This window comes from Anabrus simplex, chromosome 7 (genome assembly GCF_040414725.1).
Source record: "Anabrus simplex isolate iqAnaSimp1 chromosome 7, ASM4041472v1, whole genome shotgun sequence".
Taxonomy (NCBI): Eukaryota; Metazoa; Arthropoda; class Insecta; order Orthoptera; family Tettigoniidae; genus Anabrus; species Anabrus simplex.
This window is the reverse complement of record NC_090271.1, coordinates 289,738,340-289,810,428: the sequence shown is the minus strand read 5'-3', so window position 1 is coordinate 289,810,428 and position 72,089 is coordinate 289,738,340. Positions and strand designations below refer to the sequence as shown.

At 39.0% G+C, this 72,089-nt stretch overlaps 1 protein-coding gene across 1 annotated transcript; it reads left to right on the top strand.

Annotated features, from left to right (window-relative positions):
* The first annotated feature begins 13,321 nt into the window (after positions 1 to 13,321).
* Positions 13,322 to 69,290, top strand: chic (profilin chic). The gene is made up of 4 exons (XM_067151727.2): positions 13,322 to 13,526; positions 48,320 to 48,491; positions 67,359 to 67,458; positions 67,545 to 69,290. The coding sequence occupies exons 1-3, from the start codon at positions 13,416 to 13,418 to the stop codon at positions 67,454 to 67,456; spliced, it is 381 nt and encodes a 126-aa protein (XP_067007828.1). The 5' UTR covers positions 13,322 to 13,415; the 3' UTR covers positions 67,457 to 67,458; positions 67,545 to 69,290.
* The last annotated feature ends 2,799 nt before the right edge of the window (positions 69,291 to 72,089 follow it).

The window sequence follows — 72,089 nt, the reverse complement described above, 5'->3', positions numbered from 1 at the left end:
CATGTCTGTCTAATATGTTATTTATAAACAGTAAAAAGAATATCGGTGACAGCTTACAACCTTGTTTCACACCGCTCTTCGACTCAATACACTTACTCAACCGACCCGCCTGTAATTTAATCATGACCAGTACGTTTTCATATATTCCTTCTATTCCCATCCTCATTTTCTTCGATAACCCAATACCCCTTAATCTAGTATGTAACGCCTCCCTATTCACTGCATCAAATGCTTTCTCTAAATCTATATATCTCATCCCTGCTATCTTCACATACTTCGTAATTAAAGTTTCAATCAATCAATACCGATCTGCATTTAGGGCAGTCGCCCAGGTGGCACATTCCCTATCTGTTGTTTTCCTAAATGATTTCAATGAAATTGGGAATTTATTGAACATTTCCCTTGGTAAGTTACTCCAATCCCTAACTCCCCTTCTATAAATGAATATTTGCCCCAGTTTGTACTCTTGAATTCCAACTTTATCTTCATATTGTGATCTTTCCTACTTTTATAAACGCCACTCAAACTTATTCGTCTACTAATGTCATTCCACGCCATCTCTCCGCTGACAGCTCGGAACATACCACTTAGTCGAGCAGCTCTCCTTCTTTGCAACGCTACTCTTTTGTTAGAAATCACCCAGGACAAGTCGAGCTGCTTTTCTTTGGATTTTTCCAGTTCTTGAATCAGGTAATCCTGGAGAGGGTCCCATACACTGGAACCATACTCTAGTTGGGGTCTTACCAGAGACTTATATGCACTCTCCTTTATACCCTTATTACCACCCCTAAACACCCTCCTAACCATGTGCAGAGATCTGTATCCTTTATTTACAATCCCATTTATGTGATTACCCCAATGATGATCTTTCCTTATATTAACACCTAGATACAATGATCCCCAAAGGGAACTTTCACCCCATCAACGCAGTAATTAAAACTGAGGGAACTTTCCCTATTTGTGAAACTCACAACCTGAATTTTAACCCCGTTTATCAACATACCATTGCCTGCTGTCCATCTCACAACATTTTCGAGGTCACGTTGCAGTTGCTTACAATCTTGTAACATTTATTACTCTATAGGGAATGACATCACCCGCAAGAAGAAAACATAAAGGTCCGATAATACTGCCTTGAGGAATGCCCCTCTTAATTATTACAGGGTCAGATAAAGCTTCACCTACTGTAATTCTCTGAGATCTATTTTCTAGAAATGTAGCAACCCATTCAGTCACTCTTTTGTCTAGTCCAATTGCACTCATTTTTGCCAGTGGTCTCCCATGATCCACCCTATCAAATGCTTTAGACAGGTCAATCGCGATACAGTCCATTTGACCTCCTGAATCCAAGATATCTGCTATATCTTGCTGGAATCCTACAAGCTGAGCTTCAGTGGAATAACCTTTCCTAAAACCGAACTGCCTTCTATCGAACCAGTTATTAATTTCACAAACATGTCTAATATAATTAGAAGAATGCCTTCTCAAAGCTTACATACAATGCATGTCAAACTTACTGGGCTGTAATTTTCAGCTCTATGTCTATCGCCCTTTCATTTACACACAGGGGCTACTATAGCAACTCTCCATTCATCTGGTATCCAGTATCCAGTATCCAAAATCCACACATTATCCACCATGTTTCTCTCTTTTCTAAACCCATTTTGATACTCCGATATCCTTCCATACTGCTCTGACCAATTTTTAATCTTATTGGCTAGAATTCCTGTATACACCTTCGACAACGAGCCAAGGAGTGTTATTCCTCTATAATTATTAGGATCACTTCGACTCCCTTTAGCCATATATATTGGACATAATACCCCTTTTCTCCACTCAATAGGAAATTTCACCGTTTCCCAGATCCTGCTAAATAATTTAGCCATCACCTTCAACATCGGTTCATTTGCCCCCACTTCCTTCCATACCCTGTTTGTAATACCGTTCGCCCCACCCGCTGCTTTACTTAACACCTTAATTACTTCCTCTCTTGTTATCTCCTCGTCTGGCATCTGTACTCCTGCTTCTAATTCTCTTACAGTATAAGTCTTGCCCATTTCCCCATGCCAGTCTCCCCTCCCGCCCAAAAGACCTCTAAAATATCCTTCCCATTCATTTTCCCCTATATTTGTTCTCTTCCCGTTGGCCTCGTTCTCTTTATCTTATTTATCGCTTCCCAAATCCTCTAAAATCTTTTCTCCTTGCAATATCCATTCACTCTTTCAGCTTCCGCCTCTTTCCAGCATTTCTTTTTCTCGTTCAGTAACTTCTTGTAATCTCTTCTTAATTCGCAATATTCCTCCCTTTTCTTGTTTCGCTCCCTTCTTAAACTACGCTAGAACTGTCATTACAATCTCTCGTTTCCTCTTACAGTCTTCATCAAACCACCCCATGACTCTGTTTTTGTCTCTCTCTTCTCTTATCTTCACTTTCTTTCCCACCTTCCATACTGGGAGTTCTATTAATTTTAAAACTTTATCCATACCATCTTCTTCCAGCGCCCTTTCAATTTCTACCCTTATACTATCTCCCCTCTCTTTTAACTCTAATATCAATTTTTCACTCGTAGTATCATTCCAGATATACTTCCATCCCTGCTTATACCCCACCCTTTTCCTACCCCTCTCTTCACTTCACCATCATCATCTCTTAGTTTTATCTTAATGGGCATGTGTTCTATTGTCCCACATTCTGCCACCTCAAAACTTACTATTTTACTTAACGATGTTTCCATGCTTACTCCTATATCTACTACACTCCCTCTATTCCATGTGATGTATGTCCCGTTCCGAGATGGCGGCTGGAGGAGACACGCGCAAGCTTAGTGCTGCTGCAGTTTGTGTTGTTTGTGTGGTAATAATCAGAGTTGTTGCGCTTTACGGTTCTCTGCACGGGTCTATTCGAGTTAAGGAATCGGTGTGTGCAAGTGAAAAAGTGAGTTCTCCTTTTGCATGGCTACTAGCAGAGAGAAACTATTACATTCCGGCGTTCTCTCTGACTGGATGCGCCATTTTCCAGACTTATAGGCGCCTCCCTACTAGCTCGGAGCCGAACAAGCCTAGGCCTGGTCGCTCAGCGATTAGGGGCTTGCTTTGCCTCCTACTACTGGCTGGAGATGTCCACTTAAACCCCGGTCCCACCACTTGTGAAATGAAAACAGACATAAACATCTATTGTCAGAATGTGCAAAGCCTAAACAATAAGTTGTCAGATTGTGAACTATCCCTGCCAGACTTAAGAGAAGTTGACGTGATCGGACTTACTGAAACATGGCTCTCTTGGGCTAGTGACAGTGAACTACCACTCAGTGCTAATTACAGCATATTCCGTCGTGATCGCGCTACTCTAGGTGGTGGAGTGTTGCTAGCAGTGAGCAGTGCTTTACCATGTAAACGAAGGACAGATCTCGAACGGAACTGTGAGTTAGTGTGGGTGGAGCTACTCTTTCCTCGACGCCCTGTACTTGTGGGATGTTACTACAGACCACCAAACAGCCAATTCAGTGACCTTGAGCAGTGCCTGGACTCAGTCATTGCAGCTCTCCCTCATGGTGAAGTAATTTTAATGGGCGACTTTAACTTGTCTATAAAGTGGTCTTCTCCAACTACCGGACTGTCAGCTAACAACTGTGACACATACTTTATAGACAGTTTCATTAATGGCCTCGGACTGAAACAGTTTAATATGTACCCAACCCGTGGACCCAACACCCTGGACTTCATACTCTCCTCATTAGAACTTAAAACAATAACCCCAGGCAGAAACCTTTTCCTGTGCGACCACCAGTCCCTCGATGCTACATTCCTCCTTCCACACCCCTCCTCAAAGCCTCACAGCAGGACATCCTACCGCCCTACCTACATCTGGCGCCGTGCCGACTGGCCTGCAATGTGTCGTGCCCTGGAATGCCTTCCCTGGAGTCTGCTCGAAATAGCTGATATCGAATCGGCTCTTGACCTGCTGTACGACTGGCTGCAAGCTGCAATTAAAGACTTCGTACCTGCACAACGGGATACTACTAGCAAACATCAACACTGGATATCACAAGAGACCAGACTGATATTATTTAATAAGAAGAGAGCTTGGCGCCTGTGGAAAGACTTCCCCAACCCACACACTCACAATACCTTCGTTAAAATCCGCCGCCACGCGAGGTTTATGGTCAGAAGAGACTACAAAACACACGTAGACACTGTCACTGAAAACGTCCGCAGCAATCCCAAGCGCTACTGGAGTTTCATCAACACACGGAGAAGGACGGAGCGGATTCGTGTCAGCGTGAACCACAACGATACAACAGCAGATGGCGCCGATCGCAATGAACTGTTCAACAGGTATTTCTTCTCAAACTTCTCCCCTCCCTTACAAAACCAACCGCTCCCTCGCGTTGGTACAGCTTCAAACAGAACCCTATCAAGCATAACTACCACACCAAGTGAAGTGCATAACCTTCTTCAAACTCTTCGTACCAACAGAGCTACCGGTGCCGACACTATAGGTCCTCTTTTCCTAAAAAATACTGCCAGCACTCTTTGCGTCCCTCTCTCTAAATTATTTAACAGATGTTTTGCCGCGGGCTATTTTCCTATTACCTGGAAACAGGCAAATATTGTTCCACTTCTCAAATCAGGCAACAAATTTAATGTTTCATCTTACCGACCAATCTCTATTCTCCCCACACTATCCTTTATCTTTGAAAAAATTGTACACCAGCGTCTCCTCGCATTCACTTTGCCGTATATCTCAACCAAGCAGCATGGTTTTCTACCAGGTGGCTCTTGTTTAACAAACCTGTCCACTCTGCATAGCTTTGCATCACACGCCATTGCAGCTAAATCACAGCTGGATATCTGCTACGTAGACATTTCGAAAGCTTTTGATTCTGTTGACCATACTCTGTTGTTCCATAAACTCTCCGAACGATTTAATATACATGGCAGTCTACTGACCCTTCTTGCTGGCTTCCTACATAACCGTTGTCAAAGAGTGGTAATATCAGGCACTTCATCCTCATGGTTACCAGTCACCTCCGGTGTCCCACAAGGCAGAACTCTTGGCCCCTTGCTGTTTTCTATGTTTATGGACGATCTGCCACCCGAACTCAACGAAACAGCGAATACCCTACTCTTTGCTGATGACTGCAAGATATTTAGGGAGATCAGGAATCCAGCAGATGCAGCTCTGCTACAGTCATCGCTTAATACCCTCTCGAACTGGTGCCGTACTTGGAAACTTATCCCCAATCCACAAAAATGCAGCCACATGACCATAACACTGCGTAAATCTCCTCTACCGACAACATATTACCTACTCGACAAGCCCATCACCGTGGTTACGCAACAGCGTGACCTAGGTGTAATATTCGATACAAAATTACAATATAAGACCCATATAGAAACATATACAACCAAGGCTATGAAATTACTAGGCATTCTCTATCGCTTCACATAAATTTCTGACCCCGTTGCTCTTCGCCACTTCTTCCTCACGATCGTTCAACCTCTCTTAAACTACTGCTCTCCGATTTGGACAACAGCCGCCCCCTCCAATACCAAGCAGTTAGACAGAGCAGTGTCCTTCTTTGCTGCAATTGTAAGGAACAGAAACCCCAAGCTCAGAAATCTGTCTACGCAGCAGATATTAATGGCAATTAATGTGTCACCGCTGCACATCAGGCGACAGGTAGCTGACCTGACTTTCCTCCACGAGATCTTAAATGGACATTACCGCTCGGAACATCTTGTTTCTCTCTTCTCTCTCCGCGTTCCTTCCCGCTCCACCAGAACCAAAGACCTTCTCCACATTCCCCACACTCAGCACTCAATACTTCAACGATCTTTCCTAATCCGCCTCCCAACACTCTTTAACAATATTAATAGGAGACAAGAGCTTGATATATAATCAAATAAAAGTGTATTCGAGAGGTGTGTAAATAGTATCTTAAAGATAAGTTGATGTGAAGGGATTATACCGCCATCTTGACCCACGACGACTTGGCTATGAACATGGACATTCTCATGGTTTTCGATTTGGACAGTTATTAGTAGGATGTGTACCTGATCTTGTTATATTTTGTTATGTTTGTTATATTTTATTATGAAAGTTTAAGTTTGTTAAATAGTCTGTTGACAGTGCAAGTGAAATTTGCTCAGTGTAGCTGTATCTTGTGCTTCGTGAATAAATAAATAAATAAATAAATAAATAAATAAATAAATAAATAAATAAATAAATAAATAAATGTCCCCCTTACTGTCTCCCTTCATCCATCCGTTTAAATTATATAATTTTTCTGTAGCACATAACTCTAACAACCTTACTCCAAAACTATTTATACCTGTGCCTTTTCTACTATACCCTCTCAATTCGGTATCCTCCCTCCCATAATCTGGTGCCGTACCTTATTACTCACTATTGCATTCCAATCCCCCATTAATATCATTCCATCTTCCATATATAACCCTTTAATTTTGCTTATTTCTTCAATCAGTTCTTCAAGAAAATTATTCGCATAAACTGAATCCTTAGGATTATTATATAATAGAGCCGGACAAATTGCCTCCTTCGCGTCACTTTCCGTTTTAGTTCTAAACCACACCACCCCTTCTACCTCATTCTGTATCGTCACTACCCTCCCTGCTATCTCATCTTTTATTAAAACTGCTATCCCACCAGGGTTTCTTCCCATCTTCCTCATTTTTCCTTATCACGTTGAATACTCTATACCCGTCTCATTCAATTTCTACCCATTTCCCTAGCCAAGTCTCCACTAGGGCATTTATCTCAAACTCCTTTTCTAATTTCTCAATTTCTTTGTTCCCTAGCTTCCCCATCAACCCCTCAATATTCCACAACACTATCGTCATATCTAGTTATTTATTCCCTCCCCCTCTCTGCTTCTGTGCTTTACCACTTCCACCCCTACTCCTTGTCACTCTTCCTTGCAAGTCCTCTCCATCTCTCTCCTCTTCCTTTTATTCCTTCCTCTCCTCCTCCTCCTTTCCTTTCTCCGTACATACGCCTTCTTTCCTTTCCCATAAATCTTTCAAACTTAATGACCTTTCCTTATTTAACACCTGTCTCCTCTCCATTTTACTTTCTGCGTTCCTTTTACTCGGTGATGATGAATCATTACCCTGTCTCCTATTACCTTCATTCACCCCTTTCACTTCACTCAGCACCACTCGTGACATATTACTTGCTTCATCCACCTCTGCGTTGTGCTGGCTCTTCAAGGTCTCTGCATTCCCGACCATCTGGTTGCTGGCACTGCTGTTCAGCAGTTCTCTACTTCCTGCACCTGCTGTGATGTGGACTTCGCTCACTTCCGTAATATCACTCTCCTCTACGTCATTGCCACTTCTCCTTGTGCCCTTCGTCGCTACTCCCTCTACCGTCAAGGTCTTCTTCTGCTGTTGATGTTCCTCATCAAGTTTCTTTAGCCGGCCCACCACCCATATACGTGTCCATCTGCCGTCTCCAACCACCAACTGCTGTCCTCTAATATATGCTTTAAGGCCTTGTTTTTTGTCTCCATTTAATGTCTGTTCAGGATTCTGTTCCCCTCGTTGGCTTCCCTGTTAATCTCCCTTCTTATCCACACTTCCTCGCTTTTAAATTGCTCGAATTCCTTATCACAATGTCTGCCATCAATGTAGATAATAATTTCACTCATGGGCTCATCAGTTGGATACCGCACTCTGGGCAATGCCGCACTCTGGGCAAAACACTGGTAACATTTGACGATTGAGTTCCCTGAATTTTATTTCTAGTTAACTCAATCGGAAGCCATATTTTGGTCATGCTAGCCCGGGAGGGAAATATAGCAAGTGGAGATGCAATTCTCCTCTAGTACGTCGGCACTGTATTGTGCTTATCATATGCATGGCTTGCAGTGGTGTACCGGCGTGCTAGCCGGCCAGTGTCTTGGAAAAGGTGCGGTATCCAACTGATGAGCCCATGCCGCACTTTTGGCGAAACACTGGTAACTTTTGACGATTGAGTTTCCTGAATTTTATTTCTACGTTCAGACGTATTCTAATAATGATACAATGTTTTTAAGTAAGAAAAAGGGCCCATCTACCCCTGAGAGTTCAGACAGGAATGCTAAAGTTAAAAAAGTAATTAATAAATGAAAGATCAAGTCCTTTCACAGCAGTCCATTTCACGTCTTGATTATATGTCTAATTTCAGTCTTTAATTAATAACCTGTTAAATAATTCCTCATTCACTTATCCAGAATTGCTTTAGCAACTTTGAAGTTAATATCTTAATACCACTTTCTTCTTAGGCGTAATTTATTTATCCATTTCCGTATATATATTTCCACTGATGTTTGAATTTAACGCGAATATCCAGGTCACGCCAAGTAGAGAGCCAATTACGAATTGTCTCCCATTTTAAAAAGGCTAAATCCGGAAATGTTGCGTATTGTGCCTACTGTATTTGGTTAAATACAGCAATACAATCAATGAATGACATAAAGCAGCTCAGAAAATTATCCCTCGAAACAGCTATTAAGCTGTTCATGGTGATGGTATCACCAGTCGTTACATATGCTCTGGAAAACATTTGAACATATTTCACACACAAAATTATTAGATATCGAAAGTGTAAAATCAGCTTTTCTCAAACGGTCCTTTGATTGTCAAATGTCACGCCATCCCGTCTTGTATACGTGCTAGCCCAACACCTCCTAGATATAAGGCCTCACAACCGTTCTGGGAATATACTGTGACGTCAACATCGGCAGGCAAGCTTGAACCTTTTCAGTAATAACACAGCAATGAGTTTGGCCATGTAATGCTGAAATTAAAAGAGTTTTAATTCGTTTAATGGTGCCAATTGCTAATACCGTTGTACATAATGGTACTGATGTGTTGCGTACTCAACTGTAAGGAGAAATGCGACAGTGATAACGAAGTGCATACATTAAGTTTCCGAAAGACGAGGTTATGCGGCAGATTTGTTTACGTGCAATTCCAAGACAAGACTACTGCTTTACTAATAACTCAGTGGTGAGTAACTATCATTATTACATTCTCACACAATCATAATGAGCATAGGCCTATGACGTATTTAACTACACGCAACAGCTGGTGATATGTAGGCATATTTACTCTTCAATGATATAAGGTTATGTTAGCTCACAATCATGGAACGGTATAATTTTCAACGGTATAATTTTATTATTATTATTATTATTATTATTATTATTATTATTATTATTATTATTATTATTATTATTATACGCATTAAAACATACCACCTACAAGAGCTGCTAGTGTAGGCCGATTCACTCCGTAAATGCATTAATTTCGCTCACGGTGATACATTATTTTAAGGTATGCCACAGACATTTCAAAGTCGGTGATATTTTATGGGAAATAACTGGTACTGATAGTCAGGAAAAACTTTTAACTACTCCTCTTCCAAGACCATGACTGTCCATCATATTTATCGTCACATTCTGGCTGGTGAAGAGAAGAAGCAGGAAGAAAAGTAGAACAGAAAGAGAAGCAATAAACAGAGCCGTGAAGATAGTACATATCTCATACACAGAATTCCAGTCCACAATCTTACACAGCCGAAAAGTACAATAAACACGGAAGTAATTTTTCTGTAAGTCGATACATCAAGGCAACCATACTACATAGCATATGTAATCATCTAATAGGACATGGCCTTTATTCTAAACGGGTTTTATTAAACTATAAAATATTTTTAATGTACATGTGAACAAAATTACTAATACAAATGCGGTATATTCTTTAGTTACAAAACATCATAGCTGCATTACAAGGAATGAGTGTAACAATGTGTGGAAAGATTCAAGAATAAGTTAATTCTCGTCCTAGTTGGTGAATTGAACACCGAGGATGATGTCCCCACAGTTATTTTAATAGTCGCAGTTAAAACATTTCTTACTTCATAAAGGAGTATGTGTATGATTTTCTTGTTATTTGTTCAACCTTCTGCCTGATATCTCCTCATGTTTACAAATTTACGGCCGACCCCGTGGTGAAGGGATATAATGCCTGCCTCTTACTCGGAGGGATTGTTACCTAGATCTGATGCCTGGTTCGAGGTTGACTCAGCCTACGTGATTACATTTGCGAGCTATCGTACGGTGAGATAGCGGCCCTGGTCTAGAAAGCCAAGAATAACGGCCGAGAGGATTCGTCCTGCCGAACACAAAACACCTCGTAATCTGCAGGCCTTCGGGCTGGGCAGGGCCAAGGCCAAGCATTTCAGGGATGTTGCGCCGTGCGATTTTTGCAAATTTATGAGACATAGTAGGAATTTAATGTTGCCACATGTCAGTACTTTTAAAAGAGTAGGCACCGGTCTGAACGGTAGTCCAATATTAGGACAGAAACTTACATACTTTCTGGAATACATTAAACATAAAGTTCAAGGTTTCGAACAGAATGACAAATTGGTAACATCGATGGTAGGTGAAATTATCATTAAACCATACATGAACTTCAAGGGAGGAAACATTGTAGGCTCATGTGCAAATACTGCCAGTGATGCTACGTCAGCTTAGATGTTAGGCCTATGCTAATATTATACGTGCTAGTTTTCTTTTAAGATCATGTAATGCCTATTTAAATCGAAATATATTTGTAACATCCTGTTGTGCTGTTAGCGATTCGGCCTAAGTGTTTTACAACTGTTTGCTGTTTATCTTTAATGGTAGAGTCATTAAAATACGGTAATAACGACAATATAATTCAGTATACTTTAAAATTTAAACGCTATTGGTTAGTAAACAAATTATTCCGTTGGTAAAACATATTAAAATCATGTCTGTGTTTAACTATGTTCCCCGTTTATCTGCATTGCCATCGCCTCCGTAGCGTGACGTCACCACGCTGTTGTTAGGCCTTATTATCTAGGAGGTGTTGGCTAGCCTGGGAATTATACTACATAGAGGAACTATGGATTCAGGAGGCCAGTTAGATTGCATAGCCATAGATCTTTTCAAAGCCTTTGATAGAGTGGAATATGGAATATTATTAAAGAAATTGGAGGGAATAGGATTGGACGTAAGGGTTACACGTTGGATAAAAACATTTCTAAATTCAAGAGTTCAGAAAATCAAAGTAGGATATAATGTATCACAGGATGATAAAGTTTTCGAAGGGAATTGCACAGGGTACTGAAATCGATCCGTTACTTTTCTTAATATACGCAAATTATGTAGGGAATAATATAACATCAACAAGATTGTATGCAAATGACATAATTGTTTATAGGGCAATAAATAACATTGAGAATTGTTCAGAATTACAAAGGGACCTTGAGAGTATCCAACAATGCATTGAAGAAAATAATATGAAGGTTAATGGAGGAAAATTAACTGTTACAACATTTACAAACAGGAGTTTTGAATATACTTTGGATGAGGTAGTTATCCCAAAAGATGGCAAGTGTAAATACTTATGTGTGAGATTTGAAAGTAATTTGCACTGGAAGGGTCATGTGGATGACATTGTTGGGAAAGTATACAGATCGTTACATGTCATAATGAGGCTACCTAAAGGATGCAACAAAGAATTAAAGGAGAAAAGTTACTAAAGTATGGTTCGTCCATTATTGGAATATGCAAGCAGTGTTTGGGATCCTCACCAAGAATACCTAATAAAAGAAATAGATAGTGTGCAGAGGAAAGCAGCAAGATTTGTAACAGGGGATTTCAGGACAAAGAGTAGTGTATCAGAAATGTTAAAGGAACTTGGGTGGGAAACTTTAAGTAAGAGAAGGGAGAAAACTAGACTTATAGGATTATATAGAGCCTATACAGGAGACGAAGCATGGAGAGATATCCGTGAGAGGGTTCAGTTGGAAAATAATTATATCGGCAGGACTAACCACAAATATAAAATTAGAAGGAATTTTAGCAGAAGCGATTAAGGTAAATTGTCTTTCATTGGGAAGGACGTGAAGGAGTGGAACAGTTTACTAGGGGTAGTGTTTGATCTTTTTCCAATATGTGTACAGATATTCAAGAAGAGAATAAACAGCAACAGTGAGAATATAAATGTTAGAGGGCATTCAACCAGTGCAGTTATTGTAAATAAAAAATGTGTGTGCATAAATTAACTCCATCCCCTGTTCTAAGGAGTTCGGGCAGCCGAAGTAGGGGACTCCCTGTAGGGGTGAAGTATAGTGGGGACTTCGAGGGCCCTGGGACCGCTACGGTAGCTGTGAAGGCCCTTCAGGAACTCTGAAAAGTGGTGACAAAAGGGGCTCTGGTTAAGACGCAGCAGGTCGTTATGCTACTTAGGTTCCAAAATAGGTAAAAAAAATAAATAAGTAAATAAATGCAATGTAAATTTTAATCTTATACCAGTTGTAATTCCACTACTGTATATGAGTTGACTGTGTTTGTAAGTACAGGATATATTATAAGTAGAATTTTGTAAACGTTATAAATTTATTAAGGATGAGCTGTGTGTTAAATAGAAAAAAATTGTTAGCGTAAATTGAATAATATTTTATTCAAGGAAAATTTTCCTTCTCTCTTGTTAATTTAAAATTTAGTGCTTGACAATAATGTCTTTTAGTGTACCATTTGCCACACAGGTAGACACCTCATTTTCAAATAAAGAGAATTTGATTTGAATATAATGGTTTAAGAAGCTACTTCCAGCTGCATTAATACTCTACAAGATTTATCGTAAAAGAGAACCACTGTTGCGATGTTCACGCAAGACGGGAAACGAGCAAATTAGAGCTGTGGCACACCGTGACTAGGTTCGCAGTGCATGGTTTCCACCGTATGTTATGTAGTAGATCAACGTTTCAGTACCCTGACTCCGACTGTGTATTCTCTTTCTGCGGGGAGCCATGTGGTAGATACCATGCCATTTCCTGTATATAGAGACAGGAATCACTGTTTAATAATGATTTAATACAATTGTAAGACTGAATGTGTATTTATATGGCCACTGGCTGCAATTAAACTTTTATTCATCCATATAATTTAGATAATACGATGTGTTTAGAGAATGTGAAGTTTAGCTAGACTCTTTTTATATTGTCTGAATTCTGTTTCTGTGATAGGTTGCCGTTAGAAGTTCATTTCCTCTCACTGCGGATTTTGGAACTACTATGGCCTATTTGAACCGGAAATCCCTGCGAGAAAATATATCGTATTTTATTTTATGGTGAAACAGTTTGGAGTGATACTTACTTAAATCTTAAATAATTTTAAGAATTCTGTTCTCAGACCTGCGACGGATTTTCTTCTTTTAAGATTTTGGTATAATTCTGCACGAAAGTATCATATGATTAACGTAGTCTTGTGACACTGGACCTTTGGGCAGCCGTGGTGACTTCAGTAGTGTTCGGGTGAAGATAGTGTTGGAAAGTTTGTGTGTGTCTGACGGCATCTTAACTTTGTGTTCACCATGAGCTGGCAGGATTATGTTGATAAGCAATTGCTAGCATCGCGGTGTGTGACAAAAGCTGCAATTGCTGGACATGATGGAAATGTATGGGCAAAATCGGATGGATTTGAAGTAAGTACTCCCAATCTTGGTTGATACTTGTTCGGCTGATCTGGCAACCCCTCGGTTGCGTTGACGTTACCGGCTTCGGCCTGTGGAGTTATGAACATATGCAACGACGTTCATTTGCTGCTACGGCTTGATTTAGTTTCATGGTACTTAATATTTCGACTTCTGCATTTGTTCCAACATCTGAAGGGCCTTTCTTCTCTAACGTTAGCGCCGCGTTGGGTGTGGGCCTTCTGTGTTCTGCTGTCAAGCATCATAATAAGATTTTTACCTTTCTGGAAAACATTTTGTCGTTGCCTTTTAAGACTCAGGATGATATTTTACATGTTCAGTTAGCGGTTGAGCGTAGTTGCTTTGCGGGAGATTTGGGTGAAGTATGAGAAGAATTTTCCGGTATGTGTCAAAATGGCGGCATTTGATGTAACGACGTGGAGCGACATGATTTTTGTTACATTTTAAGATTATGTAGGTTTAGAGTGTGATTCGAGTGAAAGTGGGCGCTTCATTATAGCTTCGATCTCAAGTGCACTTCTGAAACGGATCTCTTCGCTTTCATTTGGCAGTGATGGAATTTAATTCCTCCGTGGAGTTTCAGAAGTATCGGGTTGTCTCAGTTTGTGTACGATAGTGAAAATCCGAGTCGTTAACTACTGGATATGAATTCTGATATTTTTCCTGAAAATACTTTAGTTCAATTAACCGGATGTTTACTTTTGTGTGTCGCCAATACCAGTCTTTGTTAGAAGGCTTACAGTTCATGTGTGGTCTGATTGTTGGGTGCAAGGAAAATTACGAAGAAATCAGACATGTGCGTGGTTCTGGGGACTTGAGGCCATAGCGGGACTTCAATGTTTGTATGTTTGGCCATTAACTGGAACCATGTGGTATCTCTAAGCAATGTAGATGTACTTGACACCATATGGATTTGGGAAGAGCAGGCCCAGAAGTTTTAGCCTTGCAGAATTATATCAGAAGTGAGGTTAGATTCCTTAAACTATTTACTCTTGTTACTGGAAGACTCGATATATGAAAAGATTTCATTGATTCAGCTTTTTTTCTAGCATGCAAGGGTTGTGTAAGATAAAAATAAGGCCTATTTATGATGGTGCACAATCATTGGCTGAATAGGTGAAAAATGATGCGACTTTTTTTAAACATAGCAAATTGCGGTGAAATAAGTCCAGTTAACATGTTCTTTTTTTATTTCATTACTAACCATTCTTTTAGTAACAGGAAACCAAAAGCTTATGCTACAGTACCGATGTTTTTCTGTGGTGATCAATGTATGGATAGTTAGAACTGAATTATTCAGAATTTCCCCCCCCCCCAGGATCAAGACAGTGTTGTGCTTAGCATATCCCTGTATGTGGTTGAAATGCGAGTGTCCATCTCGCTAGGATTGTAGCATATGTTAATCCGGTTTGCAAGGGAACATCAGCCCTGGTTTGTAGAACAATCTTGATCTGTTCTCTTTAGAATACTACCTCTTTTCCAGGCCAAGAAAGGATTTCAAAAGTCACAAGAGTGGTATTTAGCAATTAATTTCTCTACATATCTTTTGCGGAATGCTCTATTATGGTATGGGGCGGCATCCAGTATGCATACACTGAGCTCTTTTTTCTCCCTACAATCAATGGCAAAGACTATGTATGCATAAGGGTATAAGAGTGTCCTGGCACTATGCAGGGTCACAAGCTGAAACAAACTTCTTACCTATGTATGATAAAACCAGACTACACATCGCGTAAACCGTAATTTTCTTCTTTGCTATTTTAAGTTATTTATATTACACAGACACCAGCAGGTCAGCATGGTGATGATCGGATATGGCACAGCTAGGACTAGGATAGAAGAAATTGTGGCATCAATTAAGGTACAGCTTCAGCATTGCCTAATATGAAAGTGAAAAACAATATTCGGGGCTGCCCGACAGTGGAGGTGAAAGGCTCCTCTCCCAAAAGCAGGATCACAGCTATGTGACCCTAACCATGTAGTCAACTGTCTGTGCACACACTTCCCATACGGGAAAGCAGTGGTGGCTATTGTTCTAAGAGGAATTACAACCAAAAGTTGGCAGCAGTGCTATTCTACTTTACTTGAAGTCTGAGTAAGTTTAGTCTTTTTTACAATGGTGCAGGATATATGCATTGACTATGCTTATGTCCAGCAACAGGGTAGAATTTCAGTAAGGATTGAATTACTTTTATAGCATGATAATGATGTAATATGTTGGAAATCTTAAGTGGATTACCTTGTAGAGGAGAGATGTGTTCACTGCGACAGTTAAGAACCCACCCGCCGTCCCCCAGAAGTTATTTTGCTTTTATAACTTAATACAGTTTATCACGCGCCATAGTCCATTGCCTAACTACGTACCAGCATTACTATTGGGTTAGACACAATGGGATACGTCACTCCTAGCAATGACGTGAATGAATTCCGTTACCAAACCGCGCACAAGAAATACAACTGCACAATAAGTACAATGCAATGAATGCAATTTGTAAAGAAAGAACTCTATTCAATTCACCTTAATGTAGGGGAGGGTACAGCACTCTTCCGGCTTTAAAAAACTCGTGCTTCTCCCTATGCTTGATCGTATGGTTTTGTCACTAACCTACCCTAACCAATCCAGACCAATAGAGGTGTCACGCGAGATACTAGAGGCCTAGGGCTGTGAACCAGTTTGCTTGATCCAGACTAATGGTCTAACCAATCCAGATCAATGGAGGTGTCACGCGGAATACTAGAGGCCTAGGGCTTCTAACCTGGGGGCACTCCTTTGCTTGTTCCAGGCCAATGGCATAACCTATCCATACCAATGGCTTTGTCACGAGATTCGTAAATTCAAAAGTAGTGCCGCTGCACTTGGACTACTTCTTTACATGAGCAGTTGGTAGCTCTGTCCACCGCACGATCAAGCCTACGTGATACCAATATAAATGGTCCGTTATTGGGCATTATAAATTTTCCAGCTAACTCACTCCTGGTTGCCAGCGTTTCGCCCTCGTGTGCTAGGCTAGCTCATCAGTTGGTACCTAGCACACCTACCAAGACGCTGGCTAGTGCATACCGTGGAGGCCACTGCGTAGGCTAATTGTAGCCACCGGCAGTGCCAATGCACTATGAGACACTTTGTCCCATCATCAAAAATTGATGCCTGCCTGGCCATCAGATGATAGATGTTGATTCCCATAGGGAATCTGAAATATTTGTTCCGAATGAGTAGGTGTGCTAGGTACCAGCTGATGAGCCCAGCCTAGCACACAAGGGCGAAACGCTGGCAACCAGGAGTGAGTTAGCTGGAAAACTTACAATGTCCAATAATGGACCATTTATATTGGTATTATAAACTTACTCATTCAGAACAAATATTTCAGATTCCCTATGGGAATCAACATCTATATCGAGCCTACATGAGCGAGAGAGAAACAAATGACAGTGCAATCGCGCCTAGATGCGTGCGGTAGAAAATGTGAGTTATTCTGAATTTTTTTCCTTCCCTAGCGTAGACTATCTACTCCTAGTGTCAATATATACAGAAATATATATTTTCTAGTACCAGCACTACTAGTGTAACCTAAGTATTAAACAGAGGACAGTCACTTCGCATGCGCCAAATAGCGGTGCTTCGTGTTACTAACATTGCAGGGGGGACTCTGTGGTTATGCTCTGTATGGGAACTCCTGTGGGTGGTGTCTGTAGAATAACACCCATGGGAGCCCTTACTGTCGCAGGAGGTAACTAAAAGGTGCCTCAGGTGCGCTTAACTTGGAAGCGTGGGTTGGTGACCCCGGTGCCGTTAGCAGAGTCCTGGCACTGCTTCCACTTGTGCCAGGCTCCTCGATTTCATCTATCCAACCTTACTTGGTCAACCCTTGTTCTTTTCCAACCCCGACGGTATTAGGTATCTAGGCCTAGGGAGTCACTTAATTTTACGCCTTCATGGCCCAAGACTTTCTTGGGTTTTTTCCATGATTTTTTCCTGATAGTGGATGTGTAATGTACACCCCTCCAGGCTAGTGCTATCTGGTAGCGTTCTAGGCAAGTGCTTAGAACAGCTGGTTTTTCGTGCATGCAGAATTGTCAGCTCATGACCTTGACACGCTTGAACTAAAGGTTAAAAATTGGAATGTTGGATTATCAATATTTCTGCAGGTTTCACAATATTGTTTTCCCCTTTTTTATAATCATTACTTGCTTTGATATTTTGCTGTTTGACATTATATAATAGGCTATGGTTCAGGGGCTCCAGTAAAGAAGTAGGGGACTGGAAATAATATTGCATTGAAAATTACATGTGTTCAGGACTCCATTTTGAATATTATTAGGTCCCGAAAAGTTGCCATTATTAGTGATTTTGTTGGTAATAATTACTCATATGAAGTAGGAGGATGTATTTATGATAGCTATCTTAGTTTCCAGAGATGTTCTGGAATAGATGGGTCACTTTGACTGTACAGCAAAGCACGGAACTTACAGTAGGTGAGGAAAGCATGGATGTTAAGGCGGGATTCCACTGAGCTGACATGGAGCATGCGGCTGGCAACAAATGTTGCTCTTTGTAGCATGCGGCTTGTTGTCAGTCGGGCACAAAAGATGTGGTATGCTACATGTGTTGCCGGGTGTAGCATGCGTCACTTGTGGAGACTTGTCGCCAACTACAACCGTTATTCCATCAAGGCAACCAAGACAATAGTTCCTCGCTCAACTTTGTAAGGCTGGCGACAGCTATACTTCGTTGTTTCGAATTTCTCAACCTATCATCTCACGAACCATCCTGGAAATGTGCATGACGCGGAGTGATCCAAGCTGATAAGGCATGGAGCCCTTGGCAAACAAACCACGTCGGAATTTTCAAGAGGCGAAAGCCATTACTGATGATTTTATGGAGTACTTTGTCAGATGGTCGTGTACCATGACAGAATCTGTATGCCTAGACGTACGGGAAGATTTAGAAAATTCTTGTTCACTGGAATTTAATGATATTTAAAAAAATTAAAATGTGTTAGTTTTAAGCAGAATATCCTAACCCTATTCTGATTATTTTACCCCCATATAGTTCACATTTCTAATACAGTTATACTAGGAGAATGAAAGATAACTCGTGCCAACGATGACAATAAGTAGACAAAAATACCATGGCACTACAGCCCTTGAAGGGCCTTGGCCTACCAAGCGACCGATTTCAGCCCGAAGGCCTGCAGATTACGAGGTGTCGTGTGGTCAGCGCGACGAATCCTCTGTCGTTATTCTTGGATTTCTAGACCAGGGCCGCTATCTCACCGTCGGATAGCTCCTCAATTCTAATCACGTAGGCTGAGTGGACCTCGAATCAGCCCTCAGGCCCAAGTAAAATGCCCTGACCTGGTCGGGAATCGAGCCTAGGGCCTCTGGGTAAGAGGCAGGCACGCTACCCCTACACCACGGGGCCGGCAACAAGTAGACATGGTGAGGAAGAAAAAGACTATGATGAACAGTGTTGGAAGACTGCGTAATTAGAGTAGCGGCGAAGGATATCCGAATAAAAAGTAGATTAATCGTTGTGTGTTAACAGTGCAGAAAAGAGAATCCTTTGTTGTTATGCTATTAAACGACGTATTTACGGGAAATCCATAGGCATTGAAATGCCATAATATACTGATATTTAGAATTTATTATTATTATTATTATTATTATACAATAATGTAATTGGCTTCAAGTCCCGCTAACTACTTTAACGCTCCTTTACCTGCCTGAACTGGAGCTCTGCTCATGCGATGATTGTGACCGCCTTTGGCGTACTCCTAAAATATCAGTTGCATAACTTCATAGACGAAAATCTGCACCCTTTTATCACACAAGTGTTCTCTCGCAAGCACTTCCCACATAAAATCAACACAAGGTTTGTACCTCACAAATTCAGATTGTAATGAAATTTAGTATGCTGATTACTGTGATCAGTATAAAGAAACTCCCTAAATCTTTTTATCAGTAATCTGATTGATTTTGAAGTTACATGTCTATAAAATAGCCATTTTTTTTCTTCCCCCAATAAAATGTGTATGACAGACCTATTTTGAAATTGCTCTTGCTACTTGTGATAGATCTAGAAAACCTGGCGAGGTCTCACTTTAATGCTTTTTTTATTTTTTTTTTCATGGGCTTTCATATAATGTAGCCTACAAACCTGTTGGAATTTATTATAAAATATGTTCAAAATAAAGTTAATATTTTGATTTCCTCAAAAAGCCATATTTTGAAAACGAAAGTATTCTCGAATTGTTCATACTTTTGTTAACTAATGCCACAAGTTTTATATCTCGGGACCACAATGTGATAATTTTTATGAGTTCATTCTATGGCGTAATTATTGAAAATGGTATGTCAAGGTATTTCACATCTGAGAAAGCCATCAAACCAAATTTCCAGGCAATTATGAGAATGTGAATTCCATTTCAGAAGTGTACAAATGAGCTTACCAGGACATTCTGCTGTGAAACTGTCAAGTTGGACTTTACCCTAGATATGTGGGCCATACATAAACATAGCTTACCTAGACCAGTTTCTTGCAGTGTTGAGTGGTTGGGTGTTTTCTCTGCCATGTTGATTTCTGGCTTAACTTTGGTAGGCCTACTCTAGGCTCTGGTGATTTTAACTCTTTTCACATGTTGTCTCCATCTTTGGAAATACTAGTAGGGTGTTGAATTTTCTGTCATTAAACCTCAAAGATGTCTCAGGGGAAAGTATGATTCGATGTGGCAGCAAGTGGTTATGTTCTCCTTCAACAATGTATGCACCTAAAACAGATTATGGAACACAAGACTTTCTTCCATTCGCTATAAAGGAGACTAAAAAACAGTTTCACACAGTGTGGTGTCTCAGGCACCAGAGAAAGCACTCCTACCAGTATATGCTCCGTCTGGGAAGAGGGACTGGTTTGTTCGATGTGGTGGCCTCCGGTGTCTTGTTGTAAGTACAGATGAATTGCATGCTGCATTGTAGATGGTCCTGTGCTGAATAAAGCGAGAATGGTCCTTGGCAACTCTAGTCTCTTTGATGGAATGCATCAGGAAAGGGCACCTGGGTCCCCAAAAAAGATGACCAGTGCATGATGCTTTGGACTGCCTGCACTACCACAAAAGGTGCTGGTTTGTTCCTGGCTGCAGATATCGCTTTAAGCCCATTCACAAGTTACTTCAACTTTTTTTGCATCTGTTAAACCCATGTTCTTATTGCATTCCTGAAAAGGACTGACCTCTCACAGGGAATGAGATGCACACACTGTTCCTAACCCCTTGAGAACATGAACTACATAGTGAAGATAGGAAAATACATTGTAGTTCTTGTTTTGTTGTACACACAAATCTCAGAACACAGATGTTTTACTCTGAATTTTAGGAAGTTTGTGATGTAATAGAGAAGGCTCAGGACGTAAGAAGGAAGTCAACCTCTTGATGAAACTATCTTTACATTGGCCTGTTTTGAGACCAACTTTGCTTTACAGGAGTGAAAGCTGGGAGGACTCAGAATGTCTTATTCATAAATTAGAAGGAACAGACATGAAGGTAGCGAAAATAATTGCCAAAAGATCCTGCGGGCTGAACCCCGATTAGGCATAAGTCTATAATGAAGATGTGTGTGTCTTCTGCAGCCAAACTACCCTCCGCTAGTTAATTTAGAGCTTCATCTTCAGCTGCTTATCACGGGTAGAACATGGCAGATCTCGGGTAACAAAAGGCTATATTGAACTCCGTATTGAAAACTGTCTGCATTTTTCATATGAGCTCTTGATTTCAAGGTGTATTTCACTGAACTTATCATTTGTCATCTTTACTCTAAGGTCTTCAGGTAGATCAATTTGTGAAGATTTGTTTAACCAAAAGAGGTAATGCGATTTTTTGTAACGCCGACAACACCATTTGCCATCATTGTAGTTTTTATTGCAATTCTGTTTCATTGTAAGATTCATTCAGATTCACTTATGTGTTCTCCAGCATCAGTTGAAGGTTTGCAAACATTTTTCATGTGGTTCGTGCACATATACTGTAATCGCTTTCAACAGTATGGCCTAGTCTTACGTAAATTAAAAAGTTCCACAAAAGGTGAGGTTTGGGTCCACTGGCTGTTTTCTTTCTCCAAGGCACAGAACACTGGAGATGCATGCAGGAACTTGTTAAGAGAACACATGAATGAAGGTAGACAAAGTATTAGCAGTATAGCCAACCAAACATGGATGCAGTAGTTCCAAATTTCACCATGGGGTCTGGCAGCACCCCGCGTTACCTCTCTCGGGTTAAACTGTAATGGTTCTTAACACCCAACGTTATGTTACATGGGCTCTCATCTTGTGAGGTCTGTTATTATGTTTGCCCCTTTGGTCTTCTGGTGCTGAACTTGTTGCCTTTAGTGAAGCTTGAATAGTTGGTATCCTTGCCTTGGTAATGCCATGTAAAATTATACAGCACTTCCTGCACACTTTTCCTTCTTCATAGTCCACCCCCACCCCCCTCTGTCCTAATCTCTGTAGTGAAATGTGCAGCCATGGAAATCGGCATCATTTTCAAGCCACTTACAGTATCTTCGTTTAATAGGAACAGTATGCAAGAGACTGGCAAGATGTGCTGGTTGCTTATTCCAGTCACTGTTTAATTAGAACTGGCCCTGCATCTGGAGAAATGTTTTCAAAACACTGGTTAGTCTTGCATTCACTGTCTGGGTTTGTTTCAAATGTTGAAGTATGCAGCTTTTTCATCACACCCCACGCTGTTCCTAATGGTTTTTTCTTCCTTTGTTGATTGGTGTCCAGACAGTTCTGCTTCCATTTTCTGTTGTGACCAACTGTTTTCACACTTTTCATCCAAATTTAAGATTATATTAATGTTGTAATGTTAGATTTACTCTTCTCCAACTCAGTGTGAGGTGTACTGTTCGTAACCTATAGCATTGTAGAATAGAGAATTGTAGTAATGTTTATTACTGAGCTCGATAGCTGCAGTCCTTTAAGTGCGGCCAATATCCAGTATTCAGGAGATAGTGGGTTCGAACCCCCCTGTCGGCAGCCCTGAAGATGGTTTTCCGTGGTTTCCCATTTTCACGCCAGGCAAAAGCTGTACATTAAGGCCATGGCCGCTTCCTTCCCACTGCTAGCCTTTTCCTGTCCCATCGTCACCATAAGACCTATCAGTGTCAGTACGACGTACAGCAGCTTGTTAAAAAATGTAATGTTTGACAATAATGTAACAGTTGTATAATAAAAATATGGTCATCGTGTAGAAGTGTAGACAGAAGAATATTAATGAGGGTTAGCTTTTTTCTTAGGTGCTGTGGGTTAACTAATTTCTCATTAAACACCAGTACTTCAAATCACTCTAGTGGATTGACTTTTTTTTCAGTTTTGGTATTGAGGATGTTATCCTCGCTGGACTGCCAGAGGGTGCTAGTTTTTCCTTTGAACTATTCCTATGATAATCAGATTCTGACCACGCAACAGCCTTTCCTGTGTACACTTTTTCTAGTCTCGCACTGAGAAAGCAATATTTCTGAAAGATAGTTTCCAATGCTTAACAATTTCTGGAATGCTTTTATACCTGCATTATCCACACCAAAAATCTCTAAGACTTATTTGCAACTTCAGTGGAACAGACAGGGATCACATTGTATGAAATCTACAGATAGTGAACATTGACTGGTACATAAGAATGACTTTATTTTTAAAATATGGCTTTTCAAGAAAATAAAAATTTTGATTCCATTTTGGAAAAGTATTTTATTTTAAAATCATACTGGGTTGTGGGCCAATATCACATTTAAAGCCAAGAGCTTTTAACCCTAGAATACTATCATAGGTTAAATTAACATGTACACGTCGTATAACTGTGCACTGCTCCTTCCTGCATTATCCCCAACAGAAGGCCTCCATGTAGTGCTTCCACTGGTTAGTGCGATGTCACCATAGGATTTAGATGCATGTGTGAGGAGCGAATGCCAGGAAAGTTAATTTTCGATAAAACACTGGGTTTTTTTACGTTTTGTTAGTATGGACACATTGTTTCCAGGACCCAATGGAAAAACTATGTGTGAAATAGTTCATTTGCTGTAGTATTGACGAGCTGGATGAAGATAAGAGAGGGGAAGACAAATGCTTAGAATGTGAGCAAGAAGACTTTCCGATGACTATCTGAACAATTCACCCAGTGACGATGGGCCTGGAGGTAATTTCGACTGTGATCCAGATTTACGAGCTTCTGTTGAAATTCAGCAAATTGAGTGGCCATTGCAAGGGAATTCTCAAAAGGGCACTAGGAAGAGAATGACTTAACAGCTCACCTTCTAGAACAGCTTTTTTTGACTGAAGTGGAGGTCTTTGGTGAGGAGTGGCATATATGGAAAACTGATTTAAACACTGGAATATACCAAAAAGGAACATAGTTCATATCCAACCAGGACCTACGTTAAAGCTGATCCACTTAAGGTTTTGAAGTTCTCTATTAACATTATTATGCGAACTATACTTCATAATCCTTAAATGATATATTACTTGTGGCAACAGTGTGGAGTTTGCTTATTGTTTTAGTGTAGGTATGGATGAGCACGTTAATTTTACTAATCATAGGTTATGATATATTAGAATTATATTAATTTTACATGTGTTAGTACTGGGCAACTAGCGAATGTTAATATTCTAGGGTTAAAATGAGCACTTATATAACTTTCTACGTCTGTTACAAAAGTTTAAAAAAATGCAATTTTAAAATGTGTCAGTCATACATTTTAAAAAAAATGAAATGGGCACCTTGAAAGGTCTGTAACATCAAAACTGGTTGGTATATTGCTCCAAGATTTGGGGAGTTTGTAGTGATCACAACATGCAGTATACTAAATTGAAATGCCCCCTCAGTGATCTGTGCAGTATAATGTCCTGTCATGCTGGTAACATCATCTAGCCTTGCAATGTTTATGAAGTTGATTTTTTAAGTGACAACAGTGCTGCGGCACTACTGTGAAACAGAGCCAGTCAATGTTGTTTATATTACAGGCAGGTTATATGCCTATCCTCCCTCCAAGCAAGTGAACACACCCTTTACCTTCCCTATGTCTGTGCATCGTAATAACAGGAACCGAGCAGTATGAACAAGGGGTCACGGAATAGTCGTAGTGTTTTTAATCAACTGCAGAGAAGCTGGATAAAAATCGAATGTGCCATTACCATTGATGAGACCTGGACCAGATCTTAAGAACCAAAGCTGAAGTGCCAATTGACAGAGTGGCATCATCACAGATCTCTTTTTTTTTAATATATATATATATATATAAAGTAACATCCTGATGGTTTGGAAGTTTTGCGAATGTGACGACAGTAGTTGCACAATTGCTTGTGGTTTTTGGTACCTTTTTTAATGCTATTTGTTCGGGGTGTTGACCCTTGTGGATCTTTTGCCCCTATTGGCACCATATTGTATGAACCTACATGTTATTGGAAGTAGTGTGGAGTGTTGTATGTGAGGAAAGGAACATTAAGGGCCACACAAACGCCCAGTCCCCAGGCCAGGGATATTAATCATTACAATTAAAAACCCCTCTTCCAGCTGGGGATCGAACCCAGGGCCGCTGGGTGACAGGCGGATGCGTTGCCCCCTACACCGCATGGCCGGACTTTTTTAATGTGACAAGAATGAACAGACCGTTCTACAACATTTACTATTTACTCTTGCATTAATTTTTCCCACACTGCTTGATGTCTTTACCTCCAGAGTTCTCTCGTCCAGTTTCTCAGCGATAGTGATGGTACATAAGGATCCCCACACTTGCTTATTATGCACTTGGTCGATCAGAGTAATACCCACAGCATTCACATCCCTGTGGTGTGTACGCTATTTGCTCGTCATGTTTCTTTTGCCTCTTGTAATTTTTCCCTGTAAGCTTCATGGGCATCTGTCAACAAGACCCCTGTGATACTATGTTTGACATTGATAGTGACGTCGGTGGTGATGACAGAGCTAAAATATTTGAAAGTGTTAGTCAATGGTTTGCCAGGTAGGAGCTCAGTGTTTTTATTTATGTATCATCGTAATATAATTATTAGAAAGTACCTAATGCTAAGTCAGTTTTCTTCATCTTTCAAATGGACCTATTTGGGAACACAATTATTCAATCGTAGTACTTCGTTCTTTGCCCGGTTTTGTCGCATCTCCTTTCTTCGGGGGGTTTTCCTGAAAACCCTATTTTCTTCTGGATCTGTTTTGTCTTTTTATGTCCTCAGTCTGTTGGCCAGGTGGTGCAGACTTTTTCATCAGAAAGTGAACAGGCAGTGAGATGGTCCAGAATTTTTACCAGAATGTGAACAGTTGTTGTGTCTAGTTATTGGATAGTCAAATACTTTTATTAGTCTAATAACCTCCATCTAATTATTTAAATAATCAAATAAAATAATCAAACGAGTTTCAAATATAATTCGGTTGAATCTCATAATATTCAGATATGTTATGAATCAGTTTTTTGGTAAGTGTGTTGGATGGATAATCGATTGAAATAAGCAAATACTGTAGATGAACTCTTATGAGAAAACGCCTTTTCCAAACGTATCTCCAAATGTTGAAATTAAATTAGTGAATTGTCTTAACATCACTTCATTCGATCATTTCATAAGCATACACTATTTAATTGCCTTGTTCATTCAAATGCAGTTTCGAATGGAAAAATTCACTACTGGATAGTCTCAGAATTGATTCTAATGGAGTTTAGGATTGATAATAAAAAAATTAACCTAATAGAAAAAATATTCACTATTCAAATGTAGTTTCAAATGAATAATCAATAAAATAATCGGATGGAAAAGATATTCACTATTCGATTGCCTCATTCATTTGAATGATAAATTGAAAAATAATGAAATGGAAAATATAATCTAATAAAATTAAATAATCAAATAAGCGATTATTTTTTATTGGATTATCTCGTTAGTTCAGTGTGTTCAGAGGCAGTCTTGCCATATGAGCATAAAAAGCTACGCTCCAAAGTGTAAAGTCTGTGGCATTCACTATCTTCCAGTTCTTATGATCTTGCTGAGAATTCTTCTTTCTCCGACTTTATCATTTAAATTCTTTTCTGTATAGTAACATTCGATGGCAGATAGGGCTCGAGTGGATGACTGTTTTGTAGTATTTCAGCTTGAAATTGCATGGCAAGTGTTGCTTCTTGTAGGCTTTTTGTGTTAGTTGAGAGGTAATTTCCACTGCTAAGGTCAATCTGTCAGCCCCTTCCTCTTGTGAACTGGGTAGACTCCACTTAGATTTCCCAAGATTGTAGTGGACCCGCTTCTTGCACCACGGACAGGCGACAATATGTATACACTTACTACCTTGAAATATCTGATTGCGACGTGCGCATTTATCGCCACACCATAGAACACAGATTCTGATACTTCATATTACTTTTATTTAAAATCCATGGTTATCCATCCAAAATAAACGTTGGTTCTCTCTTGTAAGGTGATTGGGCGCCAGACCAGAGTTGAAGGCTCTAGGTCAAAACTTATATTTAAGAGACACATGATAATCCCAGGGGGTAGGGTGTTAGGACACTAACCATTAAGTACTATCTTTAGGAACCAGGGGAACTAATGTAATCTGAATTAATTAAAAAGAATGAAAACTATTTAGGTGTAAATGAAATGCTAGTCGGTGAGGGTACAGATTCAAGTCGGTCATAATTTTCTGAAGCAGATGTTGCTCATCGATTTGTGAGGAAAATAAGTGTATTCCTCATCCACACGTCCCTTATTCTGTAGTGTACGAACTGACCTAGGATGTCCCCAACTTCTTCGGATAACAAGCGCTTCCTGTTTCATTAAACAGCTTGTTTCTCTGAATGATTGTACACGCTTGCAGTCCTGGAGTTCCGTACAGTTCTGTCATTTGGCATCTAACTTCGGAAGCATTTTTCAGCACCAAATTCAGTCGAACACATTGCACTTCACCAAAGACAGTCTTGCTTCTGCTGTTTTCTCTAATATTGTTCAGCAATGAAAGACTGATGTAGAAGCAAAATTGAAAATACTCTCAGAATGCAAGGAAGTGCAATTCACTTACATATTCACATATTTTCCCCTTCCTATGCAGCCACTCTGTAGATTATATATCCCAGTCTATTGAGGATTTCAGATAGTCAATCTGCTATCTGCAACATATGCAGTTGAAAGCTGCAAATTCCTTTTCCACATTAATACCCACAGAGAGATCTTGGTCATGACAGTACATGTAGATCATTTCACAAAACTGCATGGGGTTATGAAATTTTGCAAGTGATGCCCGAACCTCACCCCTCATGGTGTAATTACGCTTTGTATTGTAATGGTATTTTTAGTACAATTTATTCCTGGAATACCAAACTAAAACTGACTCCATGCAGATTAGATATGGTTTTCAGTTCTTAGAAATGGCGCATGTGTTCAGGTATTTGGAGACGCGGTGTAGCTTCCAGAACCTATTATAAGATTTCAGCTGTAGTCATGGAGATTGGAGCCCAGGCAATAGAAAGGAGGGGTAGATAGGCTGGTAAAAAAGACACAGCCTCACTATGCTATGATTTTGTGATATTTAATAGCGACTTGGTAGAATCCAGTATGCCGGCCCCGCGGTGTTGGGGTAGCGTGCCTGCCTCTTACCCAGAGGCCCCCGGTTCAATTCTCAGCCAGTTCAGGGATTTTTATCTGGATCTGACGGCTGGTTCGTGGTCCACTCCACCTGAGGAGCTATCTGACTGTAGATGGTGGCCCCGGTCTAGAGTCAAGAATCATGTCAGTGAGGATTCGTTGTGCTAACCGCACGACACCTTGTAATCTGCAGGGCTTTCGCTGAACAGCAGTCGCTTGGTAGGCCAAGACCCTTTGGGATTGTTGCGCCATAGGGTTTGGTTTGGTTTTAGGTAGAATCCAGTTTATCATAAGGAACACACTGTTTTACAACAAGAGCTAAGAAGCAGTTTGGGATATATTCTTTGTAGAGCACACACATTTCCAGTTCCTGGCCGATGTGCACTTACTTGTGCAACTGTTGAGTTTTTCAGACTTGTTTGCAGACCTGAACCCTTTGTTTCCTTCTGGAAAATTAGCTGAATCTTAAAATATATTAATTGGAGAAAACAAACGACTGTTCAAATCCAAAAATCTGAACATATTAAAAATCACAACTGCAGGCTGAATCTATTTGGTGTGGCTGGCAAATGCAGCTGCATGTCAGTATTCACATATAAAATTGTTTGTGTACTATCTCTTAAATAGTAGGCAGTGCCTTTATATCAAACATTCTCATTTTGGATACTTGAAATTTAATACTGAAGAGAAGTCTGTAATTTTCCTTTGCAGTTTTCTTTGTAATACTGTACTCCCTATAAATTTATCTTAACATGCTGACCACCAAACAAGTCCTCATCAGCTGATGACAGTCCTTGAATAATGCTGCAAAATCTGGCCAGGGCTTGACCAAGCCTGCATGCCATGGTCTCCTGATTTACACACAACCTTGTACTGTCAACAGCTAGCAGTGTTGCAAAGTTGCCTAACGTGGGATTTTAAACTGCTGTGGTACGCAGCTACTCAAGGTTGCATTATGTAGTACTGTTAAAATGCTATGGCATGTGACTGGTCAGACAATACATTGAAACTAAAATTAAGACCTCTTATACGTATGTAAGATTACTTATGTTCATGTTTCTTCTACAGGAATTAGTTCTGTGTGGGGTTAAAATGTACACATAAGCATAATGTTCTGCATAATTCCTAGTTACAGAAACACATTTTACATCTCTGCTTCAGATATTCAAGGTATGTAAAAAATTTGATACTAATACTCTTCTCCTTCCAGGACTGAATAAGAATATCACTGGTCTCTATCACTTCTAAAAGCAATTTCTCTGCACATAATATCTTTCATTTCATCTTTCCAAGTCTTTCAGTAGTCTGCTAGTTTCTCAGTTTATTGCATGTGACAGTTTTCAAGTCAAATAGTGGCTTTTACATTTCATGCTACTGTATTATAGTAATTGTCCCTATAGATATACCCTTTCAAAAGATTACAACCCCCCCACCTGCATTGCACTACAGTCTCGAAGGGCCTAGGCCTTCCAAGCGACCGCTGCGCAGATTACGAGGGGTCATGTGGTCAGCACGACAAATCCTCTCGACTATTCTTGGATTTCTGGACCGGGGCCTCTGTCACAGTCAGATAACTTCTAAATTCTAGTCGAACCAGCCCTCAGATCCAGGTAGAAATCCCTGATCTGGCCAAGAATTGAACCTAGGGCTTCTGGGTAAGAGTCAGGCACGCTACCCCTACACCACGGGGCCAGCTTTTGTAAGACTGGGATATCATTCAATCGCTGTTCTCTAGGGTCAATACCTGCTCCGTCATAAACCAATAACTTGCAAATTTATTCACAAAGGGATTCACGGACCAAGCATGATACTGTACTTGGTTATTTTACCTGGGTTGTACACTTTAAAACAGTCTACATGCCACGCGATTATGCCTTCATCAAGCGAAAGTAGCATTCTTGGTGCGTAAACTTCTGAAACTTTGTCATAACATAAGCAGAATTAGTCTGATTTTGTACAGCCTGTCACTACTGTCTGAAATTTCCCTACTATCTCTGAAATTTAATGTCATTATTTTCTTGAATCTATTTCATAACATCCTGGTAGGAAAAACAAGTTATGAAAAGGGGATCTCAATACATTTTAAGTGTAGATTTCTTAATAATACAAGTAATAAAGATGTCTCAGAAATAATGTCATCTTAAAGACACAACACCTATACATATGTTAAATATTGGGGCGGACAATAGAAAGGAGAACGAGGGTCCTTGCTGCTATCTGAATTATTACTTGCCCTTCCACAACTTACACTGCATGCATAATTACTCACGTTCACTGTCTGAAGTTATCAGATTGCCTGAATCGTGATTGTGCAAAATATTCCTATTTTAAACCATATTTTTATGTATGGTAGGTTTTCTTCATCACTGACTTAATTTGTTATGAAAATTGAAAAAAAACTAGTCAAAAGTTCTATCCGCAAGTATGAGTCGCCATTCCACCAGCCGACGATAGAGCAAAGTCTTTGAAATTCATAGTGGAATAAATAGTAAAAATAGTGACTGGTAAGTTTTTATTATTTCATAAAAGTATCACGTATTTCTTCCTCTGAAATGGAATGGGTGCACTGAATTAATTTGTTATGAAAATTGAAAAAAACTAGTCAAAAGTTCTATCCGCAAGTATGAGTCGCCATTCCACCAGCCGACGATAGAGCAAAGTCTTTGAAATTCATAGTGGAATAAATAGTAAAAATAGTGACTGGTAAGTTTTTATTATTTCATAAAAGTATCGCGTATTTCTTCCTCTGAAATGGAATGGGTGCATGCAAAAATGGGCTAACCAACATTTTGTCAGAACAGAGATAAATTGACTTTTGTAAATGTCTAGAAACAAAAACTATACCGTTTTTTTTTTTTTTTTTTATTATTATTATTTTATCTCATTGTAGTACCTTTTAAATTATCAATAGCAAATAATAGAACTGTATTAAAAATGAAAGGTGCTTGGAAAAATAGGAATATAAAAACTGAAGAAAATTTACTTTTGCATGACCTAGTGATAAATAATATTTACCTTAGATTTGTAACCAAATGTTATATGATCATACGATACAAAAAGTTTTTTATATACAGAAAAATAGATATAAAGATTCTGCAGACTTATTTTGGGATATGACATATCACTCATGGGACAATGTCATATGGGTCATAATCTAATGCATTGGAGGATTCCTCAGCCACTTCTTGCCCTTCCCAGCTGTCGGTTCACTGTAATACTGGTGATATCTTGGAGGGACATATTCAAGCAAGTCCTTAAGCTTTGCTGGCTTTATTGGCCTTATATCCATTGTACTTTTGTGGCAGCTCAATACTAGCAAGCGATGGCCGACCACCAGTACTGTTCCTTTTGTTAATGTCAGCAGTCATATTCCTCGCTATTTCTATTTTGCCAACACAATCCAGAGAGAGAGTTCAGAGTATATCTTGTTGTGGAATGTTTAGTCCCCCATTTCAGTGTCAAATGAGATGAAATGAGATTTTTTATTAAAATACTGGAGTGAATGGGTAGTTTTAGTATATAAAACACTTTTCACCCACAGCCACTACCATACATAGGAATGAGGTTTGCTAATCTACTATACAGCAGCGCCTCCTGCGTAAAGATCTGATAGCCTGATTTTGCAATAACAAAAATAGTCTAAATAAAATGGCTTAAATTGAGAGCTTTGTATCTCATCACACAGGATTCCCTCATGTTATCCCAACTTAGAGATAGTTTGAACCTTCTGCAATAGATGGCAGCACATGACTCATTAAAAAAAAATGGTCAGCCCGTTTTTGTGAGCACCCATTCAATTGCTCTCATTACAAAATTTACTCCTGTTTGAAGCTCTGTCTACTACACAACCACTGTCAGTCTGAGAAGTGCCAAAATTCATATGGTGTAATAAAGTACGCTCTTACAATGGTTGAGAGAACACTAAGAGGTTGTACAGGGTTGAGGAAAAGAGGACAAACTGCACTCAAGAGTCTTCTGGCAGAAAAAGAAACTTCTAAGTAGATCTCTTCCATTCTCTGAAAACACAAGCTTATAGTGTGTGCTGCGCTGGGTGTTTAATGATTTTACTCCCTTACTGGTACGATTCTTCTTTGATGTTTTAAGTCTCCTCTTGGATGTTGCCGTTCTGGGTCCTACTCTTGTCAGAATGGAAGTTCTTTTAGGCACCCATAATGGGTGTTATAATGCAAGATTAGACATCTGAAATGCAATTTCAAGAAAATAATAAACCTAATTTTATGTAGGCCTACTTAAAAATGTTTGTTCCTCAAAATTACAATAATGGTTGTCAAATAATCGCTAGAAATAAACAGAAAGAATCGCTCGTGAGTTTCAAAGTGCCACTAGCAGTGCAGGCAGAACAATGCCTGTTTTGGAATTTTAAAAGCATGGGGTACAGTGGTACAGTTGCTGGTCCTAAGTCAAATATTTCTGTAGTCAATGCTAAGCGATGCTTGAGGTGGTGTAAAGAGACACTCCACTGGACAGTGGATGGCTGGAAACAAGTGATTTGGAGCGATGGTACACACTATATCCTCCGGTAATCCAATGGGAGGGTTTGGGTTTGGCAAATGCCTGGAGGTTACCTGCAGTCAGGTGTGGTGCCAGTAGTGAAGTACAGAGGAGGTGGTGTTGCAAGTACATTTGACTTCCTATCGAAAAGATTGTTTAATTCAAAATAATCTGAATCTTGTACGTTGTCACAATATTTAGTTATCCTAGCATCAATTGAAATGACCTTAGCTTCAATTCTATCTGTACCGGGAGGTACACCCCTACACCGCACTTTTAAATCTTGCACCAATAAAACCTCTACAGGAGGAACTCTGAACTTAAAACTGGACCAACTTGTAAATTTTCTCAGAAGACGTCACTACCGTAATTTTTTTATGGTGAAGTTTCCTGAACTGTGTGAAATTCTACTTGTTCTTGTTTTCCATTCATCAAGAAGTTTGGACATTCTCTCATAGAGGTCACTACAAAAACTATGATCATGCACCCTGGTGCGAAGTGAAAGAGCCTTTCAGAAGTAATTTTGTTTTCATAAGTTTTTCCTTTACTAAATTTCGTTCATTCATTTTTGGGTTGGCAGTATTTATCCTTTCGTTCTGCCTGTTTTGAATTTAACCAATCAAGAATTTCTGTAATTTCCTACCAATCACAGGCTGCTTCTTCGATTTGGTGTGTAACTTTAAGCTACCCAATAAAACTGAGTGGGTGTGGCTGTTTTATTCATGAAAGGTCTCGAACTTTCCCAGAGTTTATAAACTGCTGATTTTCAAGTCTCTTAACCATTTTGATCGTCTATCTAAGTGTGTGGATGTGAAGCAGGAGGCGGGTGGCCCCTCTTTCATCAGGCAGCAGGTCTTCAGCAAGGTAATGGCCGTTTAACATCTTATTTCTTGCTAGCTCAGCAGTTTAACCCGCGGGAAAGGTCCGAAACTTTAATATGTAACCTTTTCTCTAAAATGTAAGTTCTGCCGGGTTATGTAAAAACTAAAATCTAACTGTAATTTGGGGATAGTGATTTACCCTCTCGAGCTCCCCTTCATTTTGGTTTTGAGGTGACTACGTTTTGGTAACTGATTTTCTTCCCTTCCTTAATGTTTTAAATTTCTCCATAGTTTGGGAATAGCCCCTGTTTCATCGGCCTAGTGCCTGTAAATGTGCCCCTAGGAGGCTTGATATTGTAAATTACAGAGCTGGTGCTCCATGTTTTAGGGGATTTCTGCCCTTTGAACAAATCATTGTTTGGTCATGCTGAACTAGGAGCTCAGACTTGTAGAACTAGGGGCTTGTAGCCCAAAAGTGTTATAATTCTGAAATCTTGGATCCTTCCTAGTCTTGTTTCTTCACCTACTCAAAATTTCTTAGATTTTTGTTATTAATTGTTAAAACTCAGAAAATATAACCTTTGTTAAAGTTTTAAATTAACTTTGATTTGGTAGTTAGACCCATTCACCCCGGCACCTTCTTTCACCTCTGCTGATCCACCAAACTGCGGTAACACTATCCATAAAAAAATAGTATGAGGGTGCTTTTCATGGTTAAGGTGTGACCTCCTTATTGCGCTTAAGAGAACTAAATGTCAAGGATATGAACACATTTTAAACCATTGTGTACTGCGTACAGTAGAGGATTGGTTCAGGGGTGAATGTTTGCAAGAGCATAACAAAGAACCCTGTCATTAAGCTGCATCTGTGAGGCAATGGTTTGTTGAAAATAACATTCTGGAAATAGACTGGCCTGCCCACAGTCCTGACCTGAACACAATGCAACACCTTTAGGATGAGTTAGCATGTTGACTGCTCTGCGTCCAACTTTCTGGTTTCCGCTCTTGGGAAAGAATGGAAATTCCGACACCTCGTTGAAACTATTCCCAGCAGAGTTAAAACCATCATAAAGGCGAAGTGTGGGCGTACCCCGCATTAATGTCCAATAATATAGAATGTGACGGGTTAAATTTAAGTGCAATTTGAAAAGGTATCCAGATACTTGAGATGAGGTAGTGTATGATGTTCAAAACACTTTTTTTATTTTGGGTCTTCAATTATATTTCATTAAATAGCTGATGTACTCGTGCTTCGCTGAGGAATTTTACATTGTATACAGAATTCTAGGTTTGGTAGTGCACACGTTGTGAGCAAGATTGTATTATTTTGCATAGCTCATAATGTTACCCTGGAAATGCGACAGGGAAGTCACCAAATGTCCTTTCTCATATGGGGACTGGATTAGGGAATTTTCATTGTAATGGTAGGCCAACTTGCCTACCTCAGTCAGGTTGGGGAGTTTTCATTATGACGGTCACTCCCTCCATCTGACTTTTTACATCCTCAGAAAGGCTGTCTTAGTGGTTTTCCCAACTGGAATGAACATAGGTCATTACAATGATGACGGTAAAAGCAATGCTTTCATTTGAAATACTCGATCAAATAAAAAGCACATTTTCTCACTTTCAATGAACACTATTGCGTTGCCGATCTAACGGTCCAAAGTTCCAGAGCTGGAACGACCCAGCCACAGACATCCGTGAACACCCTTAAGTCTTCTTTTGGGGAGGGGGTGTCGAATAGTGGAGAGTCCCAGGGCAAAAACTATGCCGTTATAATCATCTGTTTCCTAGGTGTACCCGATCAGTCAGAAAATATAAATTCACTACACTGGCGGCAGAAAATTCTATCAGATTTGGAGGTGAATTTTTCTTCCAAGACGGGAAAAACCCCCTCTTCACTGCTAATTTGGAATAAAATGAATGCAGAATTAATAAAAGTGAAGAGGAAGCTTTTCTTAAGAAATGACTCTTTTTCATGTTTGAATTTAGTTATTTAATGAATTGTGGTGCTATTATTAGAAATAGCCCTAATTGTATTTCTAGACCAAGCCCTACTACTAAGTGTACCTCTGCCTTAAGTGTGCACACCGCTCATTCAGAACAGCGCTTCAGGGTAGGGATCGAATAGCTGGATTACTATGATGAACCAGTGCATTGTGTACAAGCAGTATCAGAAAATGTATGAATCAGAGAAATGGCATGCTAATGAAGAAAGTTTTCTAACTCCCCAGCTATTTCCTGCCAGTATTCAGTCTGGCTGTTATACTCGGTGCGCAGCAGTAATCCCATCTATCGGAGTTGAATGGCAGCATAAGAGGCGAAGACCATCACAACAAACAATGGTCAATGTAATGTTATTGTTGATCAATGTTACGCGCTTTCGATATTGTACACCTTCACATTTAGTATTCCTCCGACTCTCAAATACCACTCTTATCATAGTCGGTACGGTAAAACTGAATAAAACATAAATGATCAGAAATTGTATTCTCTATAACTTGATATGTAGTACTTTTCGATAGGCTCAATAACATAGGTATTTAGCTTAAAAATTAAATTTTAGGTGCTTTCCCTTAAACTAAAATTTCATCCATGGTGAATAAAGTTGTTTATAGCGTAGACTGTAGTTTCTTATTCCCCGACTCTATATACCGATTTTCATTAAATTCTGTGAACCCATTTTATCGTGGCTCGGTATTGATATGGACTTGGCAACAAAAGTACAAATTCATAAATATCATAGCTGGTATGGTAAAAATGTATAAAACATAAATGATTGGAAATTTAATTTTATGTAACTTTAGTTATGTAGTATTTATTGATAGGACCACTAATAATATAAATATTTGAGAATTAAATTTTAGACCTTCCCCTGAACTACCATTTCACTCAGCGTGAATAAAATGATGTATAGCTTAGATTGTAGTGGCTCATCCCCTGACTTACCGATTTTCGTTAAAATTCTCTTCAGCAGTTTTCTCGTGATGCGTGTACAGACAAATTACGGAAAAGTAAAAAATTAATTTCCTTATTACTGCGGGCATGACTGATACAAAAATGCTGTTATTTTCAAATTCTGAGCAATGTGCAGATAAAACTCTTATATTTATATAGATTATAATGAATTTGTCTGGCCAGTTTGAAGACTAGATCGCTGGCTCTCCGACCCCTATTTGGCGGGTTTGATTCCAGCTCAGTGTAGTGGTATTTGTAGGTTCCTCGTGCATCATAGAATTCATCTGCTTCTTTGTTCTTTGGATTGGTTGTTTATTGGTCAATGCTTATATTGCACAGAATTATTTTATGAACAATTAAAATTAATACTTGTGGAAAGGCAGTCAAAATGCATGCGAGTGGCAAAACACAGAAAAATAGTTTCTGATTCCTGTTCTAAATATTCTTGAACTACCATACTGAGCTTCTAATGAAATGTTTGGAACTTGTCTTTTTTTGTTATAATTGGTCCTTTTCCAGGAATGTCTTTTGTCTACAGTAAAACTATTACAAGGTCTTTGAAACAATCCCACTGATGGGGCTGTACCTTAAGACCACGGCCGCCTCCTTCCTACTCCTAGCCTTTTCCTATCCCATCGTCTCCATATCTGTATCTCTGAGATGAAAAGCAAATTGTGAAGAAAATAAATAATCCCACAGTAATATTCAAAACTTTCAATTTCATTGCTGCACAAGGTGCTTCGTGGTGCAGGTTAACGGTTGAGTGGCCTAGGGAGTGGTCCTGAGAGTGGGGATACCAGTTGCTGTGGAATGGAGTGAGCCTCTCGGACATATTGTCATGGCCCTCCGTATGCTCAGGTGGCTAGGATTATATAATCCAGTGTTCTCTAATCTGTTAGAGGAGAGATCCTCACCGGGACTGTAAATAGGGTAGCATCCTGCTTCACAAAATTTTCACCAATCACACTCAAAACATTTTAAACAAGCTAAGGACATATGTCACACTACCATTTGACATGTGAGGACTCCTTGGAAACAACTTGGCGAACAACACTGGAATTTTGGTGTGCAGCTATCTATATTAGTGGGGGCTGTGTAAGAACTGGCTGAATCAGCAAAGAGGATGCATCTGAATGTGTTATTGACCTTTGGATAAGGGGAGACGAGGAAGGGATAGGAGATTAAGTATTCTTGATGAGTGTTGAAAGGGCAGTGTGGTGTGGGACTGTTCAGCAGGAATACTATTGCACGCAACATAGTTTTTGTCATATACTTTAAATGAACAAAGAATGATGTGGGTAGACTTGGCAGTTGGAGGAATTAGACGAGAATATTGTCTCTGCATATTCATCATGTGAGGAGAGCCTCCGTGGCTCAGGCAGCAGCTTGCTGGCCTCTCAACCGCTGGATACCGTGGTTCAAATCCCGGTCACTCCTTGCAAGACTTGTGCTGGACAAATGGGAGGCGGACAGGTTTTTCTCTGGGTACTCCGGTTTTCCCTGTCGTCTTTCATTCCAGCAACTGTAATTTCATCTGTCGGACATTAATCCCTGCCCCAGAGGAGTGCTACAGGCCTTGGCAGCCGGTTCAATTCATATCCTCTCCGCAAGTTGGGAGCTTCATTCATCCCATCCCTGACTGGAAAGCAGTTTGTAGGTTTTTAATTTTCATTCAAGTGAGGGTGCAGATGAGGGGAAGTTGAGAAGTTTTATGAAACACTGAGTGTCACCATAATCAATGTCAACGGCAAGGATAGGATGCTGCTAATGGGTGATTTCAGTGTGAGTTGAAAATAGAACTGAAGTATACGAGAAAGAGGTGGGTAAATGTGGGAGAGATACAGAAGCTTATAGGAATGTATCACAGATATTTTCATGTATTTAAGAAATTGCGTTACGAGAAGCTTCTATTACGCTCTCTCACAAGACTCGTACAGACACTTGAAGTGCGCCTGGGCTGTGAGTCGAGTGTATTGTTTCTACATTGGTTGTTCCCCCTCCTGTCCCTTCCTTCCCTTCTCTAACGTAGTCTTGGTGGCTGGTTGTATCCAGCGTTAGATTCTCACTAATTATTTGTCGCTCTCTTGAGCAACTACTGGGAGGTTCCTTTCGAACCCAAGGCTTCTGGGCTGCGAACATCTGAGCGTAAGTCGTGAGTGAATGTTGTATGTGTGTGTATTGAGTGAGAGGTTAATGCTTGTGGCCGCGAATGGGTGTGTAAGTGGATTTGAGTTGTGCTTCTGTGTGTGCTGTGCTGTTTGGATGGGCCGGGTTCGTAGTCCAGGGGCCTATGGCCAGTTGAAGGCAGTTTCTTTTTCTTTAATGTTAACGTTTAATATTACTTTCTAGTACTACTTGTTTCCATTATATTTTCTGGGGAAAATGGATCTTCTGTTCTCTCTTGTATGTAAGAGGCCAATAGGAGTTTATTGGTTTACTTTTGAAAGAGTGCTTCAGTTATAATGTTGTACATATGTTGTTGTCAGTGAATAAAAGACTGGATTTACAGGTGGAAAGCTTCCTAACCTCGGTCCACCTAGCTTCCTCTCTGGACATGTTCCTATTTTCCTAGGCCCTAATGCTAGCACCTTCTCAAATGGGAAGTGTTTACTGAACTTTTGTGCTAGCCTGGGATTAGCGGCTACTAATACATTCAGGAAATTACTCATGCGCTCTAGAAGCAGAGAACCGGGAATGTGGATGTCGTTGCAGGTGAGAATGTGTGGGTATTCTGGGGATTTTTTGGTGATACCACTCTCTGATAGAGATAGAGAAAGTGAAGTCTGTCTGCAGGCGGATAAGGGTAGAAAATCTTCACGGTGAGAAAATTAGAAGTGCGTGGATATGATCTGTGAAAAGTTGCAAACAATAGACTGTAAGCACGTTCAGGATACGAGAATGGGTGGCATACAGGTATACTGCAGTAAAAACTACAAGGGAATACCTAGGAACAACCATGAAGGTGAACGTCTTGTTGGATGACAAAGTGGCTCCAGACAAGGACTGATGCACACAGGGATTTGTGTGTAGATTAAAGAAACAGAGCAAAACGAATCGTTGAACCCAAGAAGTCATCGTGGGAAAATATCTGTATTAACCTGGAAAGTCTAGGACCAGTGGCAGGAGAACCATTCTGGACAGTAGTAAAGAATCTTAGTAAGGGAGGGGGAAAAGAAAATGAATAGTGTTTTGGGTGAACTCATAGATCCCAGTGAATCCCTGGACATGTGAAAGGAATATTGATCAGTGGCTGTGAGTTGTTTGTAAACCAGTGTAGTTTCAGATCACAGAGGATCTGTCAGGATCAGATTTTCAGTATGTGCCAGTTCTGTTGTCTGGTAGATCTAGAGAATGTATGCGACAGTGCAGAGGTAAAAGATGTTTGCCATACTGGGGAACTTTGGGATTAAGGGCAGATTATAATTGGTCTGCAGTGAGAATTGATGGTAAAATGAGTTCTTGTCTGACCTGTTTAAGTACCTTGAACGTCTCATCCTAGGGATGGACATGAAAGTAAATTCGACATTTTTATGGTAAGGTGAGAAAATAAACTATTGAAGTGTAGAACACGTTTCATTATATTGAGATTATATAAACCTATTTCATGGTAAATTTTAAGAGTATAACCACAGTCTAATATATACAGTCGTGAAGCTCTGATATTATTCATCCGTTGCAACTACAGCGCTCCAAGCGGCGAGGTAGAGGAAACTCTGTACGTTCACATACCACCACTACAGTTTAAACTGGCCATTGCTTCTCAATCAATCAATCAATACTGATCTGCATTTAGGGCAGTCGCCCAGGTGGCAGATTCCCTATCTGTTGCTTTCCTAGCCTTTTCCGAAATGATTTCAAAGAAATTGGAAATTTATTGAACATCTCCCTTGGTAAGTTATTCCAATCCCTAACTCCCCTTCCTATAAATGAATATTTGCCCCAGTTTGTCCTTGAATTCCAACTTTATCTTCATATTGTGATCTTTCCTACTTTTATAGACGCCATTCAAACCTATTCGTCTGTCATTCCACGCCATCTCTCCGCTGACAGCTCGGAACATACCACTTGCAAGTAACAACTCTCATTATTGTTCCGTATTGAAGATGACGTTAGGCATAGATATCAAGGATAATTAAATAAAAAACCACCTATTCAATACTTTCCACGTTTAATGTGGTTATTATCTACATGATTTTATGTAGACTCATTTGGTCAGGTACATGTTTCACCCATTATTTTGGGCATCTTCAGCCTGTAAACAACCTTTAGGTCAAGGTTTGGGACCTTTTTTAACTAATATAAACATACTAATATATACACTATATACAACATATACATTATATACAATATATACAAACATAAGTCAATACAGTAAAGTTTTTTGGTCCTAATCTATTTAATATGGAAAATGTCCAAAACTAAAATGGATCTTCTTTTCGGTGAAGAGGATTGCAAATCGGGGTTTATGTGACCCCTATATCGTGTCTGGTGACAGGATACGTCAAGTACTCTGAAATACTGGAGGTCAAACAATTTTTCGATGGGAAGTTAGAGGATAATATTGAAATATTTATTTAATCTTAATGAGTTATTTTTACTGTGGACTATAACAAAATAGCTTCTAGAGGGCAGCCGGTTGGAAATAGGTATATAACATCCTGGACTTTTTTGTATCAATCACTACTGATCTGAATTTACGGCAATCGCCCAGGTGGCAGATTCCCTATCTGTTTTCCTAGCCGTTTCTTAAATGTTTGCAAAGAAATTGTAAATTTATTGAACATCTCTCTTGGTAAGTTATTCCAATCCCTAACTCCCCTTCCTATAAACGAAAATTTGCCCCAATTTGTCCTCTTGAATTCCAACTTTATCTTCATATTGTGATCTTTCCTACTTTTAAAGACACCATCCAAACTTATTCGTCTACTGATATCCTCCCACGCCATGTCTCCACTGACAGCTCGGAACATACCACGTATGTGATACAAATTCTTATAATTTTGTTAATTACCATCTATTCAATACAATTTATTTTATAATTTTGTTAATTACCACCTATTCAATACAATTTATTGAATTAACAAAATTATAAGAATTTGTATCACAAGTAGATCTTCAATACGGACAAAGATGAAATTTATAACCTGCAACATACCACATAGTTGAGCAGCTCGTCTCCTTTCTCGCAGGTCTTCCCAGCCCAAATTTTTGTAATGTTACTCTTTTGTCGGAAATCGCCCAGTACAAATCGAGCTGCTTTTCTTTGGATTTATTCCAGTTCCTGAATCAAGTAATCCTGGTAAGGGTCCCATACACTAGAACCATTCTCTAGTTGGGGTCTCACCAGAGACAAATATGCTCTCTCCTTTACATCCTTACTACAACCCCTAAATACTCTCTTAACCATGTGCAGAGATCTGTACCCTTTATTTACAATTCCATTTATGTGATTACCCCAATGAAGATCTTTGCTTATATTAATACCTAGGTATTTACAATGATCCCCAAAGGGAGGTTTCTATGCTCTACAATTCATATGCTTACACTTGGGGTCTGTCGTTGACGGTTCACGCAGCGCAAGCCAAGAAAGCAAGTGGTCGACCGACATAATGTTATTTTTGTTACGTCTCGCTAACATTTACGGTTTTCTGAGACTCGAGGTGCCGTAAGTTTGTCCCACGGGAGTTCTTTTACATGCCGACAATGTTCTACTCCCATCAAACTTACCAACGGTGACATTTACCTTTCTCAATCCTTACGAAAACTTTCACTAACTTGTTAATTTAGGTGTACCATGTCTCTGCTGTTGCCACTCATGTCCACTAGATGACATAACTGCTGGAATTGTTAAAGGACTACCCCATCACCGACGAGTTCAGGAGCTTGTAAGCTATATCATATACAATTCTGTTCTGTTTTGAATGTGACCAGTTTTTGAAATCTGAAAAGAACTGCTTTTAAACAGATAGGCATACTCATAACCTCAAAGTCATTGATATGGAAGCAGTGAAAACATTGCTAATTACAAAATCAATAGTTTTATTTATCTAGATCTAGAACAATATCAGATCATTTGACATACACTTATTGCAAATTTAAGTAAACATAATCCAAATAATGTGTAGGCCTAGGCTACCATCACAAACCAATTTCATAATTTCTTTTAAATGTTTTATTAACATCCTAAATTATTGAACTTTAAGACCTTAGAATGCCTACGCTTTATCTGCATCATTTAATTGTTAAATTTAAGTATAATACAACCTTACTGTTTGAAATATCTTCAAAACAATGAACTTAGTCCTTTCTCAACATTCAGCTGGGAATTCTATTACTTTCATCAGTAAATCTACCAATGACGCTCCACACTCTAGGATCATACTCTTGAAAATAAGTTAGACGAGCATGCTTTCAGCTGGTACGGTGTGTCGAGTCGGAAAGTGAATTATGCACGATCGTAATTATGTGCGTCAGTATCCCATGACATGTTGCAACGGTAACATCACAGCTGATTTCCTGGGAGCGACCGTATTCACTCCCGTGTCGGTTCACTGAACTATGCTGTAACGGATAGGAAAACTTTCCCTATTTGTGTACGATCCTTTCTTCATTCGTTTGATGTGCTAAACCTTCCGAAGTCTTATTATAGGATGTCATATTTGAAGATTAGTCATTTCTGATACTTCCTTAGTTTCTTGTTTGAGGTATTAGGGTAGGGGTCAAGTGCGCCCATACCCGGGGGCAAGGTAGGGCCGCTCCTCCCCCCCCCCCCCCCCCGCCTAGCCATCGGGGGAAGGCAAAAATCTAGTCGGGTGTTTTCCTTTCAAAAAATGATTTAAAAGTCAATATTACATAGACTATGCTTATGCCATCCCTCAAAAGACCTTTGCTGGCCATGTCTAGAGGCACGATTTTCCCGTGTTAACGACACATACACCCATGGCGCTACAGCACTTGAAGGGCCTTGGCCCACCTAGCGACCGCTGCTCAGCCCGAAGGCCTGTTAATTGAGTTAAATAAAGTGTGGCTAATCAAGAAAAAAATTTAATTCCCGTAGGAACAGCAATGATTATAGTGGCGGAGGTAAAGTAAGCTCGTGTATCTACGTCTATTCCTACCGTAAACATATGGTGTGCCCATACGACAAATCCGAGAAGACCAATTGCTAACAGCGATGCCTGCCTTGACTATTTGCCAGAATTATTTGAAATCTACGGTCTACTAAAAACTAGTTTGAAAATCATTTTTACATTGTTGTCGGCAATCCTCAACTGTGTAACAAACAAAAATCGACATAATACATTATAGCTGATAGGTTTCTCCGAAAATGTGACAAAAATACGCAGTTTTATGTCGTACTAAGCGGGTTTTTTTTAACGCACATGATTTGTACTGGACTGTTAGATTTCGCCGTTATATCCAATACGTCGGTAAAAGCGATGCCGCATTAATCGGTTTCGACTGGAACTTTTAAGGCCACTTAGTGGAATCGAATCGAACCGTCGACATTTCCGCTCGACCGGTCACATATGATCCTTGGTCACATCTAGCGGAACAGAATCGAACGGGATTCTACGGGAAACTTAAAAGCATATAATGAACGGTCTGATAGCGCTAGCCTTGTGAGGAAGCAAAAAACGGAGTGAAAAGAAGAAATTGGAGAATATTTTAGGTGCATGAAATTAACTTCTCAAGGGAGCCAAAATGAGAGTATTCAAGCTTACCCAGATTGTTATTGCGCGATGAAGTTAAATCTCAGTGAATTGAAATTTCAACAACTATTTTAGATAGAATTTAACAAAACAATTCAATTTTACAGGTGGAAATGCTACTTCAGATGGAGTGTGGGATCAATCTAAAAGTACTGTAGGTTGCGTACTATGGCAGGATAATATCGTTAATAGAGGTAGCCTCGACATCAATTATTTGCCACAGCAGACCAGTTTCGTATGCAGTATGGTTCGTTGGGAACACATGTACGACAGTGTCAAACGCAAGGATCATATAAGAGGAATAGATCCGTCACTCCTGTATAATATAGTTCACTGAGAAAACAGGTCATGGAAGCTATAGTGGCCCCTGTATCTCCGCCAACATAAGGAAGTAAATACCACGATAATACCTCGTAATAAACTTGTTAATAACAGTTGTTACTTTGTTAAAATTTTAATTGTGATAGAGATAATGATTGCATTTCGGTAGAAAAGTTGTATCTAAAGCTTCTCTCGTGTCTTTTTTCTTGAAAAGAAAATTGCAATTACCGTATTTGTATGTTGGCAATAATGCTAGCTTGTATCGTTGTTTCGCCGTTCGCATTGTAATGTACATTTACATCTATTAGATAATAAATGCAACATTGATTACCGAAAATGTTAATGCAATTCATATAAAACCCCCAAAACGCCCATATTTGCCTAAATCACGATCTAACGTAACCTCATTCTTTCGCTCGTTCGTTAAACCCTTCCCACGACTTTTATGTATGGGAATGGAAAACAGGAGAAGGAAAGGAAGAAGTAAACCACAGCATAATGCACACAGTTTATATTTTGAATTTTATTCCAAACAGCACTTAAGCACAATCACACACACGTTTACTCGCAACAGCTAGGTAGTTCAATGTGAAATACGTTCATGATCATAATACTATTTCTTCACACTAAGAACGTGTATAATTGTAACTTCACTCCATACTCTCAAAAAACTGGATCAAAAATCTCTTTCAATGCGAAAGAATCTCAACAAATTTTCGTCTAACAAGCACTAATACTTACCGTACGACCAAGTTCCCTTCACGCGCAACGATAACAGTGTTGTGTTTTGAATTTGCTGTACCGCGCAAGTGAATGTGTTATGCCAACCACTGCCTTCTAAATTAACCCTCTGTAAGAGAATTTTTGTTTTCACTTGTTGGCGGAGATTGAGGGGCCCATCTCGGAACTGCTTCGGACGCTCCCTATGAAGTGTCACCCCCTTGGTCAAACATAGGGAATGCCACGTACGAAATTGTTAAACTGTAAATACAATAAACACTTAAAGGTACTGTACATCCCAAGTGATTATTGTACTGATATACTTCATGTGGACTCCGATATAACATGATTTTGTGATGAAGTCAACAATAATTGAGATAATTTGCATATGCATATGCAAATTCTAACATTCTAACCTGTTTTATAAGTTGTTGCCTCGCTTATTCCATCCAAGGCATTATTTCTTACTGTTGTTGCAATAATGGTACTCGTGGGTCTTTTCATAAGGGAAATTACTGTATACTTTTGAACTAACCTGTTAAGTTTTCCGTTGAATAAACTGTAATGAAACAGAACGTTCCCGATCATTTCCAGGAAACAGCTCACTTCCCAGCAGAACAGTGTTGCCAACATGTAAGTCCAAAATCCCCCCAGGTCACTTCTAAAATCCCTCTAAATGAGACAATAACCCTCTAATAATAATAATGATAATAATAATGTTGCTGCCGTTATTCACAAAAGGAATAAATCACTCCACAGAATATTCACAACTCGCAGATATTGCCTTATTTTGTTGAAACACCATGCGAATGATCTTACAACTACATGAACTTCAGATTCCCAGTCCAAACTGATTCAAGTTAAGTTATCAGACTGCTACTTTCACGTATTGCAGGGATTTCCCTCCTACATGACGATCACTACTATTGATGTTTTCTCTTAACAACGGACCAATGAACTATGTGCTGGACCCGAAGTCTGTGATTCCCCTCAACATTTACCAAAAGAAATAAATGCTGCTGTGGTTACCAAGGAGGAGAGACAGAGAGAGAAGGTGAGAGGTATGCATGTCTCTGATATTATGGTGCATTATTAGTTATTAATTAAAACATCAGTATATTTGTACATAAATACACCTATCTGCTAGTAGTCAATACCAAAAAAGTGAAAAAGAAAGAATAAAGCAGATGCTGAGTTTGTTAAAGAGATAAGAAGAGGGGATCTCAAGGCACGTCAAGAGTTTGTGCGTTTAGAGCTGCTAGAAGAGAAAATCATGACGTTGCATGATTAATTGCAGTGTCTGGCAAACAGCGAAAATATTAAACCTCAAGATGGCACACGAGCATGCTATAGCAATGAAACAATGATTGTCATCCCCATAGCCCCTCAGAATTCCTCAGTCATCCCCCAGCGGCCCCCCCCCCCCCCCGTAAAATTCCCCCTGTCCCCAACGTTCCCTCTGGGACGATTAAATCCACCCCCACCCCCCACTTTAGGGGTTAAACCCCGAAGTTGGCAACACTGAGCAGAAGCTGATATACACATTTGCCGCCAAATGGCCGACCGAAAGATCCCGATCTTCTACGGTGTTTACGGATGTTGATAATTCTGTTTGACTCCACTCCGCTAGTAAAAATATTCTTGGCAGGGAATCCTGTTCGGTTCGATTCGACTTGTGGCGATCGCCATCTCTATCTCACGTTTAAACACATGTTAAAAACAAATTCGATTAGATTTCACTAGGTGGGAGCAGGCCTTTAGGTTGTCTAGTGTGTCTGTTCGAACTTGCAAGTCAGTGAAGCCGTGAGACATAGCAACCATTTTACACGCTAATATATATTATGCTGCTCTGCCTTAAATGGCATTAAATCCTGTGGTCCGTTTTGCTGTTCTCGTTGACGATAGGTTATGTATACTCAATGACTTGAAAAGAATGAGAAAATGACTCAAATATGAAGGAAAATGTATGCTTACCAAAGTGGTCAATGCTTGCATTATCAAAGTTACCTTTAACTCTTAATGAAGTAAATACCATTAATAAGAATCATCAGTAATAATAATTATAATATTCAGAAACACCTGAGAGAATATTTGGGTCCTTTTTTAGAATGCAGTTCTCACAAGCAAAACTGAGAATCTAAGAGTCATCCAACAGTATTTTGGATACCTCCTGTTTGTTGTCTCACATGTTGCTGAATGGTATATTTTTAATCGGCTGCCCCTTTCACTCCATAGTTCTCACAAAGGTATCTGACAATGTGTAGAACTGACCAAATTGTGAAATATTTCTATTTGATAGATAGCTAAAGCTATGTGGATTACACACAAATAAATGAAATTTTCACTGTAAAACAAAACTGACCAGCATGTATTTGTATGTACTTGTGCTCTAACAATCTGAATTAAATGTTGAATGTGTGTGTGCTACAGGATAATACCTTCACTCTCATCACAAGGCCATCCTAGATTACAAGCAGTGTCTTGTCTCTCTAGAGATGTGGATTTCCAAAGAGTTCGGATAAGGGTTATAGGTTACTTTATTTCAGTTTTTGAACTGAGAGCGGAGTCATTTGATGTTTCAGTATTCTAGTTTACTGAATGCTTGGATTATATTCAGATACATTCATTACCAAACGTAAATTCATAAGAATGATTAAATAATAATGCAGACAATGAACGACTTCAAAACGAGAATTTAACGTAATGAATTGCTGAAAATGACAATATGAGATTAAAATGCCTTATTAAATACACATTTTTATAATGGGAGGGGGTCATGATTAGGATTTATATATGTTGCACTAATTATACGGTGACATCTCCAGAAAATCTGGATCCTGATATACACACTAACCCTAATCTAGTAGAATTTTCCTTTGAAACAATCACTACTTCAAATCCGGCTCTCTGCCCTTATCTTCCTGCTTCCACCAATTCATCTAGGACATCCCTACTTTTAATTGTGTATATTCCTCTTGTTTTTAATATGTTTATAAACTACAGTTTTAAAATGTTGTTCTAAATGGTCTTCATTCACTCGCTCATCTGATATTTTATGTCAACTGTCTTTATTTGCTTACAAATATGGTGAGGATTTTATTCTGAATTTTTTGCTTTTCAGGTATCCAAGGATGAAATCGCAAAATTGGCCCAAGGTTTCGAAAAGCAAGACATATTGACCTCGTCGGGAGTTACGTTGGCTGGTAATCGTTATATCTACCTCTCGGGTACTGACCGAGTGATTAGGGCCAAGCTTGGCAAAGTAGGAGTGCACTGCATGAAGACGCAGCAAAGTAAGAACTTTATTACATTGATTTTTATACCTTCATTGCATACGTTATATTTTAATGATTTATTAAACTTAAGGCCATGGCCGCTTCCTTCCAACTCTTAGCCCTTTCCTATCCCATTGTCGCCATAAGGCCTATCTATAATACCATTATTGGACATTTACCAAAAATTGATGCCTTGGTAGGTGTTAGGTACCAACTGATGAGCCCCACCTAGCACATGAGGGCAAAATGCTGGCAACCAGGAATTAGTTAGCTGGAAAATGTATAATGTCCAATAACGGACCATTTATATTGGTATTATAAAGTTACACATTCAGGGCAAATATTTGATTCCCTATGGGAATCAACATCTATATCATAAGACCTATCTGTCGGTGTGACGTAAAGCCATTACCATAGTTAGAAAATATAGCAGTGGGCCAATTTAAAAAAAGGCATTTGTTAGTGCAGCAGAGAGCTTGTGGCAGGACATCTAAAAGAGTGAAGAAAAGGAGACACCCTGGTGGAATGAGGAAAATGATGAAAGAAAAGACCGCCTGGCAAGAATGGAACAGAGATCAAACAGAAGAAAGGAAGAATGTCAACAGCAAACGGGGATGTAAGAAGGTGGTAGGAGAATAAAATAGAGTTGGGAAGGATTTACACACAAAATGGAAGCGGATGTAAGTGGCAGTAAAAGGATGCTGTATGGACTTACAGAAAGTTACCTCAAAGCTAGTGAAAAAGGAAGATGGGAACTGTTAACACACCCATGAGAGATAAAGAGAAAATGGAAGGAGTATTTTGATAAGCTATTGAATGTGAACAAATGTACAGACAACAGAGGATGATATAACAATGCAGGAGGTGGAGTTAGCGGTACGAAAGATGAAGATGGGAAAAGCAACAGGGCTGGATGAAATCAGTGTCAATCATAAAGGCTGCTGGACCTGTTGGTATGCAGTGGTTGTACTAACTACTGAAGTGTATGTGGAAATGCAAATGTGTACTAGAAGACTGGAAAAAAAAGGGATAATACCAGTGTTTTAGAAAGGGGACAAGAATGTTTGTGGTAACTATAGAGGAATCACACTCATATCACACGTAGTTAAAATACTGGAAAGGATGTTAGAAAGATTGAAGGAGAGTTACAAAAGGAACAACATGGCTTCAGGAGTGGAAGATCTACAGTGGACCCAATCTTTAGCATGAGACAGCTGATGAAAGAGAACTGGGAATATGGAAAGGATCTGGTCAAGACATTCATAGATATAGAAAAGGCATGATAGTGTCCACAGAGAGGTTTGGGAAACCGTGGTTAACAAGACTCAGAAGAGAGATGTTAGAAATGGTGCAAGCAATGTACAGCTACTGTGTTAGCAGAGAACTGACCCCAGTTGGAAAGACAGAATGGTTTAAGAATAAGACTGGACCAAGACAGGGGACTGTGCTGTCATCTCTTTTGTTTATTATGGTCGTGGACAAAATTGTAAAGGAAACTAAGGTAACCTATGGAGATAGAGATGAAGATACTGCTGTTTGCAGATGATGTAATCTGGGGAAAGAACAGCAAAGAAGTGCAACAACTAGATGTACTGAAGGAAAAAAATGAGAAATATGGCATGAAAATCAGTACAGAGAAAAGTAAGACTATGGTGATATTGAGGGGGGGAAAGACAAGGAAAGGGCACTGTGAAAATTGGAAGTCAAGAGTCTGGAAATTGTGGACAGCTTTAAAAACCTAGGAAGTGAATTTACGTTCTCGAAGTTTGTGCCTGAACATTACTGCCGTCTACTCACGTTTCATGTTGAATGTTTGAAATTGTTTCGTGACATCGTACTGGCAGGCTGTTAGAACAATGTTGGGATGTTTGACATGTTTCGTGAATATTATTCAGTGTTTTATCACATCTTGTATGTTCTGTGATGAAGTTCTGTCGAAGCATCTGTAGTTACGTAACCACAATTCTTACGTGATTGTGCTAAAAATTACGACACCGCCTGGGAACTGTTTTCTATTGTTTCCGTTGAGTGCATTGCATGACTATTCCTCGACAGTACACATTATTTTTCTTTTCCCCCATCTCTGGTTTCCGTAGGAACAACCACTCTCTGATAGTAAACAAATACACGTCGTAATGATGGGATCGAATCAAGGATGCGAGCTTGCTCCGTAAAATATAGCTAATGAGGGGTCTGACAATGAAATTGATATTTATGGTAGTGATAGTGATTGTATTGTGTCCGATAAGAGTGAAATTGGTTATTCCTCGGAAGACTACAACAAGGAAATTAAGAACGAAGTGCAGAGCTCTGCTGTCATAACAAAGGCTAAACTGTCAGCTGTTCAAACTGAAGGAAGAAGGTGGAGTTCTGTAGGCAGGTTTCTTCCTATGCTTTCTGCTCATTTTGATCCATCCAATTCAGGGGTTAGTTATAATTTTCATTTGAACGATAGTGACATTAATTCGAGTTGAAGTGTCGATTTTCAAAGAAGTTGATCATAATATTACGAACTTCATAGTGTCATAAATGAACAAGTACAGCTTATTCGTTACAGAAAATACAAACATGAAGGAAAAGTCGAAGTTACATAAGTGGCAAGGCATAACCTAGGCTCTTATGTTTTCCTGGCAACTGTTTTTTGTTTATTTTTTGTACTGGAAAGGATACGTACATTTAACACGATGAAAAACTCGACTGTCTGGGTCAGTACTATACCCTAAAGATATTTTGATAGGCGAAACTGTTGTAAAATCAAGTCTGTGTGTTGTAAATGGTACAAACTTGATCACAGAGAGTACTTACATTTTTGTCAATTTTACTATTCCTTTCAATATTTTGAGGGAAGAAAATTTATGCCACTGATTTCAATTAAATTGAATTATCAGTTATTAAATAAATTATGTAAATTTATTAATGGAGAAAAGTTGGGATTAAAATAATTTAAAATTAGGAATTCAAAATTTTCAGGAAACAACTTGCTCCTGGTGGCCTGTGAGTCTCACCAAAAACTAACTGATCAAAAGGTTAATGTACAAAATGTACTATGTACCAATACTGACTTACGCAGCTGAGACTTGGACTTTGACTAGCAGGCAAGGAAGCAGAATTCAAGCCAGTGAGATGAAATTCATATCAAGTATGATAGGAAAGACAGTGAGAAATGAAGTTAGGAAGGTAGTTGGGTTAGGAAAGCTAAATGAGAGAGTTGAAAAGAATAAACTAAGGTGGTTTTGATGTAAAGAGGATGGAGGAGAATAGAATTCAAAGACAGGTGCTGGAGGCAAAGTGTGAGAGCAAGAGGAAGACCTAGAACAACGTGGATTGAATCGGTGAGTAGCGGCATAAGAAGAGGAAATTTAGACTGGTACAAGATTGTGGAAGGAAAGAGGAAGATGAAGTGCCATAAATACCCTGACCTGGCAGGAGCTGGATAAGGTGAAATGATCATAATCTGTAGTTAAATTTCAGTATTTCACCAGTATTAGCCTCCTTCACTATCAGAACATTTTTCTTTTATCAAACTACCTTTACATTTACATTTCTGTGCAAGTTGCTGTGTTAGGATCAGGAAGCTGAACTGTGGACACTATCTTGAAGACCGTTCCTACACTGAACTGCAGATGTGCACAGCACACCAATGACGCTGTCTGATGCTTAACAGAGTAAGAAAAAAATAAGAATCAACGAAGTGCCTAATCAGGCTGGGAAAGTTTTAGTAGATAATACAACTGAATAGTTGAAAACAGAGTTCCAAATACCACCTACACGCATGGTCTGGGGTTAAGATAGAACTGGATTTCTTTCTTCAGCATTATTTACCTGTGTAGCATAAACTGCTTTTACCTTATATTTTGTTTTTGCCTTACGAGGTTTCTTACATATAGGCTTTTGTCCATGTCAGATTTCATAAACACTTGTCGGGTCTCTTTGTCCCACAGTTGCAAATGAAGAGGTGTAGTATGAGGGGAAATAATTAATTCTTATACATGTGATGTCCTGATCCTTGGCTGAATGATCACTGTAGTGGCCTTCAATTCAGAGGGCTCTGGGTTTGATTCTTTGTTGAGCCAAGGGTGTTATCTTCGTTTGGTTTATTCCTCTCGATCGGTGACTGGTTGTCAGTCTTAATACACACTACACACCTATACACACACTACACACCACTCTACCGACCATTAGACTGTTATATATTATAATGTAGTACAGAAATATTTAAAATAGTTATATTTGAATCAGCCCTGTCAATACACTTATTAATGAAAGAAAATTATTTAATTCATCCAAACATGTTTCAGGAATTTAACCATTCCCTTCATCAGTGGTCAGATCAAAGAATAAAACATAACAATCTTTTGTTTTTACAATTCAAAGAAGTATTGTCCTAATACACCATATAAATGAGTAAAGAAAACTTATGAAATATTATAAAAATGATCAATACATAAAATTTTGTTTAACTGAATGAGAACACCATATAAATTTAAGATCTTCAAGTTTTTCTTTTTTCTTTTTGTTCCTCAAATGATCATATGCTAGTCTATACAGTGGGTTATCTTTGGCACTTCTCTCATTTAAACTTGATTCAATTTTTTTTTGTAAGAGATATAAATTTCCAAACTTCCCTAAACAGTCATTAATTTTCCCTTTTTGGCCAAATGTAATAATTTCATGTCATTAGAAATGTCTGTGAATTTGATTCTTTTCAACTATATGCTCTCCCATTGCTTTGCTGAATATCTTATGTTTGACTGCATTAACATGTTCTTTGTACCGTATAGCCAAACTTCTTCCAGACTGTCCTATGTATCGTTTACATGTTTGGCATGTTAATTTGTAAATTCCTGATTTATTAAATATCCATTTATTCTCTCTTACCTGAATTGAAAATTATCTTATTAGTATTATCCGTTTTGTATGTGACATTGATGTTCTTTTTCCTGAAAATTTTAGCCAGTTGATAAGAGTGCTTATTTCGAAAAGTTAGAACTGCAGATTTCTTTTTCTCTTTTCGCCCTTTAATTAAAGTTGTTTTTGGTTCATATCATCTAATGGCACATAGCCTCCGGAGAGGGCTGCTGCTATTATTTAGAGTTGACACCCATGGGTGATCTGCCACGTGTGAGTGTGGAGCAAATACATGTCATGAAATATGTTGAAGGGAGCACAAGCACTCAGTCCCAAGATGGAGGAAATAACCAGTGAAGGTCAAAATCTTGGACCTAGCCAAGAATCGAACAAAGGATGTCTTGGGCTAAAGACCAGCATGCTAAGCAGTTAAACCATGGAGCTGCACCATAATATAACGCACGTAAAATCAGAAATTTGTTAGCCGCTCCCTCGTTTTTAGGTGTACAAGAAATAGTCAACAATGACCCGTACTACACTGTCGCAAATAACTGGACAGCAGATGAAATTACATATTGCTGGCAGTGATTTATATTTCCATATACCGATATAAAAGAACATTCTCTCGGGTCTCTGTGATCCAATGCCGTTAAGGGGACCTTCGTACGTCGTTCAGACCTTTTCTTCACATGCTGCTGACCTCCATGTGTGGTGTTAACCCCTGTAGGCCTAACTTCATTTTGTTCTAGCTTGTAAAGCTTTAAAGTTGTCGAAATGGAAATAGTATATCTTGGTAGCCTTGTATGTATGAATCAGCCCAAATCAGTGTTCCTTTTCTTCTTTCTAAAGAGACTTCTTTCCACTTGAGCTCAGGCTTGCATTCTGCTGCATTCTAGCAGATGTAACACTACATGACATTTCATTATGTAGATTGATGGTATAAATCATCCATCTTTTCACTGATGCATTTTGACATGGTGAACATACCTATACTTTAAACACCTTGAAACCTCTTAGTAATTGCTCGACTGTCACTTAGAAATGCAATATTGCATGGCACGGTGCAGTCTGGATGAAACTAATTAAAGTTTCAATAAATTGTACAATACACCAGACTGAACTGAGCAGGGAGACAGTGGACGCATCATGTACGGAATGAGAGGTGCGCAAGACCGAGTAATGGGCGATGAAACACGCCCAAATTACCTGCCCTCTTTCTCGTGAACTAATCATCCCATTAAGCTGGGATTTGAGCTAAATTAATCTTGGAACTATTGTTCCTGGGTCATCCATCTTAAGTTCCCATGGCAACAATTATCCTAGTTTTCGCTGCATTTTCGTACTGCTTGCACCTGAATTACCTCCGTCCGCTGGGTAAAGTGGCACTCAAATCTTCCCTGTTGTCGAATGGTTAACCCTCTCCCTCCCATATTGAAATGCACATTATCCCCAGAATGAAATTAATTCATTTTACCCATTATCCTAAAAATGCAGACAGTTATAAAAGTTACGTACAAAAACTGAAGCAGCTTGAAATATTATTTCACCAAATGAAAGTTAACAGTACATAATTCCATGAATTGCTTGCATTGTAGAGTTAAATTCTTAACTGCAACTCATCCTCGTTGGTGAAAGAGTGGAAAACAATATAATTTGCACAAACAAAAGTCCCATTGCTTACACTTAAAAACAGACTAGATATTTCTTCCAGATGAAGTCCTTTTTGTCACCAGCACACTTCACACAAGATTTTACCCTACCAAGAATTTTTATCGAATGGAATTATCCGTAGCGTAACGGTTAGTGTTGTTAGCTGCCGTCCTTGGGGGCCTGGGTTCTATTCCCAGTACTGCCAAAAATTTAAGATTGGCAGGAGGGCTGGTATGTGGTTGAAATGGTACATGCAGCTCACCTACAATGGTGGTGTGCTTGAAAAGAGCTGCACCACCTCAGGATGAGGACACAAGTTCACATTTTGGAAAGTGAAATTCCCAGTCAGCTGTCAAAGGCCTTTTTTGGGGTTGCAAAAGCTGTAGGGTTACTCTTAGTGCTGAGGAAGGAAACATCCTTTATCATCCCACACAGTGGCAATGACATCTCCAGCTTGCATGAATTTAGAATCCTCTTTTGAATTTCAGGTTTTTGGTGGGCCAATCTTTTCTTTTCTGGCTGTTCCACAACCATATGCCTTTTCACATGCAATATTGAGAGGATTATCAGTGATGTGAAAAAAATTTCAAAATACAGGTGGTGATTCCTTCCTCAGCAATTTCTAGGCAGATCAATAACAACTCGTTCACCAAGTAGTGAATCCTTATTCCTCTCTTCTCTTTCCTAAGCATATATGTGTTAATGTATAACCATATTTAGTTGTCAGAACTCAAGGTTTCATCCCCCATTTGGTAGGTTTAGACTAAATATACCGCTTTATGCCTAACATAGGCCTATCCTTGAAAGCAAGCATAGCCTCAACACAGTTCATTTTCTAGTTTGTAAATTTCCCTGAAAACTTTTTCAAGGTTCAGAATTGGTCTCTGCTTTGTATAAGTAACCCCAATTGTTTTGATGTTTTTCCTCCTCTGGCACCTTCTATGGCATTTTGAGACCCTATTGGGTCATGGGTGCGAACTGTCACATGTGGATTTGACCCTTTTTTTATTGCTGCATGCCTTTCTTGATGCCAGCCCTGTGTATGTTTCTGTGGTGGTTAGTAGTGTGGCATGTTGTCTGAATATGAAGAGGAGTGTGTTGGAACTAACACACACCCAATCCCTGACCTGGCCTGGAATCAAACCTGGGGCCCTCTGAACCGAAGGCCTCAGTGCTGATCATTCAGCTATTTTTCCTAGTGACGCCAAATGCAAATATTTGGTAAGGTTTTTGAAACAAATTGTGTGGCATTGCCTGAACTATTAAGTGGCAATGTACAGCATCCTCTGACCAATATATGTATGCATGTCATAGATTAATATTCCATAATATGCCTGAATTTCTTCACTGGAAGTATCAGTCCATATCATATGTCTTTGCTTTTTTTTTTATTTTACCCATTCGTTTGATCAGCAATCGGTGCAAAAATTTGTTGGTCAAATATAAGGGAGTAGTAGTCTAATGCTATACTACCCAGAGGAAGGGAACTGTATAAATTACTGTGCTATGAGCTGGAAAGGGTTAACGAGCATCCATATCTCATGGTCAATTTTAAACTGTATAACAGACAGAATAGGTTTCCTTGTACAATATCTCTCAGATGACTGGGAAAAGTGGGGGTTTCTTAAAATATGTATGTTGGGTATTCAGCCCAAAGGCTGGTTTGTTCCTCCACAGCTTTGCCAACAGCTGTCATAGATGGCCTAAGCATCACTGAAGAGGTGTACTAGGGAAATGAGCGAGGTATTTTTCCGTTGCTTTCCTCACCTGAGCCAGACGTTGCTCATATTCATTCTGCCAAGCCCACCGAAATGTACACACCAACCAACCCTATGAGTGATATTTTCATATTCATATTATTCATAACCGGGACTGGCTGCATAAGTCACTTTCATATTGTCGAAGCCAAGGATGAGACTGAGACAGGTCAATGAAAGTCTGTGAAAGATATATACAGTACATACTGTTATACTAATGTTGCTTTCAATTATGTCTTTTTCACAGTTGTTGGCCCTTGTGATTAGTGCTTATTCTTTCCGTGCCACCTTGAGTTAGGTAGTTTGAGATGGGTGTCGATTTGTCACTAGACGTATTTTGTGGGCGTTGGTGGGACAGAGAGACCAGTCCATAACTTATTTTGAGGGTTTATTTTTTATTTTATTTTTTTTAATTTTTTTTTTATTCTTCAAAGCCACTTATTTTGAGGGCTGCCACTTTACTTTTTTCCTAAAAGTCACTTCGTTACTTCGAATGACTTCAATTTGTTACTCCTCAGTAAGAAACTTGGTGGTGGGAGAATTCTACATTGGAGAGAAAATTAAGGAAATGAAAATTCTGCAATTGATGTGCAGTGTAAATATCTTGGTCTAAATCTTCCTTGTGGGAAGTTTCAATATTCTGAAGCAGCACATATAATGAAGATGTATGCAAATGTAGAGAGGTTTCTTTCGGGCCATATTTTGACAATGTTCCTGACTCTACAGACTTTAAATACAAGAATGAATATTGAAGATTCTCACTGAGACTGTTAAGTAGGTTAGCATCCTGTTTCACAGAACTTTTTGCAAAACATGCAAATGTTCTAAGCAAACCTTGGCCCTATTGAAGTGACGGGTCCCTCTTCAATTTGACAAGTGAGGGGCTCCTTGAAATCAACTTGGTGAACAAAATTGAATTTAATGGGGAGCTCTAAATATTAATGGGGTTTGTGGAAGAAAGGACTACCGGGCGAGTTGGCCGTGCGCGTAGAGGCGCGCGGCTGTGAGCTTGCATCCGGGAGATAGTAGGTTCGAATCCCACTATCGGCAGCCCTGAAGATGGTTTTCCGTGGTTTCCCATTTTCACACCAGGCAAATGCTGGGGCTGTACCTTAATTAAGGCCACGGCCGCTTCCTTCCAACTCCTAGGCCTTTCCTATCCCATCGTCGCCATAAGACGTATCTGTGTCGGTGCGACGTAAAGCCCCTGGCAAAAAAAGAAAAGAAAGTATGACTGAGTCAGCAGATGGGATGCATGTGGATATTTCAGGAGTTAATGTTTTTTCTGTAAGGGGAGATAACAAGGAAGAGATTAGAGATTATAAAGTATTCTTAAGGTGTTTAAAAGGGAAGGGCAGAGTGTGGGGTAGGGCTGTTCATCAGGAATACTATTTCATGCAACATAGTTATCTGTTAGGCACATAGATGAGCAAATGATATGGGTAGCTTTGATAGTTTGAGGAATGAGGATGAAAATTCCCAGTCTATTCACCCCCGTGACCAAGTGAGGATGGGTAAATGTGGGGAAGGTATGGAAGCCAGTAGGAACGGAAAGCGTTTACTGAACTTCTATGCTAGTATGGGATTGGCAGTTACAAATATTCTTAAAGCATAAGGCTATGCAGCACCTGTTGCCATTTCTTGATGGATGCAGTACTTTTGTATCAGTCTCTTGGCACAGGCCAGAGCAAAGTGTAGCTTCCACTGAAGTCCCAGTCTCATCCATGGCTGTGACAATATGGAAGTTGCTGGGGTATGGGTGGTGCTGAATAATGACATTCGGAGTACAAATAGTGTCTGAATGTTATGAAAGGTATTGCTCATAGGGTCAGCCGTGCTGCATTGGCACATTCTGGCCCTGTGAGGAAAGCAATGGCAACTACCTCGCTCCTCATCTTGCCTAGTATGCTTCATTTGGGCTCTGCCATTGGTTTTCACTGTTTCCCTATAACTGCATAGCCTTTGGTGGTGCTATTTGAGGATCCAACCAGCCTCTGGGCTGATAACCTGACAGACAAGGCTATGCATGGGAGGGTATCACTATCTGATCTGTAGTGAGCTAAATATCTATAGGCTAGGCTGAGAGGTTGACAGTTGAGGCACTGGCCTTCTGAACCCAACTTGGCAGATTCAATCCTAGCTCAGTCCGGTGGTATTTGAAAGTGCTGAAATAGGTCTGATTTGTTTTGATGGATTTACCGGTACGTAAAAGAACTCGTGCGGGGGGGAAATCAGCCACGTCTGCGTCTCCGAAAGCTATGGGACCTAAAAACATATCTTCAGGCCTTGTATAGTGATTTTTATCTGTCTGCAGATAAATGATAGAAAATCTCCAGAACGAGTAAATTGAACGGAAGTACATGGACATGCTTTATTTTTGCAGGTGTTTACTCTTCAGCAGTTGCCTGTTCTTGAATGCTGTTTATTCCTGTCCTGCCAGTCTTCTTACGATAGACCTCTCCTTTCCATGGCTTTAGCAGTTGTTCCCTTGGTGGCGACAAGTTGAGCACACTGGCCATGTCTGTGCTTCGACCTCAGTCCTGTTCGTAACCGGTTCTTGCAGGTTCATTCCTAAGCCAATCATGCTCCACCTTAATCCATTTCCACAGCCTCAATCTTAACCCTTCGTTTTGCTTGTCAAACACTCTGAGCAATATGTTCGGAATGCTTTCAACTACAACACACAGTACTACATTCTTTGTCTGTATATATGCAGGCTCTGCACGATTCCATTTAAAGATCGAACAGCTATCGTTGCTTGACTTATCCACATCACTTTGGCCAGTCTTATCCATTATTGAACCCAAGTACTTTCCTTGACTGCTAATACCCACTTGTCTACTTGCATCCATTTTCTTATGAGACATTGAATCATCCCTATCCAGAGCCAAAAGTACTTGATAGTCGTACAAATATTAGTGAATGTAAACATTCATGGCATAATATTGCACCCAATCCTCTTCCGTGCATATTCCAGTAACCAAGCAAAACTTCTGAATACAACTTAAAACACATTTTGTGACATAGAATTCCCTTGTCTTGATCCTCTACTTGTTTCAAAAATATCTAATCTGTTATTACCAACCTTCAATTGCCTTGCATCTTTCATCAACTCTGTTGTTGCACCATCTGCACAACTATTTTCCAGTGCCTTCCATAGTAACTTCCCTTTGCACTGAGATGCAATGTGAAGAACTGTGTTTTTTGCTGTAGTTCAATCAATCCTGATCTGCATTTAGAGCAGTCACCCAGGTGGCAGATTCCCTATCTGTTCTTTTCCTAAATGATTTCGAAGAAATTGGAAATTTATTGAACGTCTCTCTTGGTAAGTTATTCCAATCCCTAACTCCCCTTCCTATAAACGAATATTTGCCCCAGTTTGTCCTCTTGAATTCCAACTTCATCTTCATATTGTGATCTTTCGTACTTATATAAACACCACTCAAACTTATTCGTCTACTAATGTGATTCCACGCCATCTCTCTGCTGACAGCTCAGAACATACCACTTATTGCAAGTAATCGGCTTCATTTTCCGTATCAAATTCTAATCACAGAAAGTTTCAATAATTGAAAATCTTCCACCTTTTTGATACTTTTTATTTGCATTTTAGCAGATTATTAATTGTAAACGGTACACGTTTCGTTCTCACTTGAGAACATCTTCAGCTGTTAGGCTTAGGTGAATCGCTAAGTTTTTGAATACGTTATTTGCAAGTACATTGATCCTCTTAGACTACTTAAATACAAATTAAAATGTTAACACAATGTGGGGGTTAATGGGTTAATGAAATGAGAATGAATGATTACATAGTTGGTCAGCTTAAAAACTATATCTGTTCATTGGAATAGTTGTTAATAGTTTCACTTTGTTAAATTAAAAATCAGTCCTCTGGTTAAAAGGTTTTAAAATGATCGGCTTCTTGACACTGTTCAAATTGTTGTTGAATGTTTATTCTTTCACTCCTTCCAGGTAGGCTGTTATTTATTTTGAGCTTGCTTAATGTGCCCTAAATTGAGTCTAATGCGGAACTTTGAAGCTGATTGCTGGTCAATTTTAGGGGAGCTTCGTCTCAATTTCTTACTGTTGTTAGACTCACAATTCTACTGTGACCCTGGAGGGGGAACGTTTGATGGTGCTTTACATCTAGTATAGTAATAGTATAAATATTCAACAACAATTTGAACAGTGTCAAGAAGCCGATCATTTTAAGACCTTTTAACCGGAAGACAGATATTTTTAATGTAACAAAGTAAAACTTTTAACAACTATTCCAATGAATATAGTTTTTAAGCTGACGAACCATGTAATCATTCATTCTCATTTCATTAACCCATACATTGTTTTAACATCATTCTAATTTAATTTGTATTCAAGTAGTCTTTAAGAGGATCAATGTACTTGCAAATAACTTATTCAAAAACTTAGCGATTCACCTAAGTCTAACAACAGCTGAAGATGTTCTCAAGTGAGAACGAAACATGTACTGTTTACAATTAATAATTTGCTAAAAAGCAAATAAAAAGTATGAAAAAGGTGGAAGATTTTCAATTCTTGTAACATACCACTTAGTCGAGCAGCTCTCCTTTCTTTCAATTCTTTCCAGCCCAAACTTTACAACATTTTTGTAACTCTACTCTTTTGTCGGAAATCACCCAGAACAAATCGAGCTGCTTTTCTTTGGATTTTTTCCAGTTCTTGAATCGGGTAATCGTGAGGGTCCCATACACTGGAACCATACTCTAGTTGGGGTCTTACCAGAGACTTATATGCCCTCTCCTTTACATCCTTACTACAACCCCTAAACACCCTCATAACCATGTGCAGAGATCGGTACCCTTTATTTACAGTCCCATTTATGTGATTACCCCAATGAAGATCTTTCCTTATATTAACACCCAGATACTTACAATGATCCCCAAAAGGAACTTTCACCCAATCAACGCAGTAATTAAAACTGAGAGGTCTTTTCCTATTTGTGAAACTCGCAACCTGACTTTTAACCCCTGTATCAACATACCCTTGCCTGCTGTCCATCTCACAACATTTTCGAGGTCACGTTGCAGTTGCTCACAATCTTGTAACTTATTTATTACTCTATAGAGAATATCATCCGCAAAAAAGCCTTACCTCTGATTCCACTCCATTACTCATATCATTTATATATATAAGAAAACATAAAGGTCCGATAATACTGCCTTGAGGAATTCCCCTCTTAATTATTTTGTGACCTAGAATACCCTTGTCTTGATCTTCTTGTTTCAAAAATGTCTAATCTGTTATTACCAACCTTCAGTTGCCTTGCATCTTTGCCTACTCTAATTCTGAGATCTATTTTCTAGAAATATAGCAACCCATTTAGTCACTCTTTTGTCTAGTCCAATTGCACTCATTTTTGCCAGTAGTCTCCCATGATCCACCCTATCAAATGCTTTCGACAGGTCAATCGCGATACAGTCCATTTGACCTGAATCGAAGATATCTGCTATATCTTCCTGGAATCCTACAAGTTGAGCTTCAGTGGAATAACCTTTCCTAAAACCGAATTGCCTTCTATCAAACCAGTTATTAATTTCACAAACATGTCTAATATAATCAGAAAGAATGCCTTCCCAAAGCTTACACACTATGCATGTCAAACTTACCGACCTGTAATTTTCAGCTTTATGTCTATCACCGTTTTCTTTATATACAGGAGCTACTATAGTAACTCTCCATTCATGTGGTATAGCTCCTCCAACCAAACAATAATCAAATAAGTACTTCAGATATGGTACTATATCCCAACCCATTGTCTTTACTATATCCCCAGAAATCTTATCAATTCCAGCAGCTTTTCTAGTTTTCAAATTTTCTATCTTATTGTAGATGTCATTGTTATCATATGTAAATTTTAATACTTATTTAGCCTTATTCTCCTCTATCTGCTCATTATCCTTGTAACCAACACTTTTACATACTGCTGACTGAATACTTCTGCCTTTTGAAGATCCTCACATACACACTCCCCTTGTTCATTAATTGTTTCTGGAATGTCCTTCTTGGAACCTGTTTCTGCCTTAAAATACCTATACATACCCTTCCATTTTTCACTAAAATTTGTATGACTGCCAATTATGCTTGCCATCATGGTATCCTTAGCTGCCTTCTTTGCTAGATTCAATTTTCTTGTAAGTTTTCTTCAATTTCTCCTTACTTCCACAGCCATTTCTAACTTTGTTTCTTTCCAGTCTGCACCTCCTTAGTCTATTTCTCTATTATAATAAGGTGGGTCTTTACCATTCCTTACCTCCCTTAAAGGTACAAACCTGTTTTCGCATTTCTCAACAATTTCTTTAAACCCATCCCAGAGTCTGTTTACATTTTTATTTACCATTTTCCACCGATCATAGTTACTTTTTAGAAACTGCCTCATGCCTGCTTTATCAGCCATATGGTACTGCCTAATAGTCCTACTTTTAAGACCTTCCTTTCTATCGCATTTATTTTTAACTACGACAAAAACAGCTTCATGATCACTAATACCATCTATTACTTCAGTTTATCTATAGAGCTCATCTGGTTTTTTCAGCACCACATCCAGGATATTTTCTGGCACATCTCAGACACACAAAAGGATTACTCGCACAACTCTTCTCAGCAGTGAAAACTGCCTGCTCCTGAGATACAACAACCCATGCCACTTTTCCAATCTGTTCTTTACTATGCTACTGTACTGAACATGCCGCTGTAATTAGTCAGGTCTGTCATGTTCCCTTCCTTATATATGGCGGTAATGGGTATCTTCCATTCTCGCGGTACTTCTCCTTTAACATCTTTATTGAAGATATTTTCTGAGGCTGCTATTACTTTAGGTCCTCCATATTTCAATTATTCCATTACTATACCTCTAGGACCAGCTGCCTTGCCATTTTATTTATGAAAAGCCTGGTACATTTCATTTACAGTCAAACATTCCATATTGTAGTTTGCTACTTCATTCTATTCTTTTTTATATAATCCTGTCCTCTGTAAAAAGAACTTCAAAATGTGTCTTCCATTCAGAAATTGTAATCATTCTAGTTCCTTTTCTAATTGTAGTCAGAGCTCTCACGTGATATTAATCGCCAAGCTTTTCGAAGCCCTGTTATATCAAACTAAATATTCTACGTCAGCACATTTCTGCTCCCACAACTTCTCTTTAGCTCGAATGACAATCTTTACTTCTATCATAATGGTGTTATACTGGTCTCTGTTCTGTCTGTTAGGGCTTAACCCTTTTTAGTAAGCAACATTTTTCTTGACCTGTTCTCTGTTTGCATCTTCCAACACCCCTCTTTCCATTTCAAGAGCCTCCTCAGATTATTTTAAATCCTCATACAGCATTCTTGCAGTTCTCTCCTTTTTGTCTTGAGTTTCTTTTCAGCTAGTCTGATATCAATCTTGCACATTCCACTCCTGCATAAGCCCCACATTTAGTCATTGCATGTCGGTAACAATTCCTCTCTTGCTCCCTTTCTACATCCTTAAATCTTAGAGGAATTATAACTCCCATATGATGATCACTTCCACATTCTGTAATAGCCACAGCATCCTTGCAAGGAGCATACATTGCTATTATAACCACTTCAATACCAAACATTTGTCACCAATTTCAAGAACCTCTCATTAGCTCCTCCCAGTTCTTTATTCTTCCCTTCCATCTATTCTTGACCAAAATGGACTCATCAGCTTTAATCTGTGTGCTCTTGTCAACAACACTCCATATATTCCTATATTTGTCAATATTTGCATTTTCTCTGCTTATCTCCTTTGTTTCTATCAAAAGTAGAATATCTGATATGATTAGCGAAGAGTTTCAAACAATAGATGGCAATGGGGTTCAGGATAAAGAAAAAGAATTGGCAGCGTACAGAGATGCTGTGATTGAAACAGTGAGGGAATGCCAAGAAATTGTGTGTAAAGATGGGAAAATCAAATATCTTAGTGGAATGAAGTGAGGGCAGCTTGTAAACTTAAATTGAAGGTGTATAGAAATTGTTTCACACAAGGACTGATACAGGCAGATGAAATAGACCAAAACAATTAATTGTTGAATCCATGAAGTCATGGAAAGATGTCAGTAATAACCTGGAAATGCTAGGCCAGGCAGCAGGAAAATTTTTTGGACAATAATAAAGACTCTTAGAAAGGGAGGGAAAAGGGAAATTAACCCTTTCCCACCCACATTTTCAGCCCGATTATTGCCAGATTTCAACCTATTATTTAGGAAAAATTGAAGCAGAGCACACTGTTTCAGAAAAGGGTAAATATAATAAAAACTGTTGATCACAATGTATTCAAATTTTCAATAATATTAGAAAACATACCATCACGTCCATTTCCGTATTTATTGAGTCGGAAGGTTGTTGGTTCAAGTTCAAACCACCACCACCCCACCCCACCCCGCCCTAATTGTGGTACTCGACACAAAGGTAGGCTCTATTTGTCACATTCTCATGTTGTATGAATGAAACCAATAACCGCGTGATTCTGGAAGTGGAATGTATACTGTATATCAGCTTCTATTTCCCCTGAGCAAGTGTTTTCACATTTTATATCTGTTTCCAGAATGTGCCTTTTTGCATGCTGCGTTGATATGTAAGTGGCTATCTCACTGAATAGTTTGTCTCCTAACATATGTCAAAAATATTTCTTGTAATACTCTTTCGAAATTATGGCCATGTTCAACATCATCCATATAATCATTCGGAGTAACGATGCGAAATATTTGTAACTGAAATGCCGCCGCATCGGCAGGTCCGAAGTCTCTATCTGTTTTCACTTACATCACTGTTATCACTAAAATTATCTCCGTTGATACCTTATTCCCTCACTAAAAATTCACCTCCACCTCTACTCAACCTTTGTGTCGCTTTCGTCGCCTATATTCAGCTCAGTTTCAATATCCGCAGTATTCAATCCCGCCATGTTTACGAACGAAACAGCTGTCCCGCACTCGTGGAAGTTCAAGACCGTTTCCTAGGCGACGTCAAGACAAGATTATCGCTCTTTTCATTTCCTAAGCCTTGTAGATTGTACTGCGTGTTCATAAATGCCTCATAAACACTTCAAAGCCGAAGAAAACAAAAAACTATCACATAGCTCGCGTACGTGTGCAGATAATGTAACCGGGCACTATGGACCAAGAGGCAAAGTGAAGAGTCGGGCACTAAGGGCGGGAAAGGGTTAATAGTGTTTTGGGTATATCGAGTGAACTCGTAGTAGATCCAAAGGAATAGCTGGACAGGTGGAAGGAATGTTTTGGAAATATTTATGTTGGCGTTGCGAACAACCGAGCTCATGGGGAGGACAGTGGTGTCGGTAAAATTATGGTTGTAGAGGTGAAAAAAATGAACTCCAAAGTCATAAAGCAGCTGGAATGGGTGAAATTAGACCTGAAAATAATGGCAAGGCAGGGATAAAATAGCTTCATAAAGCAAAAAGATAGCAAGGTACAGTTTGATTGGACAAAAGCAGTAATTGCATCTATCTACAAACAAGGGAACAGGAAGGACTGCAACAAATAGAGGTATTTCATTGATCAGTATTCCAGACAGAGAAGTGGAAATAATACGTTATGGCCTGCAGAATTCTCTATTTTTGTCCCTTGTTTCTTTATTGTTACTAATGCATATGTTCAATATTACAGACTATGAATCTCATGTTAGATCCGTATTCATGGATTTTTCAACTCTTCATTCGATTTGTTTTTATCCATTTTACAGACTAAAAATCAGACGGTTCAATTTCAGTAATGCTTATGTATATCAGCCCATGTCGGAACATAACTACTAAGCCACTAGTTTACAGATATTTGTTGAACCACCCCAAGGGACAACAAAAACATTGAAACAAAGAGACCTCCAACTCAAGACTGTTGTAACAATCACTATTTCATAATTTTTAAACTTTCATCCTGCTTTTTAAAAAAAATAACTAAAATTTCATTTTGTGTGTTCGATGTGTTTAATTCATTATGTATATGTCTTACTGAGGATGGCCCAATGCCGGGTCGAAACATGTCTGTGTAAAGTTTTGTCTTAATTCGACGGAAAATAATATAGTATTAACTTGGAGGATGTCAAAACGATTTTGTACGATTTTGTAAGAAGTATGTTCAATATGTTATAAAATGTAGCCTATATTGGTTTTTGTTCTGTAGTTTATATAAAATCGGCTTAGGAAGGGTTGGATTGAATGGACAGAAAAGTTTTCTAGCTAAAGGTCTATAGATGAAATACTAGTAGCCTACTGTTGAATAAAGTCCAAACATCTCTTTCAGAAACACTCGCAGTTACAAATTGCTACAAAATATATAAATACTTAAGTACAGCTTCACAAGGAAAATTGAGGACTTCTGACTAATATTTTAATCTGCACCGGAATCCCTGAACACGCTCTAAAATTGTGTAAGTCCGTGATAAAAAAGAATGTACGGTAGTTCTATGGTTCACTGACCTACTTATTGTCGATTACATGGACTGCCATAACCCTGATTGAGAGTGGAATTAGTAAATCTGAAATAGAAAATAAACCATCGGATTGGGAGTGGTGGAGTTTCTTTTTGTCTTTTGTATATCTTACTAACACACATTTCATCTTGTTTCAGCTGTTGTTGTATCACTATATGAAGATCCTATCCAACCCCAGCAAGCTGCATCTGTAGTGGAAAAGCTAGGGGATTACTTAGTGTCCTGCGGATACTAGAGGTATTTAGTTCTGGTCCTCTTGTTCCTATCCTGGCAAGTTGAAAGAGAGTTCTATACTAATTTCTGCATTGCTTATTCTTTTACAGATAATGTATAGACTGTTCTCCTGTGGTGACAAAAGCAGAACTTCAGAGCAGAAATGGTCGTTTTTTATCATAACAGCGAACAGTAATGTGCATCATGGTTCTGGCTAATTCAGTTTGAGTTCCATCTCGTGGTGAAATCTTGGAACTGCATATTTTTCTTTATTCTCGATATCTTGTGAGATGGATATTTGTGGCAAGCAACGAATGTCTGCTAATCTAATGAGGCATTGAGAGCTCCTTCATGTGTGAACTGTTTCTTTCTCCAAGGTACATCTTGAAGAAAGATGAGTTCTCTCTTCCGATCCATCAACACAACGTAGGAACCTGTTTCTGGGTGTCAAGTTGTGCCTTGAAGAAGTTCCACAGAAAAATGAAATTATAAGCAGTTTTTGTAGCTGATCCTAGTATGCCCATTGCATTTGATACTGAGTCCGTAGGGTTTTTATAATCTCTAGTCCTGCTCTTTCTATCCCCCTTCCTTCATGTCCCTTCCCCTCTTGCTACTGTGTGGAATAAAATTCATTATGAAGAGAACCATTTAAAGACATTGTTGGCTGTTCATCTGAAATCTTAACCTGCTTAGACCCCGATGTATTCATTCCTTATCTATGTAAACCACTTGGCGAGTACATGGCGCTCCGAAGAGGTTCGGCTGGAAGCGTCTCTCTGCATGCACTGTGATGTGATGTATAATGTAATTTTTTACGATGGTTTGCAGACTTTAAAATATTGAATGAAAGTTTAATAAACGCCAAGCTCAGTTTAGTGCTATGTTGCCGAAAGGATTCGTGACAAGTTTAATTTTTACTACGGTCTAATTTAAACAATGAGTAGCTTTGTAAAACATTTAAAAATGAAATTTGGACACAAAGATGTTAAGCTGAAACAAGATTTGTATAAAGTGTGGTGTAATTTTTTGGGTTGAGTGGCTGATATTATGCTGCCTGTTCAGGGAATCATGTGATTGATCCCAGATATGAAAGGTGAAGTAAATGGGGGATACACCTTTTTTTTTCTGCGTCTTCATTTTGCTGTGTATTGCTAATGAAAGAAGGTTCAGCACTCAGGCCACAAGATAGCCTAGGGTGAGAATGTGTGCCAACCGTAAAACATGCGATTGATTATGCTGGGTTTTTACTTCTGTACAGTTCATTTCATTATGACTGCTGAATTTCAATAATTTGCATGTTTCTCCTTAAATAACTGGTACTGTTCCCTTTCAGGGCCCCCAATAAAAAATAAAAAAAGAACTAGTGTATTTTCATTGTTTATTCTTAAGGGACCTGAATTTTTTTACATTTCACTTTGTCTTAATATTTCAAAAAAGAAAATTAGGGTTGGGGTTAAGAGTTTCAGACTAACTTATTTCATTTGTTTTACTTTTAGGCCAGTTTTCAAAGAAAAATTGAACATTTCCCTTCAAATAGACTGGGTTTTATCAGTGGCTAATTTTATATTCACTGATTAAGTCTAAAAGCAGTTTTCATTTATTTTTTTTGTGATTGCTGCAAAATACATGGATTTGAATTTTATGGATAGTGTTTTCAATATGCTGCTCTATAAGGGATTAGTATAGCAAAGGGAAAGTTAAATTTTGCTCTGGTATTATTTAGGTGTGTAACAGCTGCAAAGATAAATCTTTAAAAGTTCAGATCCCTGCATATTTAACTATTTTGTTATTCTAAGAAGTATTGTAATAATTGAACGAATAAACATTTATATGGAATAAATTTATGTGCAGTAAAACGAGGTCTGTGCAAACTCTTGCTCTATTACCATTCCATGTGATATTCCTTTCATGAAACCCAATAACTATTTTGAAGGTAATCCTAACTAGGATGAAGTTGAATTGTATGAATATCTTATTTATTTTGATTTTCAGTTGTGTAACATTTGGTTGCATGGTAGGCTAACAAAAGTAGCTTGCTATTTGGAAGTGTTGCCATAATTCACATCCACTTAGAAGGGATTGCAGGTTTTTAAAAGTATATTTTGAATGAGATTTCTAGAGATTCACCAGCATCACGGTGATTGTTTAATTTAACAGTGTTCGCTGAATTATGATCTTCACTGGATAAAGTGATGCAGCGTACTCGTTGCATGGGGCAAATACACAAGTATTCTGAAAGTCTCATTTGGACAAAGTACCTGTCAGAATTTGATAAATGGCAAATTTTGTAAGTGTGAAGATTTGGTGCCTTTTCTAAGAATATTGTTGTCGGTTACCAAGGATACTAGTCAAAATAATCCATTAAAAAGGTTCCATGGATGGCAAAAATTAAATGTTAATGGCAAGTGCCAACTTCAAAGATTCCTGAGGAAAAATAAAATCCAGCTCACCTACTTGTACAATGTGTATGGACTGTGGTTGCAGATACATCCCTAAGACATGCAGACAAGACTATTAATTTACTTCATTCTGGATCTTTTCTGCTTGGATTGAATGACATATGCTGTTGGAAGCAAAATAGGTGTGTAGAACATATTAAAATGGCAGGAACTTTGACACTTAGTCAATGTGAATAGACTCATAATTGACTCAGCTGACCTTCCAACCTCAACTTGCTATGTATTGCAGCGTTTTTTAAAAATTCCATAGATGTTGCAAAGACTTTGACATCTGCATGCAATGTTCCTCTGTGCATGTAATTTATCATAATTTGGTGATATCTCACTGTAAATTATCTGATTATATTATAACAATTACTGATGTTAGTAGAAATTTGTTGTATTCTTTATGTATATAAATAATCTAACATACAATCCAGTCATATTTTTTGTGTAAATGGTTTTTAAAAGGTTGACTTTTGGTTATCTGACAAAGAATTTAGCTTTATGAAATTTATTTTCACAATATATATACTACAGACTATTCAAAATTTAAGTGAAAAATGTATTTCATTTCCATCGCGTAGATATGCAAATATTTTTGTAGTTATCCTTCCATTCTGTAGTCAAAATACTGTGTATGAAAACGAGAAATCTAAATCAAACGTTATGTGGTGCTCACTTATTTATTCTATCTATTCCTTCCAGATGTCTTAATGAATTTAGAAACCAATTTGGAAAGATTATACATTTTAAAGCAGTGGCAGATCCAAGCTATTTTGGAGGGTAGGTAAAGTCGATAAAAAATAAACATACACAAAAATCTGAGAAAAATTTGTTATATGGCTTTATATCACTACTTCACACCAAGTTAAACAATTAGTTTTCAGACTCTTCACTTTTGGTGTGCCCTCTCATTGCTTAATTCAGAGCCCCACAAAAATGTTTGCAATTATATCAGATCAAACCAATAATTGTTGGTAACCATCTGGGTGGTGTTTAGTTACAGCATCCCTGTCAACTCAGCTGAGCTTGTATCTTAAGTTTTCCTGACGTAGACTAGTTTATCACATACCTCATATCTTCCTTTGATGTTTTATGAACTTTAATTTTTTCCCAAATGTCACACTTCCCAGCAACACTTCTTGCCACGCCTGCACCTATTTGGTCTTGAAATATATCTGTTAAATTTGCTGCACCTCTCACTTTACTACTATTGTTTGAAACATTCAGTATTTAACTGGGGGGGGGGGGGGCATAGGCCTAGTGATGGGCAACGCTCGAGACAGGTCGCAGATCTCGAGACCGATAATCCTGTTGTGCAAGCTGTGCGACGTACCAGTGACTACGAGTGTAAGCTTGATAGTTATCATCAGCAGTTCTCATATAGAAACGTGTGCGACGATAAATTTTGTCAAAGCCTAGGAAAGCACCGCGTGTTGAACTATGAGCTCCTTAATAGCATTAGCGAAAGTGAAGACAGAATGCCAGTATCTTAAACTGTTTACGAGTTATTTCAGGTGGACTTCTTAGCTGAATAACCCGCATAATTTAACTGTTATTAAGATGTCAACCTACCTGGATGCCTCGCAATCGTCGACAGGGTAGCTTCCTGTGATGCAGGCCGGGGCGGAGATTTTCTGTGACTATTCCTCTTCATTTATATCGTGTGTTTTTAAGTGTCAGATCATTCCAGAAGTATTTCTGCCGACGTATTTTACTTCTTTTGAAAAAGCAACAGCGGGCTGTTCTATGTAACATCTCTTCAAACTAACCGACATCCACGACTTACGTTGCGTTTCGGACATCGTCCTCAAGTTGTCGCGTACAACTAAACACAATTTCACATTGCACAGTCATAATATCGAAGTACCTAATTTTGACGCGAATACTCTATAACATTGTAAGGAATTATTTCCTTCGCCACCAAAATATCGGTAAACATAAACAGTGGCCATATGTTATAGAATGTGGAGTCTGATAATGATGCACACCTACCTGTAGAAAGAACTGGAGCAAACTGAAGCATTTTTTAGACTACGCATTCCACTCATGCGTAATGGTGGTTGCATATGCAGCAGGGCGCATCTTGCCTCGTCTCGTGTTTGAATAATGCACGCCTCTAGTATCCAGATACGTGTACCTACAGTAGCCGTCAGGTTCTGTACTTAAACCACTCATTCGTGTACCTACTAGTGCATACAAAGCCTGAATACT

Bases quoted from the DNA above. Each gene is read 5' to 3' on its own strand.
- chic (XM_067151727.2), top strand. From the start codon at position 13,416: ATGAGCTGGCAGGATTATGTTGATAAGCAATTGCTAGCATCGCGGTGT. The intron at 13,527-48,319 runs GTAAGTACTCCC...TTTGCTTTTCAG, and splicing joins CAAAATCGGATGGATTTGAA to GTATCCAAGGATGAAATCGC. The intron at 48,492-67,358 runs GTAAGAACTTTA...ATCTTGTTTCAG, and splicing joins CTGCATGAAGACGCAGCAAA to CTGTTGTTGTATCACTATAT.